A 69,948-nucleotide genomic window follows, 5' to 3' on the forward strand; every position below is an offset into this window, starting at 1 on the left:
ATCAGCTGTCATTTTAGTTGTTCAAAGGAAACTCCCAAGAGCCTCCAAGAAGATGCTGTCAGTCAAGGTGGTTGTGGTCTGATATTGTCCTGTCTCTACATCTGCCTGCACCTATCTTCAGTCTCTTTCTATAGCCTGCACCTATCTTTGACCACCTCTAGCACCTCAGCTGTGACCACACATTTGCACCTGAACAGCTCACTCCTGCCCTCCACCACCATTAATTACCATGGGAGCTGAGGCAAGGAGCTCACACGCAGGTGCCTCTTTAATGCCCACCTGAACAGAGGCAAGAGGAATCCCACCTCCTGTGGGTTGGTGGTGTGCATGGGAGGGAGCAGAGTCCCCTGCCAGCCCCAGGACTACAAACCATGGAGAGGATGCCTTGCCTGCCTCAGTTGCATCCCTTCCCTCAGCAGGGGTAAAGGAGAGCCCTGTCTCATGTCCTGTCTAATGATGGGCCAAGAAAAGTTGATATTTGCACCTAACTCTGTCTCTCAGCAGGGAAATGCCACTGCTGGAAAGAAGTGTCTCTCCCCAGCTGAGGGAGGGCACATCAGCAATTGCTTCAGCCTGTTTCACAGCAGGTTCCCCTGGAGCCCCAGGGACAAATCAGGGGAGCCCAGAGCGGGTAGAGAAATTGCCACCTTGGGCTGGTCCTCTGCTGCTGAACTGGGCTGGGCTCCTGGGACACAGGGAGCTCATGGGAAGCGGGCAGAGCTGCAGGGAGACAGCTCTGCCCAGGAGCAGCAGCTCTGCAAAGCGCAGCAGGGCTGAGGGCACTGCCTGCAGGCACCAAGGGGAGAGGAGCAGGGCAGGGAGAGCTTAAAGGCAGTCTGGGGTGTAAGGGAAGTTGAGAGCTCACTGGGGGAGAAATCTTCGCAGCCCTCTACATGGTAAGTACCTTCATGAAGGGCAGTGTATCTGCAGCTGGTGGAAAGATCTCCAAAAGCTGGCGCATCCCAGAGTCAGGAGGACTGCCCCAGCTTCTCTAGTGTAGAGGAGAAGGACGTGCTGCACAGCAGGGCTTCCCTGCTGCACCCTCAGAGGGACAGGGCATCACAGCTGCCTTCTCCCAGGGACAGCTGCAGGGGGTGACTGTGTGTGTGCAGCCAGGGGTGCAGCACACACACAGAAGGTCAAGGCAGAGTTTGCTATAAAGAGATTTCCCGAGCCTGTGTTTTCAGTGCCCTACTCTGAGGGCAGGGAACAGGAACAGGGGTTGGGCCGGGGAAGGGAAAGAGAAATAGAAAAGGACCTGTCAAGTTTGGACAAGTCATTGAGACTCCTGAGCTGTAACTTGGAGTGGCCAGTAGGTCATCTAACCACCTCCTAAAGTGCCTTCAGCCCCTCCTCTGCCTAGGGACAGCACCAGCATCACCTCTGCCGCACCATCAGGGCTGTTCTGACCTGCCCTTCTGAACCTCCCAACAGGAACATGTGCCCAGCCAGTGCCCTGCAAACAGGCAGGTTTCTGTAGGGCCAAGGGGAGTGCGCAGAGGTTGGCATGGGGTCTGTGAGTGCTGACAGGGAAAAGACATGGGACAGGGAATCACTTCCCAGGAGGAAAATCTCCAGGCAGCAGCATTACGATCAGGGAATGAGAGGAAATCTAAAAGAGCAATGTTGTGGGAGGGAGAATTCAGAAAACTCTGTATCATCCCCTCCAATGCAGACGCCTTCCTCTGAGCAAGTCCCCTTGCCTTCTCTCCCACCCACCAAAGCCTCTGCTCTCAGGGCTGTGGGGTCCAAGCTGTGAAGCACCTCCTCTGCAGAGGAGCCAGAGCTCCAGTAGAGCTGTGGTGCAGCTCTGCAGCCACGGGCCCAGTTCCCTCTGCAGAGCACAGGGGCTGAGAGCAGCTGCCCAGCAATGTTGGGGTCTGGGAGGTGGCGTGCACAGCTGGGGAAGGGGAACGCTGTCTGAGTGCCCCAATGCCTCTGCCCTGGCCTCTCTCAGCCAGACCCTCCCTGTATTTTTCCTTCTTTCTCCACTTGTCTGTGTGATTGCTCTTGTTATCCTGGTCTTGCTGTCAGGCTCTCTGGGGGTGGCAGTTTCAGCTGCAGAGTCACACACTGATCCTGTGGGGCCTTTCGTGCAGGTGTGTCCCTGGGAACAAGTGTCCCAGCCTTCCTCTCATCTGTGAGGCTGTGGACGATGCAGGCTGTGGGGCTGGGGCATGAGCTGGTTTGCCCTTAGTGAGATACCATCATGAAAAAACTGAGGTATCTCCTTGAGGTATCCTTCCAAGCTGTGAGCTGCCCTCCAGAATGCAAATCTGTCCCATAGCATCTTTGTGTCACCTGAAAGCCCCGTGGAGAAGCACAGAGATGCAATGGCCAAGGAAATGCTCTTGGGTTGGTGAAATGAGCCCTGTGTGTCCTTGGCTGGAAGTGGGCTGCTGAGACCTTGAGAAAGGGTGGGACATTTAGTGGTCCGCACGGGATCCCTCTGCTCTCAGCAGTGTCTGCTGGCTTTTCACAGGAACATAGCAGTGTGATCGCCCTCAGTCTCAGAAAGGTGCAAGGCCAGGGCCTCTCGGACTGAGGGACAGACCAGCTCCCCTCACTCTGCTCTAATCCCAAGGCAATCCTCTTGCCTTGCAGGATTCGCTCTGTTCTCCCTGAGTGCAACAGAAATACTGAGGGTTTCTGACATCCCAAAACAATCCTCAAGCAAGAGGGGGGGAAATACTTTTTTAAAAACATACTTTCAGTCTGCCTTCTGCATTCCTCATTCCTTAGCACTGGGAGTGCAGATGCTGACAAGCCCTTCTGTTTTAGGGGAGGTTTCATCTGACAAAGCTGAATACCAGGACTGGACCCTGCTTCCACCATTCCCATGAATGCACTGCTGCAGAGCGGGGCTGACACCTCAGCAGCCAGAGGGCAGAGGCCCAGCTCCTCAGGGCACATTCAACCAGCGCAAAGCACAGCTTCAGCCATGGAGCTGAAGGAAGGTCTCCTAGAAAAGGAAAATGTGTGTGTGTTTATGTGTGTTTGTGTGCAGCAAGGGGAGGGTCTGTAGGAAATGGCTTTTAGTTTTGCTCAGAAAAGTCTCCTCTAACTTTTCAATGACTTTTCCTCCTTGCGCGGGTCCCCGTGCCCAGAGGCAGCAAATGTCTAATGGCAGCTCCATCACCGAGTTCCTCCTCCTGGCATTCGCAGACACATGGGAGCTGCAGCTCTTGGACTTCTGGCTCTTCCTGGGCATCTACCTGGCTGCCCTCCTGGGCAACGGCCTCATCATCACCGCCGTAGCCTGCGACCACCGCCTCCACACCCCAATGTATTTCTTCCTCCTCAACCTGTCCCTCCTTGACCTGGGCTCCATTTCCACCACTGTGCCCAAAGCCATGGTCAATTCCCTGTGGGACATCAGGGCCATCTCCTACCAGGGATGTGCTGCACAGCTCTTTCTGTTTGTCTTTTTGATGTCAGCAGAGTTTTCTATTCTCACCATCATGGCCTATGACCGCTACGTTGCCATCTGCAAACCCCTGCACTACGGGACCCTCCTGGGCAGCAGAGCTTGTGTCCACATGGCAGCAGCTGCCTGGGGCAGTGGATTCTTCTATTCTCTCCTTCACACTGCCAATACATTTTCCCTCCCCCTCTGCCAAGGCAATGCTGTGGACCAGTTCTTCTGTGAAATCCCCACATCCTCAAGCTCTCCTGCTCAGATGCCTACCCCAGGGCAGTCTGGGTTATCATGGTTAGTATCTTTGTGGAATTTGGGTGTTTTGTTTTCATTGTGGTGTCCTATGTGCAGATCTTCAGGGCTGTGCTGAAGATCCCTTCTGAGCAGGGATGCCACAAAGCCTTTTCCATGTGCCTCCCTCACCTGGCCGTGGTCTCCCTGTTTATCAGCACTGCCATGCTTGCCCACCTGAAACCTTCTTCCATCTCCTCCCCATCCTTGGATCTGGTGGTGGCAGTGCTGTACTTAGTGGTGCCTCCAGCAGTGAACCCCCTCATCTACAGCATGAGGAACCAGGAGCTTAAAGACACATTGAAGAAGCTGATTCAATCAGCTCTTTTCAGCAGCATTAACAAGCTCGTGTCTCTTCAGAAGTGATTTCAAATTCAGCTCCGGAACCTCCTGCGCTTTGGGCATTTTGCCTGTGATAACCGTGTCTGTCCATGCCTGCAGCCACTCCACTCCACCAGAGGCCTGAACCCAGCCTGTCTGACCCAGAGGCCTGTTCACATGTGGCTGGCACAATGGTACAGCTCGCCTCCCATGTCGCATCTCTGGAATAAAAGGGGATTTCCTCAGTGCTGGTGTCTGGACGTTGGGCTCTTCTGCCAAAGCTGAGGTCAGGCTGAAGAAATTGCCCCCACAATGCCATGCTGCTTTGCTTGGCTTCTCCATGGGATGGGGAGAGGAGGGCATGGGGCAATGTGTTAAAGAATGGGCCTGGGCTGAGCCTTCACCTGTGGGTGCCCAGTTCCTGTGGAGATGGTGAATGATTGACAGGGATCTGCCTGGGACATCACCCCATGGCTTTCAGGCACCACGGCCCACTCGCTCTGCAGAGCAGTACCAACAGCTTGGGGCCTTGTGGAGAGCACAGGGAGGAGGTAGGAGTGGCAGGTCAGGCCAGCATGGACAAACTTCCCTGGTGAAAGGCTCTCTGGGGGCAGGGACATGCCTGGAGAAGAGCAAAGAAGCACCTCTCTGCTTCCAGGGGGTTATAAATGGCAAAGAGAAATCTATTTCTGAATGCACCAGCTCGGGCAGGCTTTTCTATTGCTTGGGCAGCCGGAGCAGCCTGAGGGTCCCCTGGGCCAGGAGTCTTTTCCTGGGAGAGGGGCTGGCACAGAGGGGCTTGCTGGCAGTGGACAATAAGGATGTCTTGGAGACAGGAGCAGCCACTGGCTTCCATCTCCTCATGCCATGGCTGGCCCTCAGCCCTGCACCTGATGGGGAGGCTGAGACACCTCTCTGCCTCCCAGGAGCTACTGTGACCTTCAGAGGGGCTGGGGCTGTGGGGTTGAGTGTGCAGAGCTCTGCAGTACCCATCAATGGGCACTGCCATGGGGTGAGCCCAGAATGGGCTGCTTTTCTGGGCTGGACAGGGGGGAGATGGGTAGGGGGCGGGAAGTGATGGGGAGAGCCAGAGAGGGACTGGGCTGGGCTGGAAAGTGCTCAGGAGAGGAACGCACTGAAGTTAGCTGAGCTGTCCGACCTTGCAGGGTGAGGACTCACACCAGGGGTTGGTGCTGCAGAGCGAGGGCTCATGGAAGGGAGCTGAGACTTGCAGACGCAGGAGAGAGGAGGCTGCTCTGTGCCTTTGGTGCCATGGAGAGTTGGGGCAGGTGCCCCAGGGCATTTGTAACCCCCCAGCCTTTCTCCCTGGCCATTTCCAGCACTGGCAGCACACCCCAAGTTTATGGGTGAATTGTCCTGTTTGGCCATTTCCAGACTCCTGCCGGACTCAGTGCTTGAATCCCTCTGCTCCAAGATGGTCAGGGACTGGAGCACCTTTGCCATGAGGAGAGGCTGAGGGAGATGAGCTAGTCCAGCCTGGGGAAATGAAGGCTGAGAGGACCTCACTGTGGCCCGCCAGTACCTACAAGGACTTGATGGAGAAGAGAGAGACAGGCTTTTCACCATGGGGCATGGCGGGAGGACAAAAGACAGGGGGTGGAAGGTGAAGGAGGAGAGATTAAGCCTGGAGATAAGGAAAGTCTGTTTCAGTGTGAGCTGAGCCAAGCGTTGGAGCAGGTCACCCAGAGATGCTGTGCAGACTCCGTCCTTGGAGGTTTCCAGACTCAGACTGGATCAAGCCATGAACAACCTGGTCTGACCCTTTTTTTTCTGGCAGGTTGGACTGCAGAACTCCCGAGGTCCCCTCCAACTTGAACTGATCCTATGGTGTCAGGCCCCTTCTCTGATGACCACAGAGCAAATGTTTATGGGGCAGGAATTTTCCTGTGCTGTATGTGACCACCTAAACTAACATCTTAGGCAGTGAAAAGAGGTCGATACCCCAGTGTGACTCTCTCTCGGCAAAGACTGAGGGGTATCGCTGACAGTCCTGGGCAGGAACTGTCTTGGGGGCACAGGGCTGTGGGCAAGACACAAAATGACCTTTTCTTTAAATGCTGCTAGCCTGAAAAGAAAAATGTTTACAAAATGTCAATAAACATAAAACAAAGAATTAAACAGAAAGCTGCAAAGCAAAGAAAATGTTTAAAAACACTTTTCAGCTTTTAAATTTTATTGTGGTTGGATGTAGGACCCAAATGCCTTCAGCTACAGGGACACAGATACCTCCTGCCAGTGCAGATGCCCTGGGAACCCCCTGCCCAGCCTCTGCCTGCAGATCCCGAGGGGCTCTGCTCTCCCACATGTCCTGCCTGATAGCTGCCAGCCCCTGGCAAACACCTCAGGTACACGGAGGCCCCTGGATGTTTTATGGTCAGGCAAACAAGGTCTGCCTGGAAAGGTGAACAAATCTGCAACACTGAGAAAAAAATAGGAGCCCATTTTCACCAGCTGAAACAATTGAGTACTTTTAATATAGTGGCAGCATTTTCCCATCATGCCAGAGTGGGAATTTGCAGGGAGTGCATTAATTATAGGAGGAAAAATCCTGATCTCCTGTACTTGCATTATGGCTGCTCTATCTATGATATTACGCTGCGTATTCCATCTCCCTTATCTTTCAGGTCTTCCCACCTCTCTTGATTAAATGCCCATGTCTAAGGGCATCTTCTCAGCAGAGGTAGCGGGACATTTGCCCTTCCCATTGCTCTCCCCCTCCGCCTGCTTTTTGTTCATTCAGATGCCTCCCAATTATCTCGTTGATGCTTTGAGCTTCAGGGACTTAGAAACTCACCCCATCTTTCAGGAGTCAAATGAACTCTTTAATCAGCTCCTTCATGGCATTTATATCTATCCCTTCCTATCTCTCTGTCAAAAACAGTTCTTGTATGGCTATCGTCATTGGCCATCTCCACCCCAGGATGTCCTATACTGTCCCACGCCTGTGCCTGTTTCCCTACAGGCTGTAGACACATGATCCACTTCCCCACCTTGCTCTCATCCTCCCATGTCCCTGCCTGTACCAGTATCTCTGAAACAGAAAGCCACGGGCTGATCACAGACAAACACCACCACCCCCAGTGACCCGTTGCACCACGCCACTACCCTTCAAGTGACATTTCATCTTCCTCATGCCCAGGCTCAGACTCCAAAGCTTTTCCTTCCTCGTGCTGTTTCCTCTACAAAGGAAATCTTCATCCTCCCTGAAACCACCTCTCAAGCGATTGCAGGCTACTACAACCTTGCCCTTGGCCTCTATGCCATGAGGCCAAAGCAGCCCAGGTCCCTCGGTCTCTCCACACAAGCCATGTGATTCAGCCCCTTCACCCCAGCTTGGCAGGCCACCTCTGGACCTTCTCCAGTTCCTCCCCACTCCTGCAGAACATGGAGCCCCACACCAGGTTATCTCAGATGTGGCCACATCAGTGCTGAGTCAAGGTAACTCCCCTTCTCTGGGTGGTTACGCTCATCCTATTTCAGCCCCGTGTGCAGCTGGCCTTATTCATGGTCAGCATGCTCCACTGGCTCCTATTGCATCCCTTGTAGCAACCACGGCCTTCTCCTCAGGCTCACTCCTCAGCTGGTCAGCTCCAAGCTTGCCCTGATACATGTGGTTATTCTTCCTCTGATGCAGGACTGGCCACTTCTCCTTGTCAAACTTGATGAGCTTTCTGTTGGCCAAATCCCAGGGTTTCCCAGGGTCCCCATGAACTGAATCTTCCTTGTGTCAGCTGTTCCTGTGTGCGTGTAGGTGGCTCACCCTGTCCTGTGGTGCCTCTAACAAGATGACAGCATGAGGAATTGAAGGCCATGATGGATAATAAAAGGAGGTAGTAGTTTAACGGCCTTGCTGACCAAGGTAGGAATTCCCAAAGCTGCCAGCCCAGAAACACCAAAGGAGGGCAACAGGCAAGGAAAGCCAGGGCCAGCGGGTAAAGGGAAAACAGAGGTGGCCTTCTTGAATGAGAGGGATTGAGGATGACCAAAGGGAAGAACCTGGGAGGGGGGACACAGGGAATCAGAAAGTTGGAGGTGAAGCAAAGGGTACAACCAGGGCTGTTTGCGGGCACCTGCCAAGTAGCCCTCAGTCTCAGCAGGCAATCAGCATGGCTGGGCACACCTCTGATGGGCCTGCACAGGAATGCAGACGGCTTGGGGAGCAAACAGGAGGAATTAGGAGTCTGTGGGCAGTTCTTGAGCTGTAATCTCACTTGGGTATCAGGGACGTGGTCAGATAGCTCACACCACTGGAGCGTGGCCATGGATGGAAGCTGCCTCTTTAGGAAGAATGGGGCAGGTCAGTGAGGAGGGGAAGGTGCCCTGTCTGTGGGTGAGCAGAAGGAAAGCATGGAGCTCTGCTAGTGACAGGTGAGGAGCCAGATGAGAGCCGATGGATCAGGATTAGTGGGCAGAGCAACATTACCATGGGTAATGTTGTAGTTGGTGTCTGCTGTGGACCAACTGGATTAGGAAGAAGCAACAGATGAGGCCTTCTTCCGACAAGTAGAAGCAGCTTCTCATTTGCAGGCCCTGGTCCTCGTGGGGGACATTACCCAGCTGGACATCTGCCGGAGGGGCAGCACAGCAGGGCACAAGACACTCAGGAGGTTTCTGGAGGGCACCAAGAACCTCCCGAGCATTCAGAGAGGGTGTTAGGAAAGCCAAAGCCCATCTCGATCTCAATCTGGTAATTCCATCTGGACACGAAGGGCATCAAGAAAGGATTTAACAATGATGCCAGCAGCAAAAGGAAGGCTCGGCAAAATGTGGGCCTGCTGCTAGATGGGGTGTGATGCTGGTGACAGAGAACACAGAAGAGGCCAAGATACTCCACGCTTTCTTCCTCTCTGCGTTTACTGGTAAGACCAACCTTCAGGAATCCCAGGCCCCCAAGACCAGAGGCAAGGAGCAAGGAAGACTTACCCTTGGTGCAGGAGTCTCAGCTTAGGGAACATCATTGAAACAAACTGCACATGCATAAGTCCTTGGGACCTGAGGGGATGCACTCATGAGTGCTGAGGAAGATGGCTGATGTCCTTGTAAGGCCACCTGAAAGCATGTTTGGAAGGTCAAGAGGATTTGGTGAGGTTCCTGATGATGTGAAGACAGCAAATCTCTTGTCTTGAAGCATGGCAAGAAGGAGGATGCAGGGACTTAGCAACAATTTAGCAACACCACTTAGCAACAACTAAAACATCAGTGTGTTATCAACATTACTCTCATACTAAATCCAAAATGCAGCACTATACCATCTACTAGGAAAAAAATTAACTCTTTCCTAGCTGAAACCAGGACAGCTGGTATTTTTGTCTCTGAGGCAATTTCCAGCCCAGGTCATCTCTGCTCTGAGCTCTCCCTAACCCTCCTCTCATCCACCTGGCCGCTCCTCGCCCCCTCCCCACCACCCCTGCAGGGTCCCGAGCTGGCAATGCTGCTCTGCAGGGTGATTTGGCTGTGGTGCCTGGGGTCACAGGGCGACTCCACACTGGCCTTGCTGCTCAGGGTGTGGAGCAGCTCCAGCTGGATGGGGATGACTGCTGCTTATCTCCCCACTGCACAGGGGAGATCCCGTTTTATTACAGAGAGGATATGGGGCAGTCAGCTCCGCCCCGGCTTTAGACACACTCTTACCCAGGCTCCAGGTGAGACAGAGCAGGTTCATGCCTCCGGAGAAGTGAGACAAATCCAAACATTTCTCTAGGAACACAATAACCACAAGTAACAATAATGGTAAAGTTAAATGATAATGACCAAAACAATGATAATACACCAAAGCAGCAGGTTTGGATGGGATATCCTGGGAGTCGTTTGTGGAGAGAGATGGAGAGTTGATCACTATTGCAGAAACTTTCATGTAATGCTAATTCCACCCTTGAGCTCCTGGTTCCTCATGCTGTAGATGAGGGGGTCACTGCTGGAGGCACCACTGAGTACAGAGCTGCCATCGCCAGACCCAGGGGTGGGGAGGAGATGGAGGGGGGCTTCAGGTGCTGATAAAGAGGGAGACCATGGCCAGGGGAGGAGGCACGCGGAAAAGGCTTTGTGCTGTCCCTGCTCCCAGGGGATCCTCAGCACAGTCGTGCACATTTTCCCACGAGACCCAGGAGGGTCCCGCAGCAGTTTTTTGGAGAAGGGTTGTGCAGCCTGGAAGCACAGGGAGGCGGGAAAGTTCTCACATCAGGCACAGACACTGAAGCTCTGACACCAGAGTGACCCGTTCTCTGACAGAGGTTTAAAGGAGCATTTTTACCTCACCATGAGCCTTCCTTGTGCTCATTTGGGTCATGGCCCTGTGTCCTCGTTTCAGCTGGGATAGATTTAATTTTCATCTTGGTAGCCGGTATGGGGCTGTGTTTTGGGTTTAGGATGAGAACAAGGTCGATGATAAACTGATGTTTTGGTTCTTGCGAAGTAGTGCTAAGCTGTTGCTAAATAGGTGCTAAGTGGCGCTCACACTGGTCAAGGACTTTTCAGCTTCCCCTGCTCTGCCGGGCGCACAAGAAGCTGGGAGGGGGCACAGCCAGGGAGAGTGCTGACCCAGACTGGCCCAAGGGCTATTCCATACCATATGACGTCATGCTCAGTATATAAGCTGGGGGAAGAAGAAGGAAGGAGGGGGGACATCAGGCATGATGGCGTTTGTCTTCCCGAGTAACCGTTACGCGTGGTGGAGCCCTGCTTTCCTGGAGATGGCTGAACACCTGCCTGCTGATGGGAAGTAGTGAATGAACTCCTTGGTTTGCTTTGTTTGTGTGCACGGCTTTCGCTTTGCCTGTTTAACTGTTCTAATTTATTTTACTTCAGTTATTAAACTGTTCTTATCTCAACCCACGAGTTTTCTCCCTTTTACCCTTCTGATTCTCTCCCCCATCCCACTGGTGGGGAATGAGCGAGCGGCTGCGTGGTGCTTAGTTGCTGGCTGGGGTTAAACCACGACACCCTGGAACACGCCAGGAGCACAGGCACCACCGCCACCGGAGGGCAGACACGCGCCATGCCCCGCACACCAGCTGCCAGCAGAAGTCCCGCCCCTTCCCAGCTGCCTCAGGGGCCATTTGCCCCAGAAGGCACTCCCCTCTACGGGTCACGTGCTTGGTTGTGATTGGCTGGAAGGAGCAGCCACCCCTTCTGGTTGACCCGGAAGTACATCTGACCCAGAAGGCTCTTCCCCTGCATACACCAGGGCTGCCATTTTGTTTTGACCACCATTTTGTTTAGGCTGCCATTTGGGGCGTGGTGGTGCCATTTTATGACGTGGTGCCACCATTTGATGACAGTGAGCTGCCATGATCTTAAACATCACACTGCTCTGTGATTGGCTGACAGCAATTGCTTGAGAGCATCAAACCCATGTCTTCTCAGGAAATCCTGTGATTGGCTGGCAAGAGGAGCCTCCCCTCCCGCTGCGCCCAGAAGCAGTCGGCAAGGGAAGCCCCCTGTCATTACGTACAGGGAGGCCGCCACTTGTGACAGCCTCATTCCCCACGTGATCTCATACTGCACTGTGGATGGCTGGCAGCCATTTCTTTGACACTGTGAGACCCATGTGTTCCCATGCAGCCCTTTGATTGGCTGCCTGCCTCCTTTGGACAAGGACGTGCTCAGATACAAAAATATGTACATTTATATACAATATAAACATTTTTAGAAATTTATCTAAAACTGAGTGTACAAATAAGTATAACTATATTTTTATTTATTTATGATTAGAGACAGTATTTTAAATACATATGCTTCTATACACATATACATGTGTATGCATTTATATATAGATATGCAAACATTTATAAAGGCAGAGAAATTGAATCTATATAGCCCTTGCAACATAGGTATAAAATGGATAACACCTTCTTTAATAAAAACTACTGGAAGGAATAATCAGAGTTTAAATGTGAATAGAAAGCAAAGTACAAGGGTGGGTCGAGGTCCCCCACTTTACCAGGCTGCAGAAGCAGCCCAGACATGGGCTGGGGTGGGGGGAACCTCAAGAGGTTGGGGAGGACACAGCCAAGCTGGAACATGCCTGAGGGCTATGGCCCCCTCCCAGGAGGCCACCAAGGGGCCCTTGGCCCAAATCCTGTCAGCATACAAAGAAGAGCCCAGTCCTGTGAATTGGCCTAGGAGGACCCCACATCCCAGCTCGGCCCAGCAGGATGGCCACGCAGGGTGAACTGGGGAAGACTCTCAGCTTTTCTCTCTGCTGCAAGACACAGGCAAAGCTGTCTGCGAACATGAAAAAAACAGGACAAAATGCCAACTTCAGAAGAATATGTGCATGGGGACCATATGGAAAAGACCCACAGAGGATCTGAGCAAAGACCATGTGAACAAGAGGAACTAGCCAATGATCCCATGAACAGCAAACTGGATTTTGAGGTGCCAAAGAGAGGGGAAGGGTGCTGGTGGGGAACTCCCTTTCCCCAGGGTTGTGGGGGATCTGACAGCTACCTGTAAGACCAGTGTGGGGTGTGGGCTGGTGATACATGTGATTTCTTGTCCTGAGGTTGATAGCCTGATTGAATGTTTCAAAAAAGCTCTGGCTGACTGAGTGAGGGGAGAAGTCAGGAGTGCGCTGGGACTTGTCCAGGTCCACCTGAGCCAGACCAGGCAAACCCAGTATGCTGTGTCTATGTCCTGGCAAAGGATGGGGAAGGGAGTGGTGGTGGTGGATGGAAATGTATTGAATACTGTAGGACCTGAGCGGGATGCACACGGTATGGAATAAGGGGTGGAGATTGTACTGGGTCTGGCTGGGATGAAGTTAATTTTCTTCTTTGCATGCCCTATGGTGCTGTGCTTTTCCTTGTTGGCCAAAACAGCTTTGACAGCACACCAACATTGTAGCTATTGCTGAGCAGTGCTTGCACAGCATCAAGGTCTTCTCTGTTTCTCGCTCTGCCCTGACAATGAGGACGAAAGCCAGGACAGCTGACCCCAACTGACCAAATTGATACTCCACACGATATGATGTCATGGTCAGCAATAAAACTGGGGAGGAGGGTGTGTTCTCCAAAGTGTCCTTTGCTCAGACACTGTCCGGGCATTGATCTCCTGCTGTGAGTGCTTACTCCTCCACTTATTAAACTGTCTTTATCTTGACCCATGAGATTTGTTTTCTCGCTTTTGCCCTTCCAGTTCCCTCCTCCATCCCGCTGATGGGGAGTGAGCAAGTGACAGGGTGGGGGCTGCCACATGAGGTCACTCCAACACGTCAGCACATAGCAAATAGGTTGGTATGTGCTTGAGTAGATGATAGGCTGAGAGCTGGCACATGGCTTGTGTAAGTGGTTGTGAGATTACTGATGCCTGAGTAGCTGATAGGCCAAAAGCATGCATGTGGCTTGTGTCGGAGCTTGTGAGGTCACTTGTGCCTTTGTATCTCATAGGCGAGTGGATAGCAAGTAGGTGGATATGTGGTGGTCAGGTCACCGGTGCCTGAGTAGCTGATGGGCAAGAGGGAGACACATGGCTTGGGTATGTACTTGTGATGTCACTCTTGGCTGAATAGCTGATAGGCCAGGGCCAGGTGCATGGCCCTTATAGGTGCTTGTGAGGTCGCCGGAGGCTGAGTACCCCAACAGCAAGTACATGGCAGATAGGTGTACATGTTCTTGTGAGGTCACGGGTGCCTGAGTAGCTGACAGGGCAGGAGCAGGCATCTGGCATTGTACGGGTTTTGGCTGGGGTAGAATTACCTTTCTATTTAGTGAAATAGCGCGCGACTGTGTGGGACTTAGCTGCTGGCTGGGGATAAACGAAAACAGGTATGTGTAGGTTGTTTTGAGGTCACTGCTGCCTGAGTAGCTGATAGGGCAGGAGCAGGCCCACAGTTTCTGTAGGTGGTTCTGAGGTCATTGGTGCCCAAGTAGCCAATAGGCCAGGAGCAAGCCAACATCAGAGGTAGATGCTATGACATCATCTGTGGCTGAGTAGCAGAGGCCAGGGGCTGTGTATGAGCTCGCGATGTCACTGGTGCCTGAGTAGCTGATAGGCCAGGAGCTGGCACATAGCTCATGTAGGTGCTTCTGATGGCACCAAAATAATATTTAGACCACGCCCAAATACGACTTTTTGAAAGAACTATCATCAGCAGAAGGCCATACACCGCACACGCGTGTGACAGTGTAACTCATGCACACGCAGCATTGGCAGTAGGAGGGTGTGAGGTCACCATCAGTATAACCCATGAGCGCAGAGAGGTGGCAGTAGGAGGGTGGCAGTGGTCACATCACCAATGGCACCCCATGGCTGTGGGGCTCGGTGCAGAGCGGCCGTGTGCCATCCCAAGGGCATCACGGGGGACGGGAGCTGCCCAGCCCCGTGTCTGCGAGGCCGAAGGAGCAGCCTCTGCAGCCCTGGCTGGAGCAGTCGGGGTGGGGGTGGCTCGGGGGCACCGCAGGGATGTGCCTGGGCACGGTGCCAGGAGGAAACCACAGACTTCCTGCCCGGGCACTGCGGGGGGAGCGCGGGGAGCGCTGCGAGGCCACGGGGGCTGTGGTTTGTGCACCTGCAGGCTGCAGCTCCTGATCCGCCTGCGGGGAATAACGGCCCCTTGGTGACAGGCTGAGAGTCAGGGACATGTCTGAGCCTCTGGGCTGTGGGTCTGCTGCCAGGGCAGGGACATGAGGAACCTTCCATGGGGCTCTCCAGGGAAGGATGGGTGAGCCAGAACTCCTGGGATTTGGCTCTGGCCTGGGCTAAGGCCCTTTCCCAGCTGCTGCTCCCAGCACAGCAGGGTCTGTAGCAGGGTCAGGGGCTCCTTCCTTCCCTTCCTGACACAGCCTCCAGTGCAGTCTCAGCCCTGTGGTTCCCATGGCACGGGCATGGCTGGACACTCTCACCTTGGGCTCTTGGATGTGCCTGGCATAGGAGATGCTCAGTGCTCCTGGTCAACACAGCAGGGTTCAAGGGGTGAAAAACCCATTTGCCCCCCGGCTCCCCGACCAGCCCTGTCCTATGACGGCCCCCCACCACAGTGACGTGACACCTGCAGCAGAGCCGTCTCTCATATATGGTCATGAATGGCACTGGAGAAGTTCATTGGAGGGCTGGGCTGTGTCGGAGGGGAGATAGCTCCCGATAATGTCTAAAAAGGTCCTGCTGCTTTGATTGGCTTGTCCTGTAGCTGGGCTGGGATCTGCAGAGATATACTGCCCTCCCGTCATCATTGTCCCCATGAGTCCCCAAGAGCTGTGGCAGGGAGTGTGGCGCGGATGGGATGTGCTGGCAGGGCAGGAGGCTCCGGATGGGCCCAGAGGGACTCCTGTCCCCTCAGATGCTGTGGCTGCTCCTCTGGGTACAGCTGTGCAGAGGTAAGTGCCAGTTCCATTGTCCCACAGCCCAGGGCCAGCGGGTACCAGCATGGTCATCTGGATCTGTCTGGGAATGGGGTTGCTTTGCAGGTGCTACTGAGATGAGGGTCAGAAGGTGCTCAAGTCCATGGACCCTGTGCCTGCCTGCCTGGGTGGGAGAGTACCTCCAGGGCTCCGGTGTTGAAGGCAGCCTGTGCCTGGCTGGATTCATAGACAGCCTGTCCTGGGGTACCCTTTTGGGACCCCCTGATGCCCAGCACTGTGCCTCTGGAGGCGGTGGTGGCCTAGTTGGTGACGGCAGCACCCAGAGATGCCCAGGGCACTGCCAGCCTCTGGGGTACCCCGGAGGGTTTGTGTGCTGCTGACTGCCCCCTTGTTGCAGGGGAGCCCTGACCCCATGAGGGCAGTTTGTGCCCTGCAGAGAGAAGGGGACGGGGGCATCTGCGTAGAGAGACATCCTTCCTGGGGGGCCCGGCCCAGTGCAGAGGCTGGGCTGACACCAGGGGTGAGGAGGGGATGTGGGTGGGGGCATCATCGGAATCGTCTCGGTAGGAACACAGAAAGCCCTGGGGGTGGGGGTGGGTATGGATGGTGCCGGGGCAGGCGGTTTGCATGGGAAGCTGCAGGCCTGGGTACAGGGGGCTGTCCAGGGGGTGCTGGGCTGGGGAAGAGAGGGTGCCCTGTGCAGGGCTGGGCACAGTGTGCAGGTGTGTGTGGGCAGGGGGCAGGTGGCCATTGGGGTGGGAAAAGGTGCCTTGTGCGGTGGGATGGCGAATGACCCAGCAGGGCCAGAACTGCACACAAGCAGCCTTGCGCAGCCCATGGGGATAGAAGGGACCCCCACACTGCCCTGGGGACAGCCTGGAGGGGAGTGGGCTCCCACCCTGGCACCTCTGACATGGCCTGGGCAGGGGCTTCCCCCAGACCTGCAGTGCTGGGGCTTGGTGTTGTGCCTGACTGGTCCCATGTTTGTGTTTGAAGGTGCTGTGGAGGTGAGGCTGGTGGATGGTGGCAGGCACTGTGCTGGGAGAGTGGAGGTGAAACATGGGGGCCAGTGGGGGACCGTGTGTAGCGCCCACTGGGACATGGCTGATACTGCAGTGGTTTGTAAGCAGCTGGGCTGTGGGTCTGCTGTTGGAGCTCCTCAGTATGGACACTTTGGGCAAGGATCTGGCCCCATTTGGATGGATGCTGTTGGCTGTAATGGCACTGAATCTGCCCTCTCTGACTGCCCACACAGAGGATGGGGTAAACATAACTGTAATCGTAGGCGGGATGCTGGAGTGATGTGTTCAGGTAAGGGAACAGCCTGTTCTTCACCATTGGGGATTTGATGGTGAAAGGGACCTTGGGTGTGCCCTCAGGGAGCAACAAGTGGGCACCAGAGCATTGCCCAATGGGGCCGGTTGCACTGCCAAGCTGGGACTGTCATTGCTGGTGTTCCCAGTCCCTGGGAAAAGCCCAGAGGAAGCCTACCGCAGGGTGAACTTACCCTGCCACAGTGTCTCAGCCCCTCTTCAGTCAGTGTCCTGGGCTGCAGATGAATCCTCCATCCCTGCCCCGGGGTGTCCACTGATCTCCACTGGTCTCCACCCATTCTGCCAGTTCCCAGCCAACAATGCTGAGGGTCCCTGTGCTGGAGAAACCAGGGGGGACTTGCTTGGCACTCCACACCTTGGAGGAACGGCATGAGATGGCTGGTCCCCTGGGTCATTCCCCTTGACAGGCATGAGTACCTCAACTGAATCAAAAGGGCTTTTTGGAGAGCATGAGTGCTGGGCCCTGGGAGAGGAGCAGGGTGGCACACAGCCCTTCGCTGCCTGTCCCCGGGGCTCGGCTGTGTGGTCCAGCACTGCGAGGCTTAGGAGCTTGGCAGCTGCTTGACTCTGGCTGCTCCCTTCTGCATCACGGCATGCACAGGCTCGTACTGGGAGGTCCCTGGGGCTGTGACAGCCCCACAGGGGCATGGCCCCATGCAGGCAGCGCTGACCTGCTGCCCAGCCTTGCCTGCCTGCCCATGGTTCCCCACACTGCCCCATGAAACAGAGGCTTTGGCATCATTTACTGACTCTCATCTGTGCCTGCTGTTACCCTCTGAGCCAGCATGAGCCCAGGGGGGCATGTGGGTCTCCTGTCCCTCTGCCTGGCCGTTGGCCTGGGACCTGTGCACCTCTGGGCAGAGCACTGTGTGCCTGGCTGAGGACACCCTATCCGAGCAGGCATTGGAGGGGTCTGGACAGGCAGCAGCCATGGTAACAGCTGCACCATTGCTGTGCTCTGTGACATCTGCCCCTAACAGGAACCTCCCAACACCCCAGAACTCCCCTGGGAGAGGGGTACATTTCTGGCTGCATCAAGGTGATGGTCCTGCCTGGTCCCAGGCTCTGCAGGGGCTGAGCAGGCTGCAGCAGTCATTATCATCTAGACCAGTTCTCCCAGACCCAAACTGCTCACACCTCTGCAGTGCTGGGGGGACCATGCCGGGCAGCACAGGATGCCTTGTGCAGCAGCAGGCTGTCTGAGGGGTGCCTGGTGCTGCAACAGACACGTACCCTCTAGAGCCGTGATGGTGTAGAGAAGGGGTGCAGGGGGGTCTGGATGTCTTTGTGTCACCAACACTCCCCCAACAGTTTCCCCTGGGATGTGCAATGGGTCATTTGGTCACGGCTTGCTTGGAGGTGTTGCAGGATGTGGCCATGTATCTGCCACGTGGGAACCACTGGCCACTGCCACTGGGAACTCCCAGTTATTTTGTTTTTTTCCAGGATTTGTCCGGCTGGTGGAAGGGAAGAGCCGCTGCTCAGGACGTGTGGAGGTCCATGACGGGCACCAGTGGAAAACTGTCTGTGACTCCCACTTTGGTCCCGAAGCTGCTGATGTGGTCTGCAGGGAGTTGCAGTGCGGTGTGGCCCTGCCTGTGGCTGGGGCAGCTCACTTTGGAGAAGAGATGAGTCCCATGTGGGATGGAGAGCTGCAGTGTGTGGGGAATGAATCCCTCCTTGCCTCCTGCCCCAGGGGTTCTCCCAGGGACCAGCCCTGCACCCACACGAACAGCGCTGTTGTCACCTGCACACGTAAGGACTCAGGGTGGGGTGTTGAGCACTGGGGTGAGCTCCAGCCTGAGGGGGGCAGGTTGTGTCTGTGGAGACAAGGGAACTGGGGTGTCTGTTCCCACAGGCTGGCAGAGAGGTGACCTTCCTGGGGGATCCTAGACAAGGGCAGGGCTGGGCTGATGCCCAAGGACAAGGAGGGGGCATGGGTTGGGAGGGCTCACTGGGATCATCATGTTGCACCAGAGGGGACACGGAAAGGACTGTGGGTGGAGGATGAGCTGGGAGATGCCCAGGGCAGGCTGTGGTGCAGGGGATCTCGGGGCCCTGGGGAGAAGCAGCAGTGTGTGCTTGGGGGAGTCCTGGTGGGAGCAGGTCTCTTCTCAGGGTGCTGTCTGGGGAGGGGTGGGTGCCCTGGGTGGGTGTGGGCTGAGGGCAGGTTGCAGGGGGCCGTTGTGGTGGAAGGAGGTGCCAAAGTGTGTGGGGCCACAAATGACCCAGCAGGACCGGAGCTGGGCATCCCCAGCCTTGCGCAGCCTGTGGGGATAGAAGGGGCCCCTGCACTGCCCCAGGGACAGCCTGGAGGGGAGTGGGCTCCCACCCTGGCACCTCTGACTCCTCCCGGGCAGGGGTTCCCTCAGACCCACAGTGCCAGAGCTCAGTGCTGTCCTGACTGGTCCTATGTCAGTGTTTGAAGGTGCTGTGGAGGTGAGGCTGGTGAACGGCAGCAGGCACTGTGCTGGGAGAGTGGAGGTGAAACAACAGGGCAAGTGGGGGACAGTGTGTAGTGATGACTACTGGAGCATGAACGATGCAGCAGTGGTTTGTAAGCAGCTGGGCTGTGGGTCTGCTGTTGGAGCTCCTCAGTATGGACACTTTGGGCGAGGATCTGGCCCCATTTGGATGGATGATGTTGGCTGTAATGGCACCGAATCTGCCCTCTCTGACTGCCCACATGGAGGATGGGGTGAAAATGACTGTGATCATGCTGAGGATGCTGGAGTGATGTGTTCAGGTAAGGGGACAGCCTGTTCCCCACCTCTGGGGCTGGGACAGGGAAAGAGATCTGGCTGTGCCCTCAGGGAGCAACAAGTGGGCAGCAAAGCATTGCCCAATGTGGCCAGTCACACTGCCGAGCTGGGACTGTCATTGCTGGTGTTCCCAGTCCCTGGGAAAAGCCCAGAGGGAGCCTAACCTAAGGTGCCCACACCCTGCCTGGCCCCTGAGCTGGCTCAGGTGAATCCCCCACCCTGCCCTGCATTGTCTGTTGATTCCCATCTTTCTCCTCTTATTCACCCAGGACCTGCCTGGCAGTGCCCAATGCCAGGTCCCCCCATGCCAGGGGCACCAAGAGTGACTCATGTGGCCACCCACAGTACTGGGGAAGGGCATGGGATGGTAGCTGCTTTGGGCTTGTCCTCCCTGGCAGACAGAAGTCCCTTGGCTGAAGCAAAGGGGTTGCTCGGAGAGGAGGAGCGCTTGGCCTGGTCTGAGGAGCAGGGTGGCATGTGGCACCTCGTACCTCTCCCAGGGTCACCCCATGAGAGCCTGCCCGTGGGGACACGGTCCCATCCAGGAGTGCTGACCTGCTGCCCAGCCTCTTATGTCTGTCCCAGCCCCTGCCTGCCTTGCACTTCTGGATTTGCCAGCATTGACTGGCTCTCCTCTGTGCCTGCCCTTGCACTGGGAGCTTGTGTAAGCCCAGGGCTGCTCTTCTGTCCACTCTCCTGCCCTCTGCCTGGCTGTTGGCCAGGGACATGAGCATCCAGCAGTGCACTCTGGCCAGGACGGAGGACCTTTTTCCCCAGCAGGCGCCAGAGCAGGGGGCTGGCACAGACACCAACCGCAGGTTGAGCCTCACTACACTTGTGCCCTGTGACATGTCCCATCTAACAGCAGTGCCCCAACAGCCCAAGACCCCCCTGGGAACAGGGCATGTTTCTGGTGGCACCAGGAGGTTCCTCATGCCTGGCCCTGAGCTCAGTGGGGCAGAGCGAGCTGCAGCAGCCAAGAGCGCCTGGGCTCATTTCCCTGGACCCCAAGTGCTCTGGGTGCTGCAGTGCCCAGGGACCAGTGCCGGGCAGCGCAAGGTCTGTGGAGCAGCAGCAGTTTGTCTGAGCAGTGCCTGTGGCAGTGGGTTTGGGAGGGAAGCAAGCCCACAAGGGCTGGGCTGATTTCTGAGGAGCGGCAGGCGGGCCCTGCTCTCTTTGTGCCATCAGCACCCTGTGAGAGCAGCTGGGGTGGTCGTGGGGCTTTTTGCCTTTGGCCACCTTGGAGATGAGGTGGGACGTGGTCAGGGGAGTGCCAGGGGGCTGTGGGAACTCTCAGGGGTCTTTGGTTGCTGAGGGATCTGGCTGGCTGGTCAGAGGGAATAGCCCCTTCTAAGGACATGTAGCGACCCATGATGGGGACCCTTGGAAAACTGTGTCTCACACTTTGTTCCCAAAGGCATCAACATGGTCTGCAGGGTCTGCTGTGGGTCTGCAACAGACACATACCCTCTAGTGCTGTGATGGTGTAGAGAAGAGGTGCAGGGGGGCCTGGATGTGTTTGTGTCACCAACACTCTCCCAACAGCTTCCCCTGGGATGTGCAATGGGTCATTTGGTCAGGGCTTGCTTGGAGGTGTTGTGGGAACTGCCAGAGCGCTCTCAGTTGCTTTGTTTCTTCCAGGATTTGTCCGGCTGGTGGAAGGGAAGAGCCACTGCTCAGGACGGGTGGAGATCCATGACAGGGACCAGTGGAAAACTGTCTGTGACTCCCACTTTGGTCCCAAAGCTGCTGATGTGGTCTGCAGGGAGTTGCAGTGCGGCATGGCCCTGCCTGTGGCTGGGGCAGCCCACTTTGGAGAAGGGATGAGTCCCATGTGGGATGGAGAACTGCAGTGTGTGGGGAATGAATCCCTCCTTGCCTCCTGCCCCAGGGGGACCCCCAGGGACCAGCCTTGCACCCACACGAACAGCGCTATTGTCACCTGCACACGTAAGGACTCAGGGTGGGGTGTTGAACACCTGAGCTGTGCCAGGGGTCGGGGAACAGAGCAAAGACTGTGCTGGGCCGGGTGTGAGGACAGGAGGGGTGATGGGTTGTCTGCAGCATGAAAATAGTGCAAGAGAAGAAAGGCATGCTGTCCCTCTGGCCTCTGCGCCAGCTACTGAGGGTACAAGAGCACCAATCCACCCTCAGTCCTCCTTCTCTGTCCCCAGAGTACACAGGGTTCAGGCTGGTGAACAGCAGCACGGCGTGTGAGGGGAGGGTGGAAGTCCAGGTGCTGGGGACCTGGGGGACCCTCTGTGCTTCCCGCTGGGATCTCTCGGATGCCCACGTTCTCTGTCGTCAACTCAACTGCGGGTTTGCTGAGTCCATTCCTGGAGGAGAACATTTTGGGAGAGAGACTGGCCCTGTCTGGAGAGACTCATTCCACTGTGATGGGACTGAAGCTCACCTGGGACAGTGCCCAGTGATCACCCTGGGGGCCTCACCGTGCTCCCATGGGAACAACGCTGCTGTCATTTGCTCAGGTGAGTGCTGGGAAAATGCTGCATTAACTCCATTTGCCCTTTGTGTGCAACACGGCCACCCGAAGCATGGGTCCCATGGCAGTACCGGGCTGAATTTCTCCCTGGAGAAACCCTTGCTTCCCCAGGAGCCTTCTGGAGGGCTTTGCCTGCTCAGAGTGACTGCTGTGCTGTGGGAGAGCAGGGGACTGAACGGAGGCAGGCATCTGCCCCCAGGGCAGCGGCTTAGGCCCTGGTGCCACTGGCAGGCCTGGGCTCCTGTGTTTTTCTGCTGTGGGATGAGCCCAGGACAGGGCTGCAGGGCTCTGCTCCATCCCTCTAGCTGCAGACAACCACATCCCATCCCCACAGAGAGCCCTGCAGAGCCTCATTCCACCACTCAGGCAGGAGCTGCCTGGGTGCCCCCAGCAGCAGCAGACCTGGGTATGAGCTGCAGAGTGGGCCAGGGCTCTGCCCTTGCTTCTTGTCAGCACAAGGCTCAATCCTGTCCTGTTTGGTCGGAGAATTCCCCCTTGCCCTCCTCCCTGAAGGGTGCCATGCTCCCCGGTGCCGCCGATGGCTGTGGCATCTCTGCTCTCCCCAGGCTCAGCCAGCTTTGCATCCCTGCGGCTGGTGGGTGGAGGGAGCCGGTGCGACGGGCGAGTGGAGATCTTCCAGCGTGGGACGTGGGGCAGAGTCCTGGATGACCAGTGGGATGTGCGGGAGGCCAACGTGATGTGCCGGCAGCTGCAGTGCGGACAGGCAGAGACAGCCTACAACCCCCCAAAGCCTGAGCGAGGGACAGGCCCCGTAGGGCTGCGAGGGGTCCGGTGCACAGGGCAGGAGACCAACCTGACCCAATGCAACATCTCCCTGCCCGAGAGTGCACTGGCGGCAGGGGTTGTGGAGGACGTGGGAGTCATTTGCTGGGGTGAGCGGCACTGCACAGGCCCCCCAGATGATGAGGTGGGTGGGCAGCCAGCCCTTGACAGCAACGGGGGTTTCTCCCCACTGCAGGGAGCCGGCAGGTCCAGCTGGTGAATGGGTCTGGGCGCTGCGTGGGGAGAGTGGAGATCTACTACCAGGGCAGCTGGGGGACCGTCTGCAACGATGGCTGGGACCTGTCTGATGCTGCCGTCGTTTGCCACCAGCTGGGCTGTGGAGGGGCGGTGGAGGCGGTTGGCTCCGCTCGGTTCGGGGAAGGCTCCGGGCAGATCTGGCTGGATGGCGTGAACTGCTCCGGGGATGAAGCTGCTCTCTGGGACTGCCCTGCCAGGCCCTGGGGGCAGCACGACTGCGGGCACAAAGAGGACGCAGGAGTCATCTGCTCAGGTCTGTGGTGGGACCCTGGTTCCTGGGGAGGCCGGGATGTGTGGAGAGCCTGGCACAGCAAAGGCTGTCCCTGGCTGCCTCTGAACTCCTGCCTGAGCCCATGCTGCCGACACCCATGCACGGGCACCCTCAGTCCCACTGGGGGGCCCTGGGGAGCTCAGTTGTTCCCCAGTGTTAGCGGGAAGGGCAGGGATGTCAGTGCATCAGGGACTTCTCTCTGCCCCTGGGTGCAAGAGGGATGCGCTGGCCATGCCCCTGCCTGGCTGAGGGCACGGGGGGTGCAGAGGCGTCCCCTCTCCCACAGCCCCAGACCAGCCTGTTCCCCTTGGTGCCTTTCCTTCCAGAGTTCGTGGCCCTGAGGCTGGAGAACAGCGACGGCTGCTCCGGGCGCCTGCAGGTTTTCTACAACGGGACGTGGGGGAGCATTTGCTCCAACTCGATGACTCTTGACACGGTGTCGTTGGCATGCAAGGAGCTGGGCTGCGGGGATGGAGGATCCCTGGCAACACGGCTGCCCTATGGCAGGCTGTCTGGCCCTGCTTGGCTGGATAACGTGCAGTGTGGGGAGAAAACCAGCTCCTTCTGGCAGTGTCCCTCCACTCCCTGGGACACACAGTCATGTGAAGACCTGTGAGACGAGATCCACATCACCTGCAACAGTAACTCTGAGCCACTCAGGCACCAGTGTCACCCCAGCTCCTGCTCCCTGCTGGGCACAGCCAAATGCAAAAAAAATGCTTGGAGGGGCTTTTCATTCCATGTCAGACCTTACTCCTGCTGGTGGCACAAATGTGACCCCAGCCACACATGTCCAGCAGCAGTTGCCACCCACGTTGCCAGAAGCGCCTGGGGAAGGCAGAGGCATCTCCAGGTGAGGTCTCAGAAGAGACCAGACAGGGTTCAGAAGAGCCTCCCCTCCATAGACAACACGACTGCTGCTCTGTGAACCAGGGACCTTTAGGGGCTGAGCAGTCAGGGTCCCCCTAGAACTGCGCGTGTCCCCTGAATGACTGGGATGCAGATGCTGCCATGACCAAGATGGTACAGGGAGGCACAAGTAGAGCTCAGCCTTGCTGTGTTCTGCACGATCCCCTGAACCAGCCCCCTTCACTACAGGGTTTCTTTCTTCAGGGCGATGCCCAGAAATGTCCCCAGCCCCGTTGGCCCCATGCCCCAACTCCACGAGCTGCACAGGTATTGAGCTACTCCTCTGTGTACCCTTCTTGTCTGGCAGGGCTCTGCCTGCTGTCTGGGTGCCATGGGAGGTCTTTGCCTTCCCCAGACAGAGAGAAGATTCGTGCCATGGGAGGCGAGGACGGGTGCTCGGGCAGAGTGGAGGTCTGGCACCGTGGCTCCTGGGGGACGGTGTGCGACGATTCCTGGGACATGCAGGATGCCGAGGTGGCGTGCAGGCAGCTGGGCTGTGGCCCTGCGGTGTCTGCCCTGAATGAGGCCGCATTTGGGATGGGGCAAGGCCCCATCTGGCTGGAGCAGGTGGAGTGCCGGGGGACAGAGCTGTCCCTGCAGGACTGCTGGGCCCGTCCCGGGGATGGCGGTGCTTGCCGGCATAAGGAAGATGCTGCTGTGCGCTGCTCAGGTGAGTGGCAGGGCTGGGACCTCTTGTTCAGGTGTTGGCAGGGAGCTAGAGAAGGCCGTTCACCCACTTGGTCCTGGCATGGCCCCTGACCTCCCAGGAGTGAGACCATTCCTGCAGAGTGCAGGAGCCTGGCGCCAGGTGGGGAGCAGCCTCAGTGGAGCTGGGTGTCCTCAGGCCACTGCCTGGGGGGCCCTGCAGCCCCAGGGCTGTCCCCTGGGCTGCCTGTGCCATCCTGCCTGCTGCCCAGAGCAGAGGCCGTGGGCCCTGTCCCGGCCTCCCTTTCTAGCACTACTGGAGGGGCAGTTTGGGTGGGATGTGTCAGGGACATCTCCAGACACACCCAGGGCGTGTTGGGAAGGAGGCTCCCCAGTACCTGCACACCCGTCCTCTCAGCCCAGCTCTCCTTTCCCTCCTCTGCAGCTCCAGCCAGGACAGCAGCATCCCCACCCCGAGCAGGTAACTCGTCCTCCTGCCCGAGGCTGGGTATCCCCAGCACCAGGCTGTGACCCACAGCTGGATGGAAGGGGCTCCTTGCTGGGGTGTGAAGCTCCCAGGAGGAGACACTGGGGTGGTGGTGGGAGAGTTGGGGAGGTCTGTAATTTCCTCAGCAGGGTGGCAGCTTCCCCATTACTCAGCCCTGGGGTCCTCCACCCTCTGCTGCCTTGAGTGATGGGAGTCAGGACTGGTGCTGCCCCCACCTCTCCCAGGCCTGGTGTTGCCCCTTCCATGTTCTTGCCCATGCAGATCCTACCCGGGGTCGTTTGACCAGCAGCGGGAGAGTCTCAGTGCCCATCATCATCTGCATCATCCTGGGGGCCCTTCTCTGCCTGCTCCTGGCCCTCCTGGCTGGGCAAGCGCTAAACGCCAGGGCTGGGCGCAGAGGTGGGTCCTTCCATAGCAGTCCCAGGGACCATGCCTCCTGGAAGGGCTGTGGGGTGCTGCGGGGTGCCACTGAGGGGTACAGGCAGAGCTGGGGGGATGAGACTGTGTGCTGCCACCTGTCCTATGCACCACCCCATTGACTGCCTGGCTGTGGGGCACCAGCAGCAAGGGATGGAGAGAGCCCAGAGGCGGGGGGAGGTAGTGATGGGGCGCGGAGAGAAATGGCAGAGTGGGGATGGCCAAGGCTGGCAGTGCTCTGGGTAGTGCTGGAGGGGGCTCTGGGGCAAGGGAGTTGGCAGGAGGAGCATGGGGCAGTAGATTCCATCTCCATGGTGTCAGGCCCCCAAGCTGTCCCTCTGCCCAGCCCTGCCCATCCTCGCCCATTCCCTGGCAGGGCAGGGGCCCTGCTATAGGCCCATGGGGCAGACAAGGGGCAGCTCCGGGTGGAGAGGAAACATGGGAGCTGCTCCAAGGTTAGACAAGGCAGGGAATAACCCAGGGGCCAGAGGGGCATGAGCGCTGTCTCCGAAAGGATGATGCGAGTGTGACGCTGCCCCAGATAATCTCCACAGCAATGTTGCCCTCACTGGGGATGTGGCGGCCGTGCCTGGACAGCGCAGTGGGGCTGTGCTGTCAGACCAGTCCTGGGCTGGCCAAAGGAACAGGTTTGGGGGAGCACAGTGGTGTCCCATTGCCCCTCTGCCTGTCCTTCTGCCAGCCCTGCCTCTGTCCCCAGGCTCCAGGAGGGCTCAGGAGCTCTTCCCTGAGGCCACGTATGAGGAGGTTGGTTACAGCCCAGTGTGGGAGAAGCAGGCAAGGTTTGGTCGCTCAGGTGGGTGTGGGTCCTCCCTGCAGGCCCATCTGCAGGACTCTTTCCCCTGGCCCCAACACAGGGCTGATCCCCTGAAGCCTCCCAGCCCATGGTCCCTGCAGCGCTGGGGCTGTGTGGTCTGTGGGGAGAGCATCCAGGTCCTGGGCCCGGGAGAGGAGCTTCCTCCCAACCAGCTTTGCCCATCCCAGCTGGACAGCCCCTCTCTTCCTGCCCCTGCACCTCATGTGACACCCGAGGAGTGAGGGAAAGGCTGCGCTAGGGCAGCTCTGGGAGCACCTTTGAGACGGTGTTTGTCCCGGGGGAGCAGGGTGATTCCCAGCCCTCCTCCCCATGCAGCCCCAGCTCTGTGGGTCCCCCTTCCCCAGCAGCGCTGACCATGAGACAGGTCCGTGGGGCTTGCTCCCTAACACCCGCTGTGCATCTCGCCAGGCTCCTATTCAGAGGAGTCCCTGACCCAGCTGCAGCCCTCCCCTGGGGACAGCGAGGAGGAGGATGGTGTGGAATCAGCACCAGGTAATGGAGGCAGGAAGGGGCTGATCTCCCTGCAGCCATGTGATGGACAGAGGTGTCACTGAGTGTCACCATCACAGATGGGGAGGACATGGGGGCTTCCTGTGGTGCTGCCAACACCAGTGTGTCAGCCCTGTGTCCCTGCGCATCCTCCCATCCTCTGCTCTGCAGGATGTGTCTTCTTACTATCACCTGCTGCCCTCTCCTTTCAGATGTTCTTGTCCTGCCCGGAGGTGACCCAGGGGATGGCTATGATGATGCCAGGGAGGTTTCTGACCCTGGGGATGATGCTGCCCCTGGGCAGGGAGCTTGGGAAATGCCTGGGGCACCAGCGGAGGGAGCAGGGCCCAGGGATGCATTCGGAGGTGAGAGGGAAAGATAGCGTTGCCGGTTCCTGGGGTGCCATCCCTGGTGCCACCCAAGTTGCTACCGTACTGACACCCAGACCTCCTGGGAAGGGGGAACCTGACCCAGGAGTTGTCCTTGGAGGGACTGGGGGTGGGAGAAGGAGCTGAATGTGGTGAGGAGTGGGGAGGAAGGTGATGCACGGACCCCATGCGGCAAACTGCGATGTCCTGCCTTGCTGTTTGCAGGGAGCAGCCTGCACTCCCAGAGAAGTGCTGGGGTCCCTGGAGCTGAAGGAGACACCTCGTCCCTGTTCCTGGGGAGCATGGGCTATGATGATGCTGAAGAGGTGTCTCTGGCACATCCCCGTGAGGACACAAAGGCTGTGACAGCGGAGCTTGGTGCCCAACAGTCCCTGAGCCCCAGGCCAGGAGAGCCCATCCCTGCTGTGCAGCTGGGTGCAGGCAGGAGGGAGGAGAGGCCTGTGCAGCTGGGAGAGCTGTGAGCACCAGGGAACCGTCTCCCTTTACCATGGGCAGCAGAAATGCCTGGGAGTTTCCTCTATTTTTATTCCCATTTTCACACTGTGCATCCATATTGGTTCCTATTAAAAGTCTCTGGGGGCTTTGACCCAGAGCTGCTGCTTGCCTGCCCGGGTGTCGGGTCATCTCCTTGAGGCTGCTCAGGGGAGCAGAGAACAAAGGCACAGCGGCAGGGAAGGGGCGCGTCTCAGGGACAGCAGGCTCGGGGTCAGGCTGTGGGGCTGCGAGAGCCCCTGGTGCCTGGGGAATAATCCTGCTGACAGAGCCATTTCCATCCTGCTGGCCACAGGCAGTTTCTAGTCAAAACGGCTCTCTGATAGGTGCTGTGATGCACCCCAGCGGGAGCACCCATTTCCTCACCCTGGGGTTTCCAGCTGCTCTTTCCCCCAGGCCCTGCCTGGGCCACACTGGCCCCACAGTGCAGAGGCCATGACAGAGCTGCCATGTCAGGGTAAGCCCTGGGTTGTTGCCCCACAGAAGTGAGCCCTAAGGTGGCCGCAGTGCTCTGAACACCCCAGCCAGCCCCAGCGGGGATCCTGGCCCGTGGATTACCTCCCACAAAGGTTAGGAGGCAGCTGTGCTCCACACTGCCCCAGCACAGGGTGCAGAGCCACTTTCTGGGACACACGGGGCTGGAATTCCCTCTCCTCATGCTCTGCCAGGACCCCAGTCTCCATGGGCTCTTTCTGCTCTCTTGGGCCCTCACAGACCCCGAGCACTCTTGTCACAGGCACAGAGCTGCCTTCTTCCTGAGCAGGGGCTGTAAGGCCCCGCAGCAGCCCTGGGACCCCCTCCTCCTGCTCCCCTCCAGCCCCCACCCCTGCCCTCCTGCTGCCTCGCCAGGGGTGTCAGTTTGGATTTGTGTTGGGGCAGTACTTGTGTGCAGGTACAGGAGGGATGGGAGCAGGGGGGATGGGGGCATCTTTCCCTCAGCACTGTTGGAGGGCCAGGGGATGGAGAAAGGATCTCCACGAGACGTGTGCTGCAGCCAAAAGCCGTGGTCTGGCCCCTGGCCTGGAGAAGGGCCCATCCAGGAGGATGCTCATGTGGGCACGTTTCCATGGCAGTGGAGATTTTGTGTCCCTCCCCTAAAACAGGTGCTGCTGGGAGCTGAGCCAGGGTCCCTCTCCCTTGGCTGGGGCTTTCACCAGCCCCTGCGCCCATGGGCAGAAAAAGCACAGAAGCCAGGAGGGGAGAAGAGTTTGACACTTGGGCAGGACCTGGAGCCCAAACTGCCCTCCCTGCTCCCACTGGTGGGTGTCCACACCCCTCCAGCGCTTCCCTGAAAGGCTCCTCTGCTGCAGCCTGGAAGGTGTGTTGGCTCCCTGTGGGGAGTTGCTGCAGCTCAGTACTGCTGCCAACAGCAGGATCTGGCCCTAGAGGAGAAGAGGGGAGGAGGCGGCTGTCACCAACATCCTCTCCCACTTCCGCATTGCCCCATTCCCTGCTGGGAGCTCCTCCACCCCTGGGGGGACCCTGGGGGATCTGGAGGAAGCCCAGGCTCACACATCCCTCTGCTCCATACCCTCGAGCCTTCCTGCTGGCAGCCCCCACGGGAGAGCAGTGTTCCCAGGGCGAGACTCCAATGGTGATGGGTGACATGCATGGACATTGCAAGCACAGCCTCCATCCCCTGGAAAACTCCCACTGGGATAAGCTCCAGCCCTGCATCTCTAGAGAAATAAGGTATACAAGTGAAGTAAAGAGGGGAGTGTTATCTTCTGAACACAGGATGGTGGGTCCTATGAGCAGTATGGAGACTGACCTGCAGACTCAAGGTGCCCCAAGTGGGGATCAGGGAGATGAGCCCAGTGCCTGTCCCATGGCACCTCCCCACCACCTCTGCCCTCCCACAGGTATCATATTTCTCCCTTACTCTGGCACCTGGTACAGGTTTGCCTCCTCTTCCTCAGGGAGGTAAGCTACAGGCCTGGTGTGCTTGAGGGAGCAGCAGACCTGAGCAGAAAGAGCCCATTTCATGGCATTTTTGGGACCTGAACAGTCTGGCCCTGTGGGCGGGGTCCGTTCTCTACTGCAAAGCAGGATTGTCACTGTGCCCCGGATCTGTGCTTGCTCCTGCAGCTCCTGAGGACCTACCTGAGGGGGGGTCACAGTGAGACCCCCAACTCTCAGCACTGCTGCCCCACGCTGGGCAGAGCATGGCTGTGGAAAGCCCACAGGAGGGCAGCCTTATTTCTCTTAGTTTGGGCTCACTGTTCCCAGGGGCTGAGCACCCTGCAGTGAAAGGCCATGTCTCACACTCTGTTTTGGTTGCGGGTGTTTTAGCTGGCAGAGCAGCCAAGGCACCATCTGGCCCTTCCCACCTGTGCACGGCTGTGGACAGGCCTGTGCCTCCCTGATCCCACCAGCGCAGCATCGACAGAGACACCAAACACTCCAGGAACAAGAGGTGGGCACCAGCCCTATAAGCCCCAGCTCTGCAGGGCTGTGTCTGACCTCAGGAGCTCCACATGCCCTGAGCTGAGGCTCTGCTTAAGCCAGTGCTGATGGTGGAAGCAGAAGCACTTGGAGACAGGGTCAGGATAAGAAATGTCAAAGCTGGGAGTCCCACAGCCCTGCCCAGGCTCATCCAACTCAGACAGCCCTACCTGCTGCCACAGAGGTGTGCTTTCCATGTGGTATGGGATCTCCAGCTGGAGACAGGACAATCTCAGACACTTATCCCTGGAAAGCCACCAGGGCAGTGCGGCCCTGGTCCCAAAGGACGCCTGGGCTGGACTAGCACCCTCACACCACATCTCTCAGCGCAGCCAGAAATGATTCCTAGTGTGCTGCTGACACCTCTCCCCTCCCTGAGGTCTCCCCACACTCCACTGCCAAGCATTGTCCCTGGGCGGTGGGGTGGGTCTGTGGTGCTGGGCAGTGACCTGAGCTCAGGTCCAGCACAGCTGCCTGCTTCTCCTCCAAGAGGGGGCTCAGCAGAGGCAGCACCCACAGCCCTCCTCACCCCACAGGCAAGCCCTGGGTGGGCAGGGCAGGCCCACAGGGCCTGGAGAGGACCAGTGCCCGAGCTCCAGCCCCCACCTGCCTGAGGCTGGGGAGTCAGGGCAAAAGTACCCCTGGAGATGCTGGGGATTGAACCCAGGCCCTCCCACATGCGAAGCAGGTGCTCTGCCACTGAGCTACATCCCCCTGACACCTGCCAGCAGGAGAGGCACTCTCCTCCCGTGATGTGCCTATGACAAGTCCTGTATTCCCCTGGGTGCCCAGGGACCCTCTGCAGAAAACAGCACTTGAATCCTTGTGATGTGGGGCAAGTTGGGACTGCCTCTCTGCTGGGGCCTGATCCTGGCACAGGGCTGCACTGCAGAGCGCTGCCCCTTCAAGGTCTCTGCAGGGCAATGGGGCAGAAGGAGGCTCTTGCTGCAGGTGCTGCTCCCACACTCTGGCCCACTCCGGGATGGGTCAATGGAGAGGAGCCTCCTCTGCCACCCAGAGCAACAGCTGTCTGTGCCACATCTGTCCCCTGCTCCACAGCAGCAGCAGTGCAACAGGGTGAGGGAAATGCCCTCCCTGGACTGATGTGCCCCCAGGCTCCGATGGCATCCCAGGGCATGCCGTGGAGGGCACGCGGAGGGCACATGGAGGCAGAAATCTTATACCCTGTCCTCCAGGCACCAGGCCTCCCCCTGCACCCCTCTGTTCCCCAGCAGCCCTGCAGGTGAGGTGAACAGCAGGCTTCCATCTCCATGGGGCTGGGGATGGGTGTTGGGCTCAGGGACCTTCCCATTCCTTCAGCACTGATGCCTGTCCTGACAGCAAAGCAGTGCCCGGGGACAGCCCTGGCTGGGGTCCCTGTGGCAGGGTGGGTGAGCATGCTCAGCTGTTAACCCAAAGGCTGATGGTTTGACCACCCGCAGGGATGGTGTCCTCAGGGTGGTACAGCTGGGGCAATTGTGTTGCCCAGTGCCATAGATTTTTCCCTGCTGAGCCCCTGCCTAGCAGAGAGGGCTTAGGGGAATCAAAACCAGAGCACAGTCACTGTGACCTTCTGGAGTGGGTGAGTGGAGTTAAGGGGATGGGCTGCTCATCTATTCTGCTTTGCCCACATGGCCCCAAAGCCCATCCTCAGCCATGACTCTCCTGTTCTTGCTCAAGAAAGACCTGGAAGGACTGCTCTTTTGGAGCACTGATAATCCCGCTGGCACTACCCCTGCAGCCAACCGTTTTCAAGCTCATGCTCAAAGCTGACAAGACAGTAACTGTGCTCGGACAGACAGTCTCTGCCAGGTGGCATGGACACTGCTGATTCCACACTCCAGAGTGGCAGAGGCTGGATCCCCTTCTCAGGACAGACTTCTTGCCAGGAAGCCACAGCCAGGGGGGTGCCTCACCTGGTTCTTACTGGCACTTCACTCAGCTTCCATTTTGGTGGATATTTCTTTCTTTTCTGTGTCTACTCTTTCCACACACAGGAATGACAGAAAAACAAACATTTCATAAAAGCTTGTCAGAAAGTCTTGTTATAGACAGGAAGTCCATCAAATCTGGAGGGAGCCAGGAACATTGCTATAACCACCCAGAAGATCCAGGAAGCTCAAGGCCTCTTCTGAAGTGAGGCAAATTCTTGCAACCATGATTTGAGCCTGGAAGTGGGAAGGGATTTATGTCTGTGGGTGGAGGAAGAATAAGTGTGTTGTGGGAGTATGTCAGGGCTGAAGGCCCTTGCGCAAATCAGGGGTGATGGAGACATTTCCATCTTGTGCGCATGCCTCAGCCTAGGAATGGGGAAAGCCTGCTGCTGTGGGTGGATGTGCTCAGTCATGGCCCATGAGCATGACCTTGCTCTCTTTTGCAAGAAAGAAGAAAACAGGAGGACTCAGGTTGCCATATTGAAGTCAGCCAGTGGGAAACAAATACGTAATTACATTGGGGGAGGGGAATTGGAGGGGGGTCAGATTAGGAGAAGGAAAGAAATGGAACGTAATGATTTCTGTGTTAAAAATTTGGGAAGCTGAGACCCAACTTGTGTACCCTTCTTCTGAAGAAGGATCTACTTTTTTTTTTGTTTTCCAGAGGGGCTGGCCCTATCAGACTAGCTTTCACAGTTCTCCTCTGCTAGACATCCCAGAGAACAGGAAGGATGGGATTCATCTACTCAGATTTAGACATGTCCAGTGGAAGGGCTTGATTCAACTTCCCCCTTCTCACTGTCAATATGAAGATGTCCTGCGGAATCCCAGACACACAGGAAGCCCACCCCTCAGCTTGGCTGGGTAACGGAAGAGAAAACAGCATGTTTCGGGTAAGTTTTCTGCCACTCCTGGGCAGGTGTGGCATTTCAACAGCTCCCACTTGCAGGATCACAATTGTGGTTACTTTAAAGCAAGAAGAAAGCCAGGGAAGTTTTTTACATTCTTCAGCACCAGACCTGTATTTCCTTAAGACACAAGTTCTCTTTTCCCACTTCTCATTCCCCAAACAGTCCCCAGATTCTGCACTTCTAAAGATATACCTGGTACACAAAATCTGCACTTCTGAGTTGTCCACACTTGACACAACTGCAACCTGTTTATTCCTGGTGGATCACAACTAGTAGGAGCTCTCGATGCAGGCCACAGTCTTTCTGAGGGCATTTCCAAGAGCCCCCTTGACTTGCCTGTTCCACAGGCTGTAGAGGAGTGGATTGGCCATGGGCGTGAGGATGGTGTAGAAAAAGGATGGCACTGTATTGAGCTGCCTCAGTGAGGCTGTTCTGGGTATCACAGAGACAATGATGAGGGTACCATAGAAAGCAGTGACCATGATGAGGTGAGAGGAGCAGGTGGAGAAGGCCTTCTGCCTCCCCGTGGTGGTTGGGATCCTCAGGATCGCAGCTATGATGCAGATATAGGATACCAAGGTGAACACAAAGGGGAAGACCACATCCAGAAAGCAGATGATGAAAGTAACCAGTCTAAGCACCGTGGTGTCACTGCAGGCGAGCTCCAGCAATGGGGCAAAATCACAGAAGAAGTGATCAATTGCATTGGGACCACAGAAGTGTAACTTGGAAAGTAGCCCAGTGACTCTGGTAGACATTAGTAATCCTGCTAGCCAAGACCCAGCTGCCAGCTGGAGACAGAGCTTCTGCTTCATGAGGCTGGCATAGAGCAGGGGGTGACATATGGCCAAGTACCGATCATAGGACATGGTGGCCAGCAGATGACACTCGGTACCTGCACAACAGGCAAAGAAAAAGAACTGTGTCATGCAGCCTTGAGCAGAAACGGTTCTGTCCCTGGTTAGGAAGCTGGCCAGCAGCCTGGGCAGGATAGTGGAGGTACAGCAGATTGCCACACTGGAGAAATTAGGCATCTGCTCTGAGGCCCACGAAAGAAGGAGGAGGAAACCTAAGAAAAGGGAAGGGAATGGTGACAAAGGTAACAAGATGAATTTCACCAAGCACGATATTAGTTACCCTTGTCACACCTTCAACTGACCGGGTACCAAAATGGATCCTCACAACCACACCAGAGCAAGAATATTTTTCTTGAAGGCCTTTTCAGTCCTTCATGAGTTAAAACCCCTCCTTTTCACACTGCTGCTGGTGATTTCTCTGCTCGCTGTCATGGGGAATGCAGTCACCGTTGCCATCCTTTGGCTCCACCACTAGTGCCACAGCCCCAGGCATCCCTTCCACAGAACCTTGTCCTTCCGAGGACTGTTATGGAACCAGAATTGTCTTGACAGTGCCGTTCTACCGCCATCTTCTGGGTTCGACATCCAGCCCCCGACGAAACCACCACAGGATGCCCATGCAGAGACCAGGACACGAAAGGCGGGGCAATGAACTGCACGCACGCCTTTGCAGACACCACGGCGCGAAAAGCAGAAGCGCAAACTGCATGTACGCAGAACCATTCTGCGTATAAAAGGACTGCGTGCACCTTATGAGGCTCTCTTCTCTCTTCAGCCTCTGCTCCTCTCTTTCTCTTCTCGTCCTACACCATGCACCTCCTTGGAAGCTGCTCCTGCGGACACAGAGACTGGACCTTTGATCGACGGGACAACACCAGACTTGGAGTGGCGGTAGCTAGTTCCACTACGTGGCTCTTTTCTCACCCGCCTGAGCACGCTCTTTCTCTTTTTCTCTCTCTCATTTTTTCTTTTTTCCCCCCACATCTCCCTACCCGGTCCTCACCCCTTCGTTTGCCAAAATAAAGTCAAACAGTTGTATGGCGTTTGACCTCGTTTGCGTCTTAATCTCGTCCTTGGGATCGTATCAAAACCTCTCCCAACATTGGATCGGGACACTTGGATATTTGGTTCACTCTGGTCATTCCCCCTGACATGTTTGTCAGTCTCATGCTGGAGATTAAGACAGCTCTGTGGCTGGAAGGTGTGGAAGGAAGCAGGGGATTACAAAAGAGATGCTGGATATTACTTATTTTGAAAACAAGAGACTCTCAGGGATTCCTAGTCCAAAAAGGCAAGTACCTCTGAAAAGTAGAAAGAATAGCTTTCAACATACACATTTGATTTGATGGTTTAGCATTTGTGCAATAGAAGAGATGAGTTTGGCACATAGGTGTGACAGATGTTTGCAATAGGTCTGAGTGAATGTGGAATTTGCCAGGAAGGGGGTGAAATAGCTCGCAGCCTCTTTAAAATCTTCTGTTCTGGAGAAAGAATCCTTTGGGATTTGAGAAAGGTAGAAAGGTAGAAAGGTAGAAAGACGACAACAAATTCTCTGAGGACTCGAACTGAAATGTAAACCAGAAAAATCAGGGGGTGAGAAAGGCTTGAAGGACTCTCTCTCTCTCTGTGCTACATAGGAGGAAGACTGCAAGAAAGGAAAGAAGCAGAGAAGGAAGGATTCCTTTCATCCAGACGGTGAAATAATCACACTTGGGTTTTGCCATCTTCCTGTCTCGGCAGGATGAACTGAAATTCAGCATGGGAGCAGAAAATGAAACTGCAGTTACTGAGTTCATCCTAGAGGGTTTCTCAGGGCTTGATCAAAGCCTGCAGCTATTTCTCTCTCTGCTCCTTCTGCTCATATACCTGACAACAGTGATGGGGAACACAACCATCATTTTCCTCATGTGTGTGGATCACCGCCTGCAAACCCCCATGTACTTTTTCATCAGCAATCTGGCCTTCCTGGAAATCTGGTTCACGTCCTCCACAAGCATCAAATTGTTTGTGATCCTGAGTTCTGGTAGGAGAATGATCTCACTAAGCAGCTGCTTTGCCCAGTCCTGTTTCCATTTTGCCCTGGGCTGTACAGAGATGGTTCTACTTGTTGTCATGTCCTTTGACCGCTATGTTGCCATCTGCCAGCCTTTGCGTTATGCTGCCACCATGAAGCCTCAGCTCTGCATCCACCTGGTTGTTGCTACTTGGGTCATAGGCATCACAGTCTTGAGTTACCGTCTGGTCCTCCTCTACAAGCTGACTTTCTGTGGCTCGAACAAGATCCACCATTTTTTTTGTGACAACTCCCCCTTGTTCACATTGTCCTGCTCTGACCCCAGCCTGCTTTGGAAAACAGACTCTGTTTTATTATCCTTTATCCTACTGGGTTCCTTATGTTTAACTCTGGCATTTTACATGGGCATCCTTTTCTGTATTCTGCACCTGCCAGCAGCCGCTGGGAGGAAAAAAGCTTTTACTACGTGTTCTTCCCACCTCACCACCTTGGCCATTGCATATGGGAGCTGCATTGCTCTCTATGTGTGTACTTCCAGAGATGTTTCCTTGGAGACAAACAGAATTGTGGCTTTGCTGAACACTGTCCTGTACCCAGTCTTAAATCCGTTCATCTACAGTCTTAGAAACAAGATTGTGCTACGGGCCCTGAACAAAGCCATTGCCCGTGCAACAACACAGCTTTTCCCCCAATCCTGATGCATTTCTGGACAGCAATTCCAATGAGCTGCTATGTTAGAATATGCTAAATAATACCAGTGTATTTGTATGTAACCTGCAAATACCGATGCCTCAGGAGATGCATGTTCTTGTTGGGTTGTGTTAGGTTAAGTGAGAAGAAGCTCATGTGCACACACAAAGAAGGCACTACCAATGGCAGGAGGAGTAACTCAGTTAACACCCTGCCCCAGCTGCTCCCAGACCTGTCACAGGAGAGCCACCAGCTCATCAAGAGCCCATCTCCACAAAGCGAGAAGAGCACAGAGGCACCGTGGCAGGTGGGAACCCAGATGACAGGCTCCTGAGGAAGGAACATCTTGTCCCAGCTCCTTCCAGGGCTGCCCTGCGAGAGCCGTCAGCCCCGTTGTCCAGGTGTGAAACCCACGAAGAGGAGTCACTGCGAGCAGCTCTCTGGATCACCATTTGGACTAAGGGAATTGTCACCTAGGGGCGTAGGACACATTATGGGATGCAGGGGAAGAGCATTTTTGGGTTGCACAGGCCTTATTACGGGAAGTGTAGGGGAGGACCCCGACCAGTGCAGTCTGTCCTGTCTTCTCATTAAGCTTAATTTCTAGCTCATTGCTGTGTGGGGGAATCTCTCTTCTGCGTGAACACATGAGCGCAGGGGGGTGAGTGCAGCAACTGGAGAAGGACCAGGGGCTCAGGCAGCCCGTATGTCATTAGTGCCAGCAACCGAGAGACCGGAGTGGCTGGACTTAAGAGTTTGTGTGTGTGTGTGTCTGTGCGTGTGTGACTGGGGTGGTCTGTGGCAGCATCTGGAACGGGGCTGCGGCCTCAGGGGGCTCATATGTCCAGGTGCGTGCAACTGGGGAGGCTGGTATCCATGGCATCTACTGAGGAGACTGAGCATCTGAGCCCAGCTGCTGGAGGGATCCACCCTGTAAAAGGTATATATATATATAGAACAGAACAGAACAGAGCAGAGCAGAGCAGAATAGAACAGAATAGAACAGACTAGTTCAGTTGGAAGGGACCTACAAGGATCATCTAGTCCAAATCCCTGGCCACTTCAGGTCTGACCAAAAGATAAATCATGTTATTAAGGGCATTGTCCAAATGCCTCTTAAACACTGGGGCATCGACCACTTCTCTAGGAAGCCTGTTCCAGCGTTTGACCACCCTCTTGGTAAAGAAATGCTTCCTAATGTCCAGTCTAAACCTCCCCTGGTGCAGCTTTGAACCATTTCCCCGTGTCCTGTCCCTGGATCCCAGGTTGAAGCAATCAACACCTCCCTCTCCACTTCCCCTCCTCAGGAAGCTGTAGAGAGCAATGAGGTCACCCCTCTGCCTCCTTTTCTCCAAACTAGACAAGCCCAGTGTCCTCAGCCACTCCTCAAAGGACATTTCTTCCAGCCCTTTCACCAGCTTTGGTGCCCTCCTCTGGATGCATTCAAGTACCTTACATCCTTCTTCAATTGTGGGGCCCAGAACTGCACACAGTACTCCAAGTGAGTCTGCACCAGTGCTAAATACAGTGGGATAATCCCCTGTCCTGGTTTCAGCTGGGATAGAATTAATTTTCTTCCTAGCAGCTGGTATAGTGCTGTGGTTTGGATTTAGGATGAGAATAATGTTGATAACACACTGATGGTTTACTTGTTGCTAAGCAGTCTTTATCCTAGTCAAGGGCTTTTCAGCTTCCCATGCTCTGCCTGGTGCACAAGAAGTTGGGAGGGAGCACAGCCAGGACAGCTGACCCAGACTGGTCACAGGGCTATTCCATACCATGTGACGTCATGCTCACTATATAAGCTGGAGGGAGCTGGCCGGGGGGCAGCAATCGCTGCTCAGGGACGGTCTGGGCATCGGTCAGCAGGTGGTGATTGTGCATGACTTGTTTTGTGTATTATTATTATTATTATTATTATTATTATTATTATTATTATTATTATTTCCCCTTCCTCTGCAGTCATATTAAACTGTCTTTATCTCAACCTACGGGTTTTACTTTCTTTTTCTGATTCTCTGCCCCATCCCACTGTGGGAGGGAGGGTGAGCGAGCGGCTGGGTGGTGCTTAGTTGCCGACTGGGGTTAAACCACAACATCCCCTCTTTTGAGCCCCTCGTTATACTGCACCCCAGGGTGCGGTTTGCCCTCTTGGCTGCCAGGGCACACTGCTGACTCCTGTTGAGCCCCCTGCCAGCCAGCACCCCCAGATCCCTCTCTGCAGGGCTGCTCTCCAGCCACTCCTCTCCCAGTCTATACTTGTGCCCAGCATTATTTCATCCGAGGTGCAGAATCCGGCATTTGTTCTTGCTAAACATGGTGAGAGTTGCCTCCTCTGGGTCATGGATACAGCTTTTCAATTGCACAGGGCCCAGGAGTGTTCCCTGTGCTGCCCCATGATGCCCCAGTATGTCCCACTGGCCTCCAGGTAGGGTATGACCCCTTCACCACTGCTCTCTCAGCCCGATCATCCAACTGGTGTTTCACCCATCTGTTTGTCTGCCCTTCCAGGACGTAATGTCCTAACTAGGGTACAAGAATAGTGAGGCAGAACACGTCACAAATCTTGCTGAAGTTGAGGTGACCAACATCCACTATTGTCCCCTCATGCACAAATGCAGTTACTTCATCATGAAGGCAGTCAGCTTGGTGAGGCATGCTTTACCCTTTGAAAGTCCATGCTGACTGCTTTTGGACACATTCTTCTCTTTAAAGGTCCCAGAAATACCACCCAAGAGATATCGATAGATTACTCCTCACCAAAGTGAGCTTGTACAGCCTGTGGTTCCCTGGGTTGCTCCTTTGCCTTCTTTCAGAGATGGGTGCAACATTGCTTTGTCCTCACTCACAAGAGACCTCTACCAATCCCATGACATTTCCAAAGGGATATTCCACAGTGTGCACTGGCAGTCAGGAGGGCCAACTGTGTCCTGGGGTGCATCAAGCACTGCATTGCCTGCCGGGCGAGGGAGGTGATTGTCCCACTCTACTCTGCACTGGTGCAGCCTCACCTTGAGTACTGTGTGCAGTGTTGGGTGCCACAGGACAAAAAGGATACAAAGCCACTGGAGAGTGTCCAGAGGAGAGCCACGAAGATGGTAAAGGGTTTAGAGGGGAAGGTGTATGAGGAGCGGCTGAAGCCACTTGGTCTGTTCAGCCTGGAGAAGAGGAGACTGAGGGGAGACCTCATCACAGTCTACAGCTTCCTCACAAGGGAAGGAGGAGGGGCAGGTACTGATCACTTGTCCCTGATGACCAATGATAGAACCAATGAGGGAATGGCAGGAAGATAGGCCAGGGGAGGTTTAGGTTGGACATTAGGAAAAGGTTCTTCACCCAAAGGGTAGTGGAGCATTGGAAGAAGCTCCCCCGGGAGGTAGCCACGGTGCCAAGCCTGACAACATTCAAGAAGCATTTAGACAACGCTGTAAGGAAGAAATTTTTAACAATGAGCATGGTGAGACACTGGAACAGGTTGCCCAGAGAGGTGGTAGATGCCCCATCTCTGGAAACATTTAAGGTTAGGTTGGACGGGGCTCTGAGCAACCTGATCTAGTTGAAGATGTCCCTGCTCCTTGCAGGGGGGTTGGACTAGATGACCTTTAAAGGTCCCTTCCAACCCAAAGCATTCCAGGATTCTATGACTCTATGATTCTATGAAAATGTGAATCGAGTCAGTCTGCAGAGGTGAAAGCCATCCAGCTGGCTTTGGATATTGCTGAAGGAGAAAAATGGCTGGTACTTGATCTCTATAGTGACTCGTGGATGGTGGCAAATGGCCTGTGGGGGTGGTTACAGCAATGGAAGCAGAGTAACTAATAGCGGAGAGGCGAACCCATCTGGCCTGCCACATTTTGGCAAGATATTGCTGCCTGGGTAGAAAACCTGGCTGTAAAAGTACGTCACATAGATGCTTATGTAGCCAAGAGTTGGGCCACTGAAGAACATCAAAACAACCAGCAGGTGGATCAGGCTGCTAAGATTGAAGTGCCTCAGGTGGATCTGGACTGGCAACAGAAGGGTGAATTATTTCTAGCTGGGTGGGCCCATGACACCTCAGGCCATCAAGGAAGAGATGCAACATATAGATGGGCCCGTCATCGAGGGGTGAACTTGACCACGGACACTACTGCACAGGTTATCCATGAATGTGAAACATGCGCTGAAATCAAGCAAGCCGAGCGGTTCAAGCCTCTCTGGGATGGAGGACGATGGCTGAAATATAAATATGGGGAGGCCTGGCAGACTGATGATATCACACTCCCACAAACCCGCCAAGGCAAGTGCCATGTGCTTACAATGATGGAAGCAACCACCGGATGGCTGGAGACATATCCCGTGCCCTGTGCCACTGCCCGGAACACTATCGTGGGCCTTGAAAAGCAAGTCCTGTGGTGACATGGCACCCCAGAAAGAACTGAGTCAGACAACAGGACTCATTTCCGAAACAACCTCATAGACACCTGGGCCCAAGAGCACGGCATTGAGTGGATATATCACATCCCCTATCATGCACCAGCCTTCGGGAAAATCAAACAGTACAATGGAGTGTTAAAGACTACACTGAGAGCAATGGGTGCTGGGACGTTCAAACATTGGGACACACATTTAGCAAAGGCCACCTTCTTATTCAACACTAGAGGATCTGCTGATTGAGTTGGCCCTGCCCAATCAAACCTTTTACCTACTGTAGAGGGGGATAAAGTCCCTGTAGTCCACATAAAAAATATGCTGGGGAAGACAGTCTGAGTTATTCCTGCCTCGGGCAAAGGCAAACACATTCATGGGATTGCTTTTACTCAAGGACCTGGGTGCACTTGGTGGGTGATGCAGGAGGATGGGGAAGTCCAATGTGTAGCTCCAGGGGATTTGATTTTGGGTGAGAATAGCCAATGGTTTGAATTGGATGACGTTAATGGCTACATAATACTGTATGTCATCACTGCTGTGGTTTCTATATGCCATATCAAGGCTATTACAGTAAGAATCACCCAGATTAGTGAAGAATGAATTTTGATGAAACCAAGCAAAGTGCAGTGATGACAGAACCGGAGAAGCGCAGTGGTGATGGAACCAGAATTGGCTTCCGCATGCAACAATCCAAAACCATCCATCATCTCTCCTGCCCTGAAGGACTGTTATGACAGATGGAGTCTAAAGTCATGGACTGAATGAACCCAACGGACATTTTAGAGGGATGGTCCATAGATTAAGGGGATGATACCTGTGTGTCTATATCAAAATACAGGAAAGATGGTGGTGATTAATTGGGATGTATTGGAAAGTGTGAGACCTGGGCATGGAATAGATGGTATAGAATAAGGGGTGAATATTGTCCTGATTTCGGCTGGGATAGAGTTAATTTTCTTTCTAGTAGGTGGTATCGTACTGTGTTTTGGATTTAGGATGAGAGTAATGTTGATGACACAGGGATGTTTTCATTACTGCTGAGCAGTGCTTACACTGAGTCAAGGCCTTTTCTGCTTCTCACACTGCCCCACCAGCATGTACGCTGGGGATGCACAAGAAGTTGTGAGGGGACACAGCTGGGACAGCTGACCCCAGCTGACCAAAGGCATATTCTGTACCATGTGATGTCATGCTCAGCATATAAAGCTGGCGGAAAAGCTGGCCGAGGGTCCGCTGCTCAGGAACTGGCTGGGCATTGGTCAACATCACTTCTTTTGTATATTCTTTTATCATTGTTATTCTTTTCCCTTTCTTTTCTGTCCCATTAAATTGCCTTTATCTGCACCCACGAGTTTTACCTTTTGTTTTCGATTCTCTCCCCCATCCCACTGCGAGGGAGTGAGCTAACGGCTGTGCGGGGTTTAGCTGCCTCTCGGGTTTAACCAGAGAAGACCTTGACGCTGTGCAAACACGGCTCAGCAATAGCCAAAACACGGGTGTGTTATCAACACTGGTTTAGGCGCAAATGCAAAACATAGCACCATGTGGGCTGCTCTGAAGGAAGTTAACCCCATCCCAGCCAGACCCAGTCCACTTGAAATGGAGGCCCAAAAATGGATGCAGTTGCTTACAGGTGGCCTAACGAGTGATGAGCAGGGGGAGACAATCTCTTCCCTCGCACTTTTGGTGAGGGTTCTCTTTATGCACTTCAGGACACTGCTGGCCGCCTTTGCTGCCAGGTCGCACTGGATCAAGCGGATAAATGCTGGATGGTGTTCTGTATTTAATGTCTCTAATCTTTCCTATATTTTCATCTCTCTGGATAAAATGACCATTTCTAAAGTCATCTTTTCAGCAGGTTGTGCAGACAACGGCCCTTTTCCATTATTCTGCAGTTTTCTCCTGCCCTTACTCTTCGTTCATTCAGATCCTTCTCACCTATGCGGCTGCTTTGAGCTTCAGGGGCTAAAAGCTTGCCTGTCTTTCAGTAGGACAAGTGTCTTTAGCAAACTCTTCTATTACATTTATCTCAACCTTTCTGTAGCTATCTATGTGAAACATTTCTCGTAAGATTATCCCTTGTAGAAATACAGCCTCATTAGAGGTAGCTTGTAGAGTAGCATATGCTCGAGGAGTGTATTTTATTGTTTATGAAGCTTTATCATGCTTAATTTTCTTTGTTTGCCAACAGGAAGAATCCTTCTGTGCCTGTGTGCAGCCAGTTGTCTAAGGAGATCAGGTGGGAGATGGTGCAATGGAGCTGCAACATTCAGCTCCCAGAGGTCAGTGAAGTCTGATGTCAGGAAACGGATGTAAATCCCAGGTGGCCAATGAGAGAAATGGTGAGGTTGAGGAAGGGAGGAAGCAAGGGGCAAGGTTGTCACTACAGAGCCAGACCTCAAGGGACTGCTTTTCCTAGCTGTCCAGACCTCCCGAGGAGACTCTCTGCATCAATATCAATTGGACAATGCTGCTGTTACCTCTGCTCTCAACTGAAATGAATAAAATATAACCTTTAAAAAAAGGATTTTGATTAGGTGCACTTGGAAATCTTCCTCCTTCACTACACTGTGAAATGACTCTACAGTTAGCTGGACAAGTCTTGAAGAGTTGAAGAAAATCACAGGAAGAGAAATAGCTCGTTAGGGCTTTCTGTATTTTAATGAGCCCCCATGCTGTAGTTGGCCCTGTGTCTGTGAACCTCAGATACTGAGAGGAGACTGAACAAACCTCTCAAGAAGTCAAAGGCAGAAGCAAAACCTTGAAGCATTGATTGGCCCCCCTGAGGGCCATTACTGACAAAGCCTCCCCAAGGGCTCATTAGAGCAGCAAACTGGAGGCTGTGATTGCAGGTAGGCAAAGGCACTGTGCAGGGGGCTGTAATGCTGAGAAAACCCTTGGCTGGTTTGATGAAGCAGCAAGGCCAAGTCCTAACCTGCAGGCCCTGGGAAGGCAGATCCTGTCCCTCACGTCTGGCTCAGGGCTCTTCCTGGGGGCAGTGGGATGTGAGGATGAGCAATGCCAAGTGCAGAAAAACTGTGCAACACCTCCCGGCCTCCCCAAGCAGGGATGAGGAAGAAACAAAGTCCAGAGCCTCAAAATGAAATTTTGCAGCAGGTGTCAGTGGCAGAGGCTGCTGCCATAGTCAAGAGGACAAAGACCTCGGTGCTGTTGGGCTTAGGGGGAGGGTGTCTAGTTAGTGTCAGGGCATGGGCTCGCTCTGTGGATTAGGGTTTTGTGTAGGGCTCTTGTGAGGGTTAGGGTCAAGGCTAGCATTTTAGTGTTCAGGATAAAGGCTAGGAATTAGAGTGAGTAATAGGGTGAGAGTAAGCTTTTATGGTTTGGGGCTTTGGTTTAGAAGTAAGGTTTGAGGTTAGGGATTGGAGTAGTGGATTCCTGTCAGGGGGAAGGGTGCCATGTAGGGGGAGGGTTAGGGCTTAAGCTTACTGGTTAGAAACAGGGTAGATGCCTAACATGAATGCTTTCTCAGTCAGTATTGTGGTGGCATCAAAATCACCCAAACACATCTTTCTTCTTCAAAATCTTTCATCTCTATTGGCCAAATATCTCTTCCCTCCACCAAATCTTGCCCCAGCTACCCCTGACCTCCCCACATCTTTCATCTTGTTGGGGGAAGCATTGTGATGGCTTTCAAGACCTCAGAGTATCTCTCTCCCCACTGCTGCCTGGTCAGAAGTGACCTCACAGCCAGCATCCAAAGGGACACAGTGTGCTGCTGTGCTGGAGAGGCCTCTTCACAGCCTACCCAGCAGCCTTGAAGGCAGGTGATGTCTTCCACCACCCCAAAGGTACCCTGCCTGCCTACCAGCTCATGCTCCGGAAGGGCTCCCATATGTCCTGTGACGCGTTTCCCGCATGCATGCTTCAGCTGCACGGGGCAGTGGCCACCTCTTTGTGGATGACTGAAGGAAGCCCTGAATGTAAATTTTTAGGAAAAAGTTGAAATTTCTGCAGAAAAGAACTCAGTGTAATAGCTGAGAAAGTCTTCATTTCCAGCATGGCTAGCTTGTTATGAAGTTTCATTATTTTTTTCATCAATGTTTATTGACAGCAGGAAGGGCACGTACTGGCAAGCTGATTACACTCCCTTGCTGTGTGCAGGCAGTTTTATGCAGCCATTTATCAAAATAAATTTTCTTACCAGTTGTTCAAATGGAGAAACATTGCTCAGAACTACTCTATTTCTGTTGGAACCCTCTATGTCTCTGCTTCTGCATCTTTGTCTTTTCTCCTTCCTCTGCTTATTCTGTCGTCAAAAATCTCTCCAAGCGGAAGACTGATTGAATCGTAGAATAACTCAGGTTAGAAGAGATTTGAATGTTGTCTTTCCCAACACTCCAGCTCGAGGCAGGATGAACTAGGTGAGGTAGCTCCAGAGCTCCTCTCAGCTTGCCAAGGGAGCTGAAGGTGAGCTCCATCCCATCGTACTGGGAGATAATAAAGATGTTCAACAGTGTTGGCCCAAGTGCTGGTAACAGAGAGGTGCTGATAATGACTGGCTGCAAGGAGGACTCTGTGCCAGTGGTGACATCTGAGACGGATCGTGCAGTCATCCTCCCGTCCACCTCATCGTCTACTTCTTTAGTCCAGATATCACCAATCTGGCTAGAAGGAGACTATGGGAGGCCATGTTAAGGCCTTGCTAAAGTCCAGCTATGCAACCTCTCTGATGGCTCTTGCTTTTACAAGGCGTTTTACAGAGGTCTCACAATGAAGCCAGCCAGCCCCACTAGCACCTCTCTGCACCAGAAACCTTCTCCACATCTCACACTTCCACGAGAGTGCCCAGGACACAGCACACACCTGTCTGGGTTTTCTGGGCCTGTTCAGAAGAGAACCAGAAGTCATTGCTCCCAGCAGGCCCACAACTCCAATTGGCTCTTTGTGCAGCCCACAGCTTTTCTGAGTACTTCTCTCCGTGTCCCACTCCCCTCCAAACTTTCTGATCCTCAGGCTGCAGATGAGGGGATTGAGCAGGGGCCTGAGGGTGGTGTAGCAAAAGGGCTTTGTCCAGCTATCTCGGGAGGGCTTTTCTGGGCATCACACAGACAAGGATGAGGATGCTGTAGAAAACAGTTTCACAAGTGAGGTGAGAGCAGCAGGTGGAGAAGGCCTCCCACCTGTCCATGCTGGGTGGGAGAGCTGCCCCAGGGTGGCAGCTCTGGTGCACGCACAGGATGCCCCTGTGAAGAGGAAGGGGAGGCCCAGATCTAAAAAGCAGGTTATGAGAGCAAAGAGTGTAAATGTCATGGTGTCACTGCAGGAGAGCTCCAGTGAAATCACAGAAGAAGTGGTGCACTGCACTGGGGCCACAGACCTGTATCTGGGACAAGAATGAAGTGACTATTGTAGATGAGAGAAATCCCCCTAGCCAAGGTGTAAGTGTTTTGCCTTCCCAAAACAGACCTTCCAGGCCATGAGTCTTGCAGAGAGAAGCAGGTGGCACACAGCCCAGTACTGATCATAGGATGTGGCCACCAGCAGGAAACACTCAGTACATGCAAAAGGGGCAGCAAGTACTACTAACACCGCTGTCAGCAGAGATGGTGGTGTGTCCAGTCCGGTCAGCAGTGTGGTCAGGTCAGGGGCGTGGTGGTGGAGCTATAGCAAGTCTTCAAGTTGTCCACCACCAGCACAATGATGACAAGTGCCCAACACCAGTCACAGGGCAGGTCATGAGGGAGAGGAGGATTTCTCTAAGGCTTGGGGACATTCCCTATTTGCAGTACAGGTAACTCCGTTGATGAGCTTTGATTGTCCCCTTCCCTTTTCTCCATTGAAGGTTTTATGTCCTTCCTGTCCCCTCTCTCCTGGCAGGAAACCTAGGAGGAAGAACATTCCTTTTTCTTTGCTAGTTGCTTAAAGGAATTGTGAAGGAACTTCAGAGAGGTGAAACATGAAGGTGTGTGTGCCTCTGAGTATATTCGTACTCCCCAGATGTGCTCTGTGCCTTCTGAAAGGTAAGAAATGCCGCCGTCTAGATGGCAATGCTGCTCATGCTAGCAGGAATACTTCTGACTGCACAGGTGAGATACTCCACAGGCGAGCTTCTTTCATACTGTGTATTTGAAGGCACAGGCCAGAAAGGCCAGGGAGGGTAATGTAGAAGACCAGGGACATTTGCAATGAACCTATCCGAGGCAGGTGAGATGAATCTCACTGGGACAGTGGGAGTTGTTCCTGGAGTAACACACAGAAAGTTCAGGGGTCTGTCAGGTGTCCACATCTGAGCTGGCCTCGTGCACTCCTCATACACACATGGGTGTTCAGAGACAGGACTCCTTCCTTTGCAGATGTAGAGGCAGTGAATTGCAACAGCTGTAGTGCCTCCCTGGCCTCCTGTTGCCACTCCCAGAGGCTGGGAAGCACCCAAGCACTGCAGTGTATCACCCTGCTTTGCACGCCTTAGAGATGCCCCAAGGCATGAGGAATGGACACAGGAACCTCGGGCCAAGGCAGCGCATCCCAGTGCTGCATTCAGGTGGTTTCCCAGGGGACATTCCTCTCAATGTGAAGTGACCTCAAGACACTGTCTTTCCCACAAGCCTCCACAGCAACCCCAAGAATAGCTGATGACACTTGTGCTCGCTCAGGTTCATCTCACCACATGCACACCATGTCTTCAGACTCATCCCATAGAATCAAAAAACAATTTGGGCTAGAAGGCACCTTTAAATATCATCTAGTCCAAACAGACTTCCATGGGCAGAGACATCTTCCACTAATAGCTCAAAGCCTCATCCAGCCTGACTTTGCACACTTCCAGGGATGGGGCAGCCACAACTTCTTTAGGCAACCTCTTTCACTGTCGTAGAATCATAGAACGATAGAATCATAGAATTGTTAAGGTTGGAAAAGACCTTAGCGCTGCAGTGTATCACCCTGCTTTGCACGCCTTAGAGATGCCCCAAGGCATGAGGAATGGACACAGGAACCTTGGGCCAAGGAAGTGCATCCAAGTGCTGCATTCAGGTGGTTTCCAGGGGACATTCCTCTCAATGTGAAGTGACCTCAAGACACTGTCTTTCCCACAGGCCTTCACAGCAACCCCAAGAATAGCTGATGGCATTTGTGCTCTCTCAGGTTCATCTGTGCCACGCACACCATGTCTTTAGTCTCATCTCATAGAATGAGACAGAATGGCTTGGGTTAGAAGGCACCTCTAAAGATCATCTAGTCCAACCCCCCTTTCCATGGGCAGAGACATCTTCCACTAGATCAGATAGCTCAAAGCCTCATCCAGCCTGACTTTGAACACTTCCAGGGATGGGGCAGCCACAACTTCTTCAGGCAACCTCTTCCAGTGTCTCACCACCCTCATCACAAATAAATTTCTTCCCCATGTCCAATCTAAACCTAACATACTTCAGTTTAAAACCATTGCCCCGTGGCCTGTCACTACAGGCCTTCATATAAATTCTCTCTCCATTTTTCCTATAAGCCCTTTTTATAGACTGAAAGGCCACAAGGAGGTCTCCCCAGACCCTTCTCTTCTCCAGGCTGAACAACCCCAACTCTCTCAGCCTCTCTTCATAGGAGAGGTGTTTCAGCCCTCAGATCATTTTCGTGGCTCTCCTCTGGACTTGCTCCAACAGGTCGATATCTTTCTTGTACTGGGGAACTCAGAGCTGGACACAGTGCTCCAGGCGGGTTCCCAGAAGAGTAGAGTAGAGGGGGAGAATCACCTCCCTCAACCTGCTGGCCATGCTTTTATTTAGGCCGCCCAGCATACAGCTGGCTTTATGGGCTGCAAGAACACATTACCGGCCCGTGTCCAACTTTTCACCCACCAATATCCCCAAGTCTTTCTCTGCAGGGCTGCTCTCAATCCATTCACCTCCCAGTCTTTACTGACAGTGGGGATTGCCCCGACCCACGTGAATGGCCTTGCACTTGGCCTTGTTGAAGTTCATGAAGCTTGCACGGACCTCCTACTCAAGCCTGTCCAGGTCCCTCTGGATGGCATCCCTCCCCTCAAGTGAATCAGCTGTCCCACTCAGCTTGGTGTGCTCTGCAAACTGGCTGAGGGTGCGCTCAATCCCACTCTCTCTGTCATTGATGAAGATACTAAATAGTACTCGTCCCAGTACAGACCCTTGAGGGACCGTTTTTGGTTTCCACTTGGGCATTAGCCATTGGCTGTAACTATTTGCATGTGGTCATCTAGCCATTTCCTTATGCATCTAACAGTCCATCCATCAAACCCATATCTCTCCAATGTAGCCTGCTGTGCTGGTCCTTCCTGTCTCCCCTAGGAGATCTGCCTGTGCAAGGACACTGCCACATGCTCCCACCCTGAATACTCAAACCATTTAGCTGTTCAATCGTGTTTTCCTCTTGAGGGCACTTTCCTGGGCTTGTTCTTGAGAGAAACTTTGGAAGAAAACCTGAGCTTTCAGGCACTGCCATCAGGAGAACCCCTTGTATGGTGGAAGCTCGATTATGGAGGTCAGCTCTGCCAAAGAAGTGCCCATTGCCTGTCACTGCGTGCAATCACAGGACTGCCACACAAAAGGCCTGTGACCAAGCTGCAAGAGCAATCCTTCCTTACAGCAACGCAGGGACTCAGAGAGAGAGTGTGGAATTTAAAAGAGAACAGCTCCAGAAAGACCAAGCGCTGGTGCTCCCCGGCAGTGGTGCTGTGCCAGGACTCTTTTCCCCTCCACCTCTGCACACAGGCACGGCCACTGCAGCACCAGAAGAAGTCTCAGAAAAAGAATGTCAGATAAATAAGTTGCTGCAGGGTCCTTTGTTATTTTTAAATGCACAGAGAACAAAAAAACAAACAAAAGAAAAAGGCTTCTCATGGCTTGGACATGCATACTCTTCTCTGGGTAAAAAACTGGCTGGATGACCAGGCCCAAAGAGTTGTGGTGAATGGAGTCAAATCCAGTTGGCGGCTGGTCTTAAGTGGTGTTCCCCAGGGCTCAGTACGGGGACAAGTTCTGTTCAATATCTTTATCAACGACCTGGATGAGGGGATTGAGTGCACCCTCAGTAAGTTTGCAGATGACACCAAGTTGGGCAGGAGTGTTGATCTGCTGGAGGGTAGGAAGGCCCTACACAGGGATCTGGACAGGCTGATCGATGGGCCGAGGCCAACTGTATGAGGTTTAACAAGGCTCAGTGCCAAGTCCTGCACTTGGGTCACAACAACCCCCAGCAACGCTACAGGCTGGGGGAAGAGTGGCTGGAGAGCTGCCTGGCAGGAAAGGACCTGGGGGTGTTGGTCGACAGCTGGCTGCAGATGAGCCAGCACTGTGCCCAGGTGGCCAAGAGGGCCAATGGCATCCTGGCTTGTATCAGGAATAGTGTGGCAGCAGGACCAGGGAAGTGATCATTCCCCTGTACTCGGCACTGGTGGGGCCGCACCTCAAGTACTGTGTTCAGTTTTGGGCGCCTCACTACAAGAAGGACATCGAGGTGCTGGAGCGTGTCCAGAGGAGGGCAACAAAGTTGGTGAAGGGTCTAGGGAACGAGTAGTATGAGGAGCGGCTGAGGGAACTGGGGTTGTTTAGTCTGGAGAAGAGGAGGCTGAGGGGAGACCTTATTGCTCTCTACAACTACCTGAAAGGAGGTTGTGGTGAGGTGGGGGTCAGTCTCTTCTCCCATGTAACAAGTGATAGGACGAGAGGAAATGACCTCAAGTTGAGCCAGGGGACGTTTAGGTTGGATATTAGAAAAAACTTCTTCACCGGAACGGTAGTCAGACACTGGCACAGGCTGCCCAGGGAAGTGGTTGAGTCTCCATCCCTGGACATGGCTTAGGGACATGGTTTAGTGGTGGACTTGGCAGTGTTAGGTTAACAGCTGGACTTGATGACCTTAAAGGTCTTCCAATCTCAATGATTCTATGATTCTGTGATTCTATGATTCCATGATTACAGGGTGATGAGAGCCAAGACTTACAATGATCTTCACATCTCTGACAAGCTCTTGCTTGCTGAAAAGTATCAGATCCAGGTTTGTATTACCTTTGTTGGCCCACCTGGCAGCTGTGCTCAGAAGTTGTCCCAAGAAACTCCAGAATCTGCCTGGACTGTTTGCATGTTGCTTTGTTCCCCTTCCAGAAAATGACAGAGTCATCAAAATCCCCAGTGAGGCCCAGGCTTCTACATCCAGAGACTTCCTGAGCCATGAAGATGGTGAAGGGTTTAGAGGGGAAACTGTATGAGGAGCAGCTGAAGTCGCTTGGTCTGTTCAGCCTGGAGAAGAGGAGACTGAGGGGAGACCTCACCACGGTCTACAGCTTCCTCACAAGGGAAGGAGGAGGGGCAGGTGCTGATCTCTTCTCCCTGACGACCAGTGACAGGACCCGAGGGAACGGCAGGAAGATATGCCAGGGGAGGTTTAGGTTGGACATTAGGAAAAGGTTCTTCACCCAAAGGGTAGTGGAGCATTGGAAGAAGCTCCCCTGGGAGGCAGTCACAGCACCAGGCCTGACAATATTCAAGAAGCATTTGGACAACGCCCTCAGACATAGGGTGTGAATTCTGGGGTTGTCCTATGCAGGGACAGGAGTTGGATTCGATGATCCTCATGGGTCCCTTCCAACTCAGGACATTCTATGATTCTATGATTCCTTGGGGTGCTTAGAAAAGACTATGCCCACTTCTCCACCCTGACCGTGGGTTCCTCATCTGCCACCACAATGTCACTTTTACTGGCCCCTCCTCTGATCCTCACTCACAAGGACTCACCAGAGCTTTCACTGGCCCTGTACAGGATCCCCATACATCCAAGTAGCTTCTTCACTTCGAGAGAAACCCCACTCCTGATCCTTTCATCCTGTCTGTCCTAAAAAGCCTGTACCCTTCCATTGCAGCACGCCAAGCTGCGTGACTTGTTCTACCACACCTTGGCAGTTACTCCATCAATGTCAGAAAGCACAGGCTCCAGCTCGTCCTGGCTATGCCCCTGGCTGGGGGCATCGGTGCACATTTGGGCTGGAGCACCTCAGGTGCAGCACCAGGCCAAGCTCTGACTTGTCTTAGGGAAACCTGGTACCAAGCGCCCAAGACCACGTGTGTGCAAAGGCTTTGCTTCAGAGCAGAGACATGCCAGAGTGGACAGCAGATGGAAAAATAAAGCTGAAACTGGATGCCAAGAGAGTGAGCAAACCCTGCTGTTGCAGGGACAGAGAGAAACAGGGCTGGGAAACGCAGCCCTGGAAAGAAATGGGTTTACTTCAGTGGTATCTCTGCTGCCCCTGAGGGCCTTCAGTGGACGTGAAGGTGATCTCCATGAATGACAAGGTGCTGCTGACAGACCCACTGTGAAAACTGTTGGTCTGTTCCTTGGCTGTATCATCAAGAGGGTGAGTAAAGGTTGATGCAGAGCAAAACCAGCAGCCTGAGAATGTAGGCACCCAAGTGGAGAGCCCAGTGTGATGTGCCTTGTGTTCCTGGACTGCCCTACATCTGCTGGATAGAGAAGGGACAGACCTTGCCACAGTGCAGTGGTGGCTGTCAGTGGCTTGCACAAAGGCACCGAACCTGTCTGCAGTGCTGTCCGGGGCATCTGTCACACTCTTGCTCTGAATGAGGATGGCTTTCCTGTGCTGTACCTGCCAGCCGCATGTAGTTCTGTGTGAGAGCCTTGACATCTCATACAACACTACAGGCCTCAATTTGGACATTAAAAAGAGTAACTGTCCAGGATGTGATTAGGCAATATGGGGATGAAAACCGCCATTATAGTCAATGGAGATCTAGTCAAGCCAGCTGATGGAAAAGACAGAGAAACATAGCTCTCCCTGTGATACAGGACAGTATTTGGTCAGATGGCAGCGCAGGCTGCCAAGGAAATAGTAAATAGGGACAGGTGCAGCTGTGTTGCACATGCCTTGGACAACCTCTGGTACCTCAAACATCACCAGCTATTTCACCTGAACAGCCAACTCCTGACCTACATCTTCAGCAATTACCATGGGAGCTGAGACAAGGAACTCACACGCAGGTGCCTATTTAACCCACGCCTGAACTGAGGCAAGAGGAATCCCACGTCCTGTGGGTTTGTGACAGGCAAGGGAGGGAGCTCAGTCCCCTTCCAGCGCTAACAATAGAAACGCAGGATGAGATGCCTCGATTGACTCAGCTGAATCCCTTCCCTGAGCAGGAGTAAAGAAGATCCCTGCCTGTCTTTGTCTGGGTGTCCTGCCTAATGATAAGACAACAAAGGTGAATTTTAGACCTAACTCTGCCTCAGATAGGAGAAATGACACTGCAGGAAAGAAGTGTCTCTCCCCAGCTGAGGGAGGAAATATTCAGCTTGTTTCACAGTAGGTTGCCCTGGAGCCCCAGGGACACCTGGAGGGAGGCCTGAGGGGGTGGAGAAAGTGCTGCCTTGGGCTGGTCCTCTGTTGCTCAGGTGGCCCAGGCTCCTGGGATGCAGGGAGCTCATGGCAAGTGGGCAGCACTGCTGAGAGACAGCTCTGCCCAGGAGTGGCTCCTTTACAAAGTGCAGCAGGGCTGAGGGCACTGCCCGCAGGCACCGAGGGGAGATGAGTGAGGCAGAGAGAGGTTCAAGGCAGTCTGGGGTGGGAGGACAGAGCTGAGCTTGTTCCCAGAGAAATCTTCACAGCATTTGACACAGTAAGTCTCTGGCAGCAGGGCAATGCAGATGAGTATCCTGGACAGGTCTTCCAGAGCTGGCACATCCCATGACTGCTAGGACCTGTCAGGATGTCTGTCTTGGCTTCCCTGGTGTGAAGACGGAGGACGTACTCCAGGGCAGGGCTTCCCTGCTGCACGGTCAGAAGGACAGGGCATGATGGCTGCCTTCTCCTGGGGCTGGCTGCAGGGCTGTGAAGCCAGTTGTGCAGCCAGGGTGTGCAGGGCTGTCGTTCAGAGGAGGGTCCCTGCACCCCAGGGGGCTGTGTGCCAGGGCAGGGACTCTGCCGCCTGCCAGGATGAGCACTCAGCCTGCCCAGGGAGCTTCCTTTGCCTGTCAGCACCCACAAGGTTTCACCTGGAGTGCAACAGGAATGCCAAAGCTTTCTACCTTAAAAACACTCCTTGGTTTTGGTGAGGCAACTAGAACAAAATACACAAACCAAAATCCCCACAGCTCTGCTCTGCTGTTGGGTGAAATGAGAACAACAATGCTGAAAAGTTCACTGGCATCAGAGGTGGATTTAATCTGAGATGACTCTGTGTTCCTGTTTACCGGTTGCTGTAGGGCAGGAGTGACACTTCAAGAGTCCACAGCAGAGCTCCCTGCTCCCAGTGGCACCCTCTGCCAACACCATGCAGAGCTCATAAAAGCAACATGACAAAGGTCTACCTGAAAGGGGCAAGGAAGCCTGGGGAGTTTCCATGAGAACTGGAGTAGGTTTTGCTCAAAGAACTCTGCCTTAACTTCTCACTGCCTTTTCCTCCTTGGACAGGTTCCCATGCCCAGAAGCAGCAAATGTCCAACGCCAGCTCCATCACCGAATTCATCCTCTTGGCATTCGCAGACACACGGGAGCTGCAGCTCTTGCACTGCTGGCTCTTCCTGGGCATCTACCTGGCTGCCCTCCTGGGCAATGGCCTCATCATCACCACCGTGGCCTGCAACCACCACCTCCACACCCCCATGTACTTCTTCCTCCTCAACCTCTCCCTCCTTGACCTGGGCTCCATCTCCATCATTCTCCCCAAAGCCATGGCCAATTCCCTCTGGGACACCACGGCCATCTCCTACCAGGGATGTGCTGCCCAGGTCTTTCTGTTTGTCTTTTTGATGGCAGCAGAGTTTTGTCTCCTCACCATCATGGCCTATGACCGCTACGTTGCCATCTGCAAACCTCTGCACTATGGGACCCTCCTGGGCAGCAGAGCTTGTGTCCACATGGCAGCAGCTGCCTGGGGCAGTGGCTTTCTCAATTCTCTGCTGCAGTCTGCCAATACATTTTCACTCCCCCTCTGCCAAGGCAATGCCATGGACCAGTTCTTCTGTGAAATCCCCCAGATCCTCAAGCTCTCCTGCTCCGACTCCTACCTCAGGGAAGTGGGGCTTATTGTGGTTAGTCTCTTAGCAGCATATGGCTGTTTTGTTTTCATTGTGCTGGCCTATGTGCAGATCTTCAGGGCCGTGCTGAGGATCCCCTCTGAGCAGGGACGGCACAAGGCCTTATCACGTGCCTCCCTCACCTGGCCGTGGTCTCCCTGTGTCTAAGCACTGGCATGTTTGCCTACCTGAAGCCCCTCTCTATCTCCTCCCCATTGCTGGATCTGGTGGTGGCAGTTCTGTACTCAGTGGTGCCTCCAGCAGTGAATCCCCTCATCTACAGCATGAGGAACCAGGAGCTCAAGGATGCAGTGTGGAAACTGATGACTGGATGCTTTTCTGAAGCAGTAAACTGTCCATTTTCTTATGCATATCGCTCATAGTGTAGCTCATTACAGGCTCAGCCTGTCTTCTGGAGGTTTTGGTGGTGTGGTGGAGGGTTTTTTGCTCTGTTTTACATGTGATAGTGTTGTGCAGAAATTAATGTCATTCTTCATACCATTTCTAATTCCTTATCTACCTTTCTAGTGTTACCCAGAGACTTTTGGAAAGACTGTTGAAATAAGAGCCATGTTCTCTGTGCATTTAAAAAAACAAAAAGACCCTGCAGCGACTTCTTCATCTGAGGTCCTTTTTCTGAGACTTCTTCTGGTGCTGCAGTAGCAGTGCCTGTGTGCAGAGGTGGAGGGGAAAAGAGTCCTGGCACAGCACCACTGCTGGGGAGCACCAGCGCTCGGTGTTTCTGGAGCCATTCTCTTTTAAATTCCACACTCTCTCTCTGAGCCCCTGCGTTGCTGTAAGGAAGGATTGCTCTTGCAGCTTGGTCACAGGCCTTTTGTGTGGCAGTCCTGTGATTGCACGCAGTGACAGGCAATGGGCACTTCTTTGGCAGAGCTGACCTAAGTCATTTGATATGGTCCCCCACAACATTCTTGCTGCTAAATTGGAGAGGTATGGGTATGACGAATGGACTGTTAGATGCATAAGGAAATGGCTAGATGACCACATGCAAATGGTTACAGTCAATGGCTAATGCATAAGTGGAAACCAGTAACAGAGCGTGTCCCTCCAGGGTCCGTACTGGGACCAGTACTATTTAGTATCTTCATCAATGACAGAGAGAGTGGGATCGAGTGCACCCTCAGCAAGTTTGCAGAGGGCACCAAGCTGAGTGGGACAGCTGATTCACTTGAGGGGAGGGATGCCATCCAGAGGGACCTGGACAGGCTTGAGTAGGAGGTCCATGCAAGCTTCATGAAGTTCAACAAGGCCAAGTGCAAGGCCATTCACGTGGGTCGGGGCAATCCCCACTGTCAGTAAAGACTGGGAGGTGAATGGATTGAGAGCAGCCCTGCAGAGAAAGACTTGGGGATATTGGTGGGTGAAAAGTTGGACATGGGCCAGTAATGTGCTCTTGCAGCCCAGAAAGCCAGCTGTATGCTGGGCGGCCTAAATAAAAGCATGGCCAGCAGGTTGAGGGAGGTGATTCTCCCCCTCTAGTCTTGTGAGACCCCACCTGGAGCACTGTGTCCAGCTCTGTATTCCCAAGGACAAGAAAGACATGGACCTGTTGGAGCGGGTCCAGAGGAGAGCCACGACAATGATCTGAGGGCTGAAACACCTCTCCTATGAAGAGAGGCTGAGAGAGTTGGGGTTGTTCAGCCTGGAGAAGAGAAGGGTCTGGGGAGACCTCCTTGTGGCCTTTCAGTCTATAAAAAGGGCTTATAGGAAAAATGGAGAGAGAATTTATATGAAGGCCTGTAGTGACAGGCCACGGGGCAATGGTTTTAAACTGAAGTATGTTAGGTTTAGATTGGACATGGGGAAGAAATTTATTTGTGATGAGGGTGGTGAGACACTGGAAGAGGTTGCCTGAAGAAGTTGTGGCTGCCCCATCCCTGGAAGTGTTCAAAGTCAGGCTGGATGAGGCTTTGAGCTATCTGATCTAGTGGAAGATGTCTCTGCCCATGGAAAGGGGGGTTGGACTAGATGATCTTTAGAGGTGCCTTCTAACCCAAGCCATTCTGTCTCATTCTATGAGATGAGACTAAAGACATGGTGTGCGTGGCACAGATGAACCTGAGAGAGCACAAATGCCATCAGCTATTCTTGGGGTTGCTGTGAAGGCCTGTGGGAAAGACAGTGTCTTGAGGTCACTTCACATTGAGAGGAATGTCCCCTGGAAACCACCTGAATGCAGCACTTGGATGCACTTCCTTGGCCCAAGGTTCCTGTGTCCATTCCTCATGCCTTGGGGCATCTCTAAGGCGTGCAAAGCAGGGTGATACACTGCAGCGCTTAGGTGTGAATAGGGAATGTCCCCAACGCTCCTCTCTCTCATGACCTGCCCTGTGACTGGTGTTGGGAACACCCTCATCATTGTGCTGGTGGTGGACAAGTTGAAGACTTGCTATAGCTCCACCACCACGCCCCTGACTTGACCACACTGCTGACCGGACTGGACACACCACCATCTCTGCTGACAGCGGTGTTAGTAGTACTTGCTGCCCCTTTTGCATGTACTGAGTGTTTCCTGCTGGTGGCTACATCCTACGATCAGTACTGGGCTGTGTGCCACCTGCTTCTCTCTGCAAGACTCATGGCCTGGAAGGTCTGTTTTGGGAAGGCAGCTACACCTTGGCTAGGGGGATTTCTCTCATCTACAAGTCACTTCATTCTTGTCCCAGATACAGGTCTGCGGCCCCAGTGCAGTGCACCACTTCTTCTGTGATTTCACTGGAGCTCTCCTGCAGTGACACCATGACATTTACACTCTTTGCTCTCATAACCTGCTTTTTAGATCTGGGCCTCCCCTTCCTCTTCACAGGGGCATCCTGTGCGTGCACCAGAGCTGCCACCCTGGGGCAGCTCTCCCACCCAGCATGGACAGGTGGGAGGCCTTCTCCACCTGCTGCTCTCACCTCACTTGTGAAACTGTTTTCTACAGCATCCTCATCCTTGTCTGTGTGATGCCCAGAAAAGCCCTCCCGAGATAGCTGGACAAAGCCCTTTTGCTACACCACCCTCAGGCCCCTGCTCAATCCCCTCATCTGCAGCCTGAGGATCAGAAAGTTTGGAGGGGAGTGGGACACGGAGAGAAGTACTCAGAAAAGCTGTGGGCTGCACAAAGAGCCAATTGGAGTTGTGGGCCTGCTGGGAGCAATGACTTCTGGTTCTCTTCTGAACAGGCCCAGAAAACCCAGACAGGTGTGTGCTGTGTCCTGGGCACTCTCATGGAAGTGTGAGATGTGGAGAAGGTTTCTGGTGCAGAGAGGTGCTAGTGGGGCTGGCTGGCTTCATTGTGAGACCTCTGTAAAACGCCTTGTAAAAGCAAGAGCCATCAGAGAGGTTGCATAGCTGGACTTTAGCAAGGCCTTAACATGGTCTCCCATAGTCTCCTTCTAGCCAGATTGGTGATATCTGGACTAAAGAAGTAGACGATGAGGTGGACGGGAGGATGACTGCACGATCTGTCTCAGATGTCACCACTGGCACAGAGTCCTCCTTGCAGCCAGTCATTATTGTCACCTCTCTGCTACCAGCACTTGGGCCAACACTGTTGAACATCTTTATTATCTCCCAGTACGATGGGATGGAGCTCACCTTCAGCTCCCTTGGCAAGCTGAGAGGAGCTCTGGAGCTACCTCACCTAGTTCACCCTGCCTCAATCTGGAGTGTTGGAAAGATGACATTCAAATCTCTTCTAACCTGAGTTATTCTACGATTCAATCAGTCTTCCGCTTGGAGAGATTTTTGACGACAGAATAAGCAGAGGAAGGAGAAAAGACAAAGATGCAGAAGCAGAGACATAGAGGGTTCCAACAGAAATAGAGTAGTTCTGAGCAATGTTTCTCCATTTGAACAACTGGTAAGAAAATTTATTTTGATAAATGGCTGCATAAAACTGCCTGCACACAGCAAGGGAGTGTAATCAGCTTGCCAGTACGTGCCCTTCCTGCTGTCAATAAACATTGATGAAAAAAATAATGAAACTTCATAACAAGCTAGCCATGCTGGAAATGAAGACTTTCTCAGCTATTACACTGAGTTCTTTTCTGCAGAAATTTCAACTTTTTCCTAAAAATTTACATTCAGGGCTTCCTTCAGTCATCCACAAAGAGGTGGCCACTGCCCCGTGCAGCTGAAGCATGCATGCGGGAAACGCGTCACAGGACATATGGGAGCCCTTCCGGAGCATGAGCTGGTAGGCAGGCAGGGTACCTTTGGGGTGGTGGAAGACATCACCTGCCTTCAAGGCTGCTGGGTAGGCTGTGAAGAGGCCTCTCCAGCACAGCAGCACACTGTGTCCCTTTGGATGCTGGCTGTGAGGTCACTTCTGACCAGGCAGCAGTGGGGAGAGAGATACTCTGAGGTCTTGAAAGCCATCACAATGCTTCCCCCAACAAGATGAAAGATGTGGGGAGGTCAGGGGTAGCTGGGGCAAGATTTGGTGGAGCGAAGAGAGGTTTGGCCAATAGAGATGAAAGATTTTGAAGAAGAAAGATGTGTTTGGGTGATTTTGATGCCACCGTGATACTAAGAAAACATTCATGTTAGGCATCTCTAACCAGTAACCTTAAGCCCTAACCCTCCCCCTACATGGCACCCTTCCCCCTGACAGGAATCCACTACTCCAATCCCTAACCTCAAACCTTACCTATAAACCAAAGCCCCAAACCATAAAAGCTTACTCTCACCCTATTACTCACTCTAATTCCTAGCCTTTATCCCAAACACTAAAATGCTAGCCTTGACCCTAACCCTCACAACAGCCCTACACAAAACCCTAATCCACAGAGCGAGCCCATGCCCTGACACTAACTAGACACCTTCCCCCTAAGCCCAACAGCACCGAGGTCTTTGTCCTCTTGACTATGGCAGCAGCCTCTGCCACTGACGCCTGCTGCAAAATTTCATTTTGAGGCTCTGGACTTTGTTTCTTCCTCATCCCTGCTTGGGGAGGCCGGGAGGTATTGCACAGTTTTTCTGCACTTGGCATTGCTCATCTTCACATCCCACTGCCCCCAGGAAGAGCCCTGAGTCCATTTTTGGGCCCTCATTTCAAGTGGACTGGGTCTGGCTGGGATGGGGTAAACTTCCTTCATAGCAGCCCATATGATGTTTTAATTTTCTTCAACTCTTCAAGACTCGTACAGCTCATTGCACTAATTTTATAGTGTAGTTAATGAGGAAAATTTCCAAGTGGACCCAATAAAAATCCTTTTTTTAAAGGTTATATTTTATTCATTTCAGTTGAGAGCAGAGGTAACAGCAGCATTGTCCAATTGATATTGAAGCAGAGGGTCTCCTCGGGAGGTCTGCACAGCTAGGAAAAGCAGTCCCTTGAGGTCTGGCACTGTAGTGACAGCCTTGCCCCTTGCTTCCTCCCTTCCTCAACCTCACCATTTCTCTCACTGGCCACCTGGGATTTACATCCGTTTCCTGACATCAGACTTCACTGACCTCTGGGAGCTGAATGTTACAGCTCCATTGCACCATCTCCCACCTGATCTCCTTAGACAACTGGCTGCACACAGGCACAGAAGGATTCCTCCTGTTGGCTAGCAAAGAAAATTAAGCATGATAAAGTTTCATAAACAATAAAATACACTCCTCGAGCATATGCTACTTACAAGCTACCTCTAATGAGGTTGCCTTTCTACAAGGGATAATCTTATGAGAAATGTTTTAGATACATAGCTACAGAAAGGTAGAGATAAACATAAGTTTGCTAAAAAGGCAATTGTCCTACTGAAAGACATGAAAGCTTTAACTCCCTGAAACACAAAGCAGCAGCATACGTGAGAGGTATCTGAATGAACAAAGAGTAAGGGGAGGAGAAAACTGGAGAATAATGGAAAGGGCCTTTGCCTAGACAGTCTACTGGTAAGAGGACTTTATTGTATCAGGAAATTGTAAATAAGATGACTTATTTATTGTATCAGGACAGGTGAAAATACATGAACGATTAGAGAAATTAAATACAGCATATAACAGGCAGAATAGTAGTAATGAAGTTACAGGGGGAGACTGATATTTCTGTGGAATATCCCTTTGGAAAGGTCATGGGATTGGTAGAGGTGTCTTGTGAGTGAGGACAAAGCAATGTTGCACCCATCTCTGAAAGAAGCCAAAGGAGCAACCCAGGGAACCACAGGCTGTACAAGCTCACTTTGGTGAGGAGTAATCTATTGATATGTCGATCGAAGTGTTGATCTGCTGGAGGGAAGGAAAGGCCTGCAGAAGGACCTGGACAGGCTGGATCGTTGAGCCGGGGCCAACTGTATGAGGTTCAACAAGGCTCAGTGCTGGGTCCTGCACTTGAGTCAGAACAACCCCATGCAATGCTACAGGCTCGGGGAGGAGTGGCTGGAGAGCTGCCTGGTGGAAAAGGACCTGGGGGTGTTGGTCGACAGCCGCCTGAACATGAGCCCGCAGTGTGCTCAGGTGGCCAAGAAGGCCAATGGCATCCTGGCTTGTATCAGGAATAGTGTGGCCAGCAGGACCAGGGAGGTGATAGTGCCCCTGTACTCGGCATTGGTGAGGCCGCACCTCGAATCCTGTGTTCAGTGTTGGGCTCCTCACTAAAAGAAAGACATCGAGGTCTTTCTGGGGGTTGTTTAGTCTGTAGAAGAGGAGGCTGAGGGGAGACCTTATTGCTCTCTACAGCTACCTGAAAGGAGCTTGTAGCGAGGTGGGGGTCGGTCTCTTCTCCCTAGTAACAAGCCATAGGACGAGAGGAAACAGCCTCAAGCTGCGCCAGGGGAAGTTTAGGCTGGATATTAGGAAAAACTTCATCACCGAAAGGGTAGTCAGGCATTGGAACAGGCTGCCCAGGGAAGAGGTTGAGTCTCCATCCCTGGACGTATTTAAAAGAAGGGTAGATGTGGTGCTCGAGCATATCGTTTAGTGGTGGACTTGGCAGTGCTAGGTTAACAGTTGGACTCAATGATCTTAACAGTCTTTTCCAACATTAAAGATTCTGTGATTCTATGATATCTCTTGCGTTGTATTTCTGGGATCTTTAAAGAGAAGAATGTGTCCAAAAGCAGTCAGCATGGACTTTCAAAGGGTAAAGCATGCCTCACCAAGCTGACTGCCTTCATGATGAAGTAACTGCATTTGTGCATGAGGGGACAATAGTGGATGTTGGTCACCTCAACTTCAGCAAGATTTGTGATGTGTTCTGCCTCACTATTCTTGTACCCAAGTTAGGACATTACGTTCTGGAAGGGCATACAAACAGATGGGTGAAACACCAGTTGGATGATCGGGCTGAGAGAGCAGTGGTGAAGGGGTCATACCCTACCTGGAGGCCAGTGGGACATACTGGGGCATCATGGGGCAGCACAGGGAACACTCCTGGGCCCTGTGCAATTGAAAAGCTGTATCCATGACCCAGAGGAGGCAACTCTCACCATGTTTTGCAAGAACAAATGCCGGATTCTGCACCTCGGATGAAATAATGCTGGGCACAAGTATAGACTGGGAGAGGAGTGGCTGGAGAGCAGCCCTGCAGAGAGGGATCTGGGGGTGCTGGCTGGCAGGGGGCTCAACAGGAGTCAGCAGTGTGCCCTGGCAGCCAAGAGGGCAAACGGCACCCTGGGGTGCAGTATAACGAGGGGCTCAAAAGAGGGGATGTTGTGGTTTAACCCCAGTCGGCAACTAAGCACCACCCAGCCGCTCGCTCACCCTCCCTCCCACAGTGGGATGGGGCAGAGAATCAGAAAAAGAAAGTAAAACCCGTGGGTTGACATAAAGACAGTTTAATATGACCGCAGAGGAAGGGGAAATAGTAATAATAGTAATAATAGTAATGATAGTAATGATAGTAATGATAGTAATGATAGCAGTGATAGCAGTGATAGTAATGAGAGTAATGAGAGTAATGAGAGTAATAGTAATAGTAATAGTAATAGTAATAGTAATTAATAATAATACACAAAACAAGTGATGCACAATCACCACCTGCTGACCGATGCCTAGACTGCCCCTGAGTAGCAATCGCTGCCCCCCGGCTAACTCTCTCCGGTTTCTATACTGAGCATGACATCATATGGTATGGAATAGCCCTTTGGCCAGTCTGGGTCAGCTGTCCTGGCTGTGCTCCCTCCCGGATTCTTGTGCACCAGGCAGAGCATGGGAAGCTGTAAAATCCTTGACTAGGATAAAGACTGCTTAGCAATAAGTAAACCATCAGTGTGTTATCAACATTATTCTCATCCTAAATCCAAACCACAGCACTATACCAGCTGCTAGGAAGAAAATTAATTCTATCCCAGCTGAAACCAGGACAGGGGATTATCCCGCTGTATTTGGCACTGGTGCAGACTCACTTGGAGTACTGTGTGCAGTTCTGGGCCCCACAATTGAAGAAGGATGTAAGGTACTTGAATGCGTCCAGAGGAGGGCACCAAAGCTGGTGAAAGGGCTGGAAGAAATGTCCTTTGAGGAGTGGCTGAGGACACTGGGCTTGTCTAGTTTGGAGAAAAGGAGGTGGAGGGCTGACCTCATTGCCCTCTACAGCTTCCTGAGGAGGGGAAGTGGAGAGGGAGGTGTTGATTGCTTCTCTCTTAAATCCAGCAACAGGACGTGGGGAAATGGTTCAAAGCTGCACCAGGGGAGGTTTAGACTGGACATTAGGAAGCATTTCTTTACCAAGAGGGTAGTAAAACACTGGAACAGGCTTCCTCGAGAGATGGTCGATGCCCCATGCGTGTCAGTGTTTAAGAGGCATTTGAACAATGCCCTTAATAACATGATTTATCTTTTGGTCAGACCTGAAGTGGCCAGGTATTTGGACAAGATGATCCTTGTAGGTCCCTTCCAACTGAACTATTCTATTCTATGCTATTCTGTTCTGTTCTCTTCTGTTCTATTCTATTCTGTTCTGTTCTGTTCTGTTCGATTCTATTCTGTTCTGTTCTGTTCTGTTCGATTCTATTCTCTATATATACCCATACAGGGTGGATCCCTCCAGCAGCTGGACTCAGACGCTCAGTCTCCTCAGTAGCTGCCCTGGATACCAGCCTCCCCAGGTGCACGCACCTGGACATATGAGCCCCCTGAGGCTGCAACCCCATTCCAGATGCTGCTACAGACCACCCCACTCACACACTCACACAGACACACACACAAACTCTTAGGTCCAGTCACTCCAGTCTCTCAGTTGCCGGCACTAATGACATACGGGCTGCCTGAGCCCCTGGTCCTTCTCCAGTTGCTGCACTCATCCCCCTGTGCTCACATGTTCACGCAGAAGAGAGATTCCCCCACACAGCAATGAGCTAGAAATTAAGCTTAATGAGAAGACAGGACAGACTGCACTGGTCAGGGTCCTCCCCTAAACTTCCCATAATAAAAGTCCTGTGCAACCCAAAAATGCTCTTCCCCTGCATCCCATAATGTGTCCTACGCCCCTAGGTGACAATTCCCTTAGTCCAAATGGTGATCCAGAGAGCTGCTCGCAGTGACTCATCTTGGTGGGTTTCACACCTGGACAACGGGGCTGACGGCTCTCGCAGGGCAGCCCTGGAAGGAGCTGGGACAAGATGTTCCTTCCTCAGGAGCCTGTCATTTGGGTTCCCACCTGCCACGGTGCCTCTGTGCTCTTCTCACTTTGTGGAGATGGGCCCTTGATGAGCTGGTGGCTCTCCTGTGACAGGTCTGGGAGCAGCTGGGGCAGGGTGTTAACTGAGTTACTCCTCCTGCCATTGGTAGTGCCTTCTTTGTGTGTGCACATGAGCTTCTTCTCACTTAACCTAACACAACCCAACAAGAACATGCATCTCCTGAGGCAGATGTATTTGCAGGTTACATACCTATGCACTGGTATTATTTAGCATATTCTAACATAGCAGCTCATTGGAATTGCTGTCCAGAAATGCATCAGGATTAGGGGAAACGCTGTGCTGTTACACGGGCAACGGCTTCATTCAGGGCCAGTAGCACAGTCTTGTTTCTAAGACTGTAGATGAACGGATTTAAGACTGGGTACAGGACAGTGTTCAGCAAAGCCACAATTCTGTTTGTCTCCAAGGAAACATCTCTGGAAGGACGCACATAGAGAGCAATGCAGCTCCCATATGCAATGGCCAAGGTGGTGAGGTGGGAAGAACACGTAGTAAAAGCTTTTTTCCTCCCAGCGGCTGCTGGCAGGTGCAGAATACAGAAAAGGATGCCCATGTAAAATGCCAGAGTTAAACATAAGGAACCCAGTAGGATAAAGGATAATAAAACAGAGTCTGTTTTCCAAAGCAGGCTGGGGTCAGAGCAGGACAATGTGAACAAGGGGGAGTTGTCACAAAAAAAATGGTGGATCTTGTTCGAGCCACAGAAAGTCAGCTTGTAGAGGAGGACCAGACGGTAACTCAAGACTGTGATGCCTATGACCCAAGTAGCAACAACCAGGTGGATGCAGAGCTGAGGCTTCATGGTGGCAGCATAACGCAAAGGCTGGCAGATGGCAACATAGCGGTCAAAGGACATGACAACAAGTAGAACCATCTCTGTACAGCCCAGGGCAAAATGGAAACAGGACTGGGCAAAGCAGCTGCTTAGTGAGATTGTTCTCCTACCAGAACTCAGGATCACAAACAATTTGATGCTTGTGGAGGATGTGAACCAGATTTCCAGGAAGGCCAGATTGCTGATGAAAAAGTACATGGGGGTTTGCAGGCGGTGATCCACACACATGAGGAAAATGATGGTTGTGTTCCCCATCACTGTTGTCAGGTATATGAGCAGAAGGAGCAGAGAGAGAAATAGCTGCAGGCTTTGATCAAGTCCTGAGAAACCCTCTAGGATGAACTCAGTAACTGCAGTTTCATTTTCTGCTCCCATGCTGAATTTCAGTTCATCCTGCCGAGACAGGAAGATGGCAAAACCCAAGTGTGATTATTTCACCGTCTGGATGAAAGGAATCCTTCCTTCTCTGCTTCTTTCCTTTCTTGCAGTCTTCCTCCTATGTAGCACAGAGAGAGAGAGAGTCCTTCAAGCCTTTCTCACCCCCTGATTTTTCTGGTTTACATTTCAGTTCGAGTCCTCAGAGAATTTGTTGTCGTCTTTCTACCTTTCTACCTTTCTACCTTTCTCAAATCCCAAAGGATTCTTTCTCCAGAACAGAAGATTTTAAAGAGGCTGCGAGCTATTTCACCCCCTTCCTGGCAAATTCCACATTCACTCAGACCTATTGCAAACATCTGTCACACCTATGTGCCAAACTCATCTCTTCTATTGCACAAATGCTAAACCATCAAATCAAATGTGTATGTTGAAAGCTATTCTTTCTACTTTTCAGAGGTACTTGCCTTTTTGGACTAGGAATCCCTGAGAGTCTCTTGTTTTCAAAATAAGTAATATCCAGCATCTCTTTTGTAATCCCCTGCTTCCTTCCACACCTTCCAGCCACAGAGCTGTCTTAATCTCCAGCATGAGACTGACAAACATGTCAGGGGGAATGACCAGAGTGAACCAAATATCCAAGTGTCCCGATCCAATGTTGGGAGAGGTTTTGATACGATCCCAAGGACGAGATTAAGACGCAAACGAGGTCAAACGCCATACAACTGTTTGACTTTATTTTGGCAAACGAAGGGGTGAGGACCGGGTAGGGAGATGTGGGGGGAAAAAAGAAAAAATGAGAGAGAGAAAAAGAGAAAGAGCGTGCTCAGGCGGGTGAGAAAAGAGCCACGTAGTGGAACTAGCTACCGCCACTCCAAGTCTGGTGTTGTCCCGTCGATCAAAGGTCCAGTCTCTGTGTCCGCAGGAGCAGCTTCCAAGGAGGTGCATGGTGTAGGACGAGAAGAGAAAGAGAGGAGCAGAGGCTGAAGAGAGAAGAGAGCCTCATAAGGTGCACGCAGTCCTTTTATACGCAGAATGGTTCTGCGTACATGCAGTTTGCGCTTCTGCTTTTCGCGCCGTGGTGTCTGCAAAGGCGTGCGTGCAGTTCATTGCCCCGCCTTTCGTGTCCTGGTCTCTGCATGGGCATCCTGTGGTGGTTTCGTCGGGGGCTGGATGTCGAACCCAGAAGATGGCGGTAGAACGGCACTGTCAAGACAATTCTGGTTCCATAACAGTCCTCGGAAGGACAAGGTTCAGTGGAAGGGATGCCTGGGGCTGTGGCACTAGTGGTGGAGCCAAAGGATGGCAACGGTGACTGCATTCCCCATGACAGCGAGCAGAGAAATCACCAGCAGCAGTGTGAAAAGGAGGGGTTTTAACTCATGAAGGACTGAAAAGGCCTTCAAGAAAAATATTCTTGCTCTGGTGTGGTTGTGAGGATCCATTTTGGTACCCGGTCAGTTGAAGGTGTGACAAGGGTAACTAATATCGTGCTTGGTGAAATTCATCTTGTTACCTTTGTCACCATTCCCTTCCCTTTTCTTAGGTTTCCTCCTCCTTCTTTCGTGGGCCTCAGAGCAGATGCCTAATTTCTCCAGTGTGGCAATCTGCTGTACCTCCACTATCCTGCCGCGGCTGCTGGCCAGCTTCCTAACCAGGGACAGAACCGTTTCTGCTCAAGGCTGCATGACACAGTTCTTTTTCTTTGCCTGTTGTGCAGGTACCGAGTGTTATCTGCTGGCCATCATGTCCTATGATCGGTACTTTGCCATATGTCAGCCCCTGCTCTATGCCAGCCTCATGAAGCAGAAGCTCTGTCTCCAGCTGGCAGCTGGGTCTTGGCTAGCAGGATTACTAATGTCTACCAGAGTCACTGGGCTACTTTCCAAGTTACACTTCTGTGGTCCCAGTGCAATTGATCACTTCTTCTGTGATTTTGCCCCATTGCTGGAGCTCGCCTGCAGTGACACCACGGTGCTTAGACTGGTTGCTTTCATCATCTGCTTTCTGGATGTGGTCTTCCCATTTGTGTTCACCGTGGTATCCTATATCTGCATCATAGCTGCGATCCTGAGGATCCCAGCCACCACGGGGAGGCAGAAGGCCTTCTCCACCTGCTCCTCTCACCTCATCATGGTCACTGCTTTCTATGGTACCCTCATCGTTGTCTATATGATGCCCAGAACAGCCTCACTGAGGCAGCTCAATACAGTGCCATCCTTTTTCTACACCATCCTCACACCCATGGCCAATCCACTCCTCTACAGCCTGCGGAACAGGCAAGTCAAGGGGGCTCTTGGAAATGCCCTCAGAAAGACTGTGGCCTGCATCGAGAGCTCCTACTAGTTGTGACCCACCAGGAATAAACAGGTTGCAGTTGTGTCAAGTGTGGACAACTCAGAAGTGCAGATTTTGTGTACCAGGTATATCTTTAGAAGTGCAGAATCTGGGGACTGTTTGGGGAATGAGAAGTGGGAAAAGAGAACTTGTGTCTTAAGGAAATACATCTCTGGTGCTGAAGAATGTAAAAAACTTCCCTGGCTTTCTTCTTGCTTTAAAGTAACCACAGTTGTGATCCTGCAAGTGGGAGCTGTTGAAATGCCACACCTGCCCAGGAGTGGCAGAAAGCTTACTCTAAACATGCTGTTTTCTCTTCTGTTAGCCAGCCAAGCTGAGGGGTGGGGGTCCTGCGTGTCTGGGATTCCTCAGGACATCTTCATATTGACAGTGAGAAGGGGGGGAGTTGAATCAAGCCCTTCCACTGGACATGTCTAAATCTGAGTAGATGAATCCCATCCCTCCTGTTCTCTGGGCTGTCTAGCAGAGGAGAACTGTGAAAGCTAGTCTGATAGGGCCAGCCCCTCTGGAAAACAAAAAAAAAGTAGATCCTTCTTCAGAAGAAGGGTACCTGAGCTGGGTCTCAGCTTCCCAAATTTTTAACACAGAAATCATTACTTCCCACTTCTTTCCTTCTCCTAATCTGACCCCCCCTCCAGGCCCCCTCCCCCATTGAAATTACGTATTTGTTTCCCACTGGCTGACTTAGATATTGCAACCTGAGTCCTCCTGTTTTCTTCTTTCTTGCAAAAGAGAGCAAGGTCACGCTCATGGGCCATGACTGAGCACATCCACCCACAGCAGCGGGTTTTCCCCATTTCCTAGGCTAAGGCATGCGCACAAGATGGAAATGTCTCCATCACCCCTGATTTGCGCAAGGGCCTTCAGCCCTGACGTACTCCCACAATGCACTTATTCCTCCTCCACCCACAGACATAAATCCCTTCCCACTTCCAGGCTCAAATCATGGTTGCAAGAATTCGCGTCACTTGACGAACTGAGAAGTGAGAATGAGTGAAGAAGTGAGAAGACGCATTGAGCTTCCTGGATCTTCTTGGTGGTTACGGCAATGTTCCTGGCTCCCTCCAGATTTGATGGACTTCCTTTATATAACAAGGGCTTTCTGAGAAGCTTTTATGAAATGTTTGCTTTTCTGTCATTCCTGTGTGTGGAAAGAGTAGACACAGAAAAGAAAGAAATATCCACCAAAACAGATGCTGAGTGAAGTGCCAGTAAGAACCAGGTGAGGCACCCCCCTGGCTGTGGCTTCCTGGCAAGAAGTCTGTCCTGAGAAGGGGATCCAGCCTCTGCCACTCTGGAGTGGGGAATCAGCAGTGTCCATGCCACCTGGCAGAGACTGTCTGTCCGAGCACAGTTACTGTCTTCTCAGCTTTGAGCGCAAGCTTGAAAATGCTTGGCTGCAGGGGTAGTGCCTGCGGGATTATCACTGCTCCAAAAGAGCAGTCCTTCCAGGTCTTTCTTGAGCAAGAACGGGAGAGTCATGGCTGAGGATGGGCTTTGGGGCCATGTGTGCGAAGCAGAATAGATGAGC

General features: G+C 53.3%; 4 protein-coding genes and 2 pseudogenes across 6 annotated transcripts; 4 read left to right on the plus strand and 2 right to left on the minus strand.

The window, feature by feature from the left end:
* The first annotated feature begins 3,116 nt into the window (after positions 1 to 3,116).
* On the plus strand, positions 3,117 to 4,075 carry LOC309603842 (olfactory receptor 14C36-like; annotated as a pseudogene). Its single transcript has one exon. The product of its transcript is annotated as an olfactory receptor 14C36-like (transcript).
* Positions 4,076 to 33,502: 29,427 nt separating this feature from the next.
* Positions 33,503 to 34,267, minus strand: LOC309603834 (olfactory receptor 6P1-like; the record flags this gene model as incomplete). The annotated part of the gene is made up of 1 exon (XM_082338734.1): positions 33,503 to 34,267. The coding sequence occupies one exon, from the start codon at positions 34,265 to 34,267 to the stop codon at positions 33,503 to 33,505; it is 765 nt and encodes a 254-aa protein (XP_082194860.1).
* A 471-nt stretch (positions 34,268 to 34,738) lies between these two features.
* On the plus strand, positions 34,739 to 36,802 carry LOC309603835 (olfactory receptor 6E1-like; the record flags this gene model as incomplete). The annotated part of the gene is made up of 2 exons (XM_082338735.1): positions 34,739 to 34,799; positions 35,874 to 36,802. 2 exons carry the CDS (start codon positions 34,739 to 34,741, stop codon positions 36,800 to 36,802), a joined length of 990 nt encoding a protein of 329 aa, XP_082194861.1.
* Positions 36,803 to 54,635: 17,833 nt separating this feature from the next.
* On the plus strand, positions 54,636 to 55,600 carry LOC309603836 (olfactory receptor 14A16-like; annotated as a pseudogene). The gene has a single exon. The product of its transcript is annotated as an olfactory receptor 14A16-like (transcript).
* A 9,511-nt stretch (positions 55,601 to 65,111) lies between these two features.
* LOC309603837 (olfactory receptor 6E1-like) lies at positions 65,112 to 67,169 on the minus strand (the record flags this gene model as incomplete). The annotated part of the gene is made up of 2 exons (XM_082338736.1): positions 65,112 to 66,034; positions 67,109 to 67,169. 2 exons carry the CDS (start codon positions 67,167 to 67,169, stop codon positions 65,112 to 65,114), a joined length of 984 nt encoding a protein of 327 aa, XP_082194862.1.
* Positions 67,170 to 67,745: 576 nt separating this feature from the next.
* LOC309603838 (olfactory receptor 10A7-like) lies at positions 67,746 to 68,405 on the plus strand (the record flags this gene model as incomplete). The annotated part of the gene is made up of 1 exon (XM_082338737.1): positions 67,746 to 68,405. The coding sequence occupies one exon, from the start codon at positions 67,746 to 67,748 to the stop codon at positions 68,403 to 68,405; it is 660 nt and encodes a 219-aa protein (XP_082194863.1).
* Between the last annotated feature and the right edge of the window lie 1,543 nt (positions 68,406 to 69,948).

This window comes from Platalea leucorodia, assembly GCF_965183815.1.
Source record: "Platalea leucorodia genome assembly, contig: HAP1_HAP1_SCAFFOLD_210, whole genome shotgun sequence".
Taxonomy (NCBI): Eukaryota; Metazoa; Chordata; class Aves; order Pelecaniformes; family Threskiornithidae; genus Platalea; species Platalea leucorodia.